Source organism: Limanda limanda, chromosome 5 (genome assembly GCF_963576545.1).
Source record: "Limanda limanda chromosome 5, fLimLim1.1, whole genome shotgun sequence".
Classification (NCBI taxonomy): Eukaryota; Metazoa; Chordata; class Actinopteri; order Pleuronectiformes; family Pleuronectidae; genus Limanda; species Limanda limanda.
Genome location: NC_083640.1, coordinates 27,650,641 through 27,722,729, shown reverse-complemented (window position 1 = coordinate 27,722,729; position 72,089 = coordinate 27,650,641). Strand labels below are relative to the sequence as shown.

The following is a 72,089-nucleotide window of genomic DNA, read 5'->3' as shown; positions in this document are numbered from 1 at the left end:
ACTTAAAAGATGTCTGATAAAAAAGTTCAGTCACCTTGCGAAAAAAAATGTAGCTTTTAATCTACATTGGGTCAAAAAAACACAGCCCCCTACTGTCAAACCGGGCACATAGATAATTTTGCATGGTGAAACTCAGGCTACATCCATAATACTAAGTTTTCATTTGAAAACGATCTCTGTCCACACTAATAGCCTGAAAACCGAATCACTCCAATACACTGGGTGTTCACATGCCGGGAAGCATTTCAGCGTTGCAGTTTGCTCGGATCACAGCTTTATCTGATTCTTGTGTAAGTAATTGTAACATTGTAAAATACAGAATTTTACTGAACAACAGCTGTCAGCATCTCTTGAAATTGATGATCCATGTTGCGTTCTATACTGGTAGCCAAGGCTGATGTTAGTTGTCCTCTTCTGGAAGAGGGTTATGTAATAGGAGCCTGACGAATCAGCAAAAGCTATGTCTAGGCCGAAAGACCTAATCAGTATCCTGTTGTGAACATCTACATCATCGTTTCCAAATATCTCAGTTTCTGCCCATCCATATCTAAGACTCTGCCCCTGAGTTTTCAAACTAAAACAGGGCCAGCAGGATCTCCAAACGGCTACAAAACTGCAGAGTAGTGTGGACGCCAGGTGTAACGGACGAACAATTGATGTGTTATCAAATGAAAATCTTACAGAATGGATGTTGCCTCAAAATCCCAAGACATTTTTAAGCTGGCAGCAACTTAGAGGCCATTTTCTACGTGTGATAAATAAAGTAAATAATTAAGTTAAATAAATCTTTCTTTCAAAGAGAGAGATGAGAAGCCTGATACCACTGTCTGACATATTCATTAAGAACAGAGCTGGCATCAGTTTTTATGTTAGCCAAGCTTAGCATAAATTCTGCAACAAACGTGAACTATTTCTTAGCAAACAACATTTTCAGGCTTCTGTTCATGTAAGGGCTCATATTAGGCTAATGGCCTCTATGCTGATGTAGGCTAACTGCATCCTGATTCCAGCTAGCATTAGCATAAACAGCCTTAACTTACCAGTTTAGAAGAAATGTTGCAAGTTTAGCATCAAACTTCTTGCTGACAAGAACTCACTTCCAGCAGCAGAGAAATAAAATAGTCCCGTTTAAGTGTCAAGAAACATTGAGATTGTTATCTTATCCTCTCGACTAGTTCTCAATAAGAAGGTAAAGAAGTGGGCAGAATATTTTACGGACATTGGACATATATGTAGAGTATTATTGTTGCCTACCTTTTATTACTGCTACTTTTATTTTTTAATAACTTCAATTCCAAAAGTTTCATGATGTTGTGATTTGATGTTATTTTGTGTTTCAATTGAACTTCATAGTGGGTTGCAAACCAATATTATTTAGTTATTTGATTTATCCTATCTATGATCCATTATTAATACATTGTCATCAAAGCTGCTTTTTCAGTTTTTCTGTCAAAGCAGGTTTAAGGTTAGACTCGTAACATCTGTAACAGTTTTACTACGGCTGCAACAATGAATCGATTCATTGACTACTAAATTGATCGCCAACTAATTTAATAATTGAATTATCAGTTTGAAGGTTTTATAAAATGAAAAAGATTTCAGCTTCTTAAATGTGAATATCTTTGGTTTGTGGTCAAAACAAGAGATTTGAAAAGGCCATCTGGGGGTTCAGGAGACACAGATCGATGTTATTTTATGAATCAAGAAAATAATCCACAGATTAATCGATAAAGAAAATAATCGTTAATTACAGCCATAATCTGTGCCCAGGTCACCCTAATGCTGCTTGACCAGAACAACAGAGAGCACATAATTGATGCCTTCCGGCCCGACGTCTCCTCCTCGTCCTTCCAGAGGCCCGTCAGTGATATGAACATCGCCAGCGGCTGTCCGCTCTTCTGTTCGCTCTCCAAACTGGACTCTAAAAACTCCCACATACGCGATGACAGCATCTTCATCAAGGCCATCGTTGACCTCACAGGACTCTAGGCAAAAGATAATGGCATAAATCCAACCCTGCCTTTTGTTGAACAGGCTTTTGTATCATCATTTACAGGCATTTCTCTGTGAGGTTCTGTCGAGTTCTTTGTGGTTTTGGTAAGGATTTTTGGCGCCAGTATGTGAAGACAGAGCAGACAAATCTCAGAGACATACATTCCAAGACCTAGGAAAAATACTATACTTGTGAAATAAGTAGAAAACATTGTGACATTGTCTGTAATCTCTATGGCTTTTTGTACCATAGATGAGGTTGTCCATGTTCAGTTCCACTACAAAATGACCTGATTTTACCAAGAGGTTTAAAGTGATTTAACAAGGATTTTATGTCCATTCACCTTTAAATGTTGGTTCTTAATTCATATTTTGCTGCTAGTGAAGGCTCAAAATAACTAGGTCTACTATAGCTAGCGTTGGTACCAGATCTTGAAACCCACATAATAGTAATGTTAAATTCTAAAGATTGCACATTTGTAAACTATGGCCTTGAAAAGTTGATATGGTTAACTTGTTAGCAAATTATTTCCTATGAACACATCCAGCATCCAGCAGACACAGAGTAACATCAGCATTCAACAGGAGTTGCTACTCTGGCAACCGGAGAAATTAAATATGAATTATCCTTTTAGTTCAGTTTGGTCTCAACTCCTTGCTCTTTTGCTTGCTTGCTGCTACGTTCACCAGCTATCTGCTAGCTTTGTCTGCCGTTTACTGCTGGACCGGTAGTGTACAATGGGTTTATCAAAGCTTTAATTTTGAGGATGAAATTGGTGAGTCAAATTTAAAAATAGTAAAATTTGGGGTTGTGTAATCAAAGCAGTTTAAAGATGCTATGAGGAACCGCTTTTACATTACACTGGGGTTAGGCTGGATGAACCATTGTTAATGTAAAAATCTTTGTAGTGCAGCTATCAAAAAAAAAGATCTGTCAAACCAATACTACTTGTATTTCTGTTTCATGATGTTCCCCTGGGTTTTTTTGTATTGTATTTTTGTATTTTGAAAGTTTGAAATTTCAAACACGAATAAATTTCCTTTTATTTTTTTTATTATTAAAAACCGAAAACACTGAGCCATGAAAGTACTAGCTTTGTAGATAACAAGCACAGCGATAGATCAAGCTGGTCTTGAGCTTGTTCTAGCTGCTGCCATGTACTGACATTTCATTACTGATAATTTTTGTGTTTTTTGCATTTAGAAATGTAGGGTTCCAGTGTGACGCCCATGTAGCCTTCAGTGTATCGCTCGACTTTGCACATGATTTGTAGTGCAGTTGGCATTTTTTTTACCTGTTTATGGTTTGTTAACATGCCTCCAACACTTATATCCTTTATTCATTGGTAATCATTTGTGATGGTTGACATTGTTTGAATTCCATGAATTCTGAGTCCAGTATTTCGGTTGCAAATGTTATTGGTGGTTTTCTGTGATTGTTTGCTTATCCTTTTTTTAAAGTATATTTTTATGGGCTTTTTTTGGCCTTCATAGGACGGGACAAGGTTTAGTGGTTAAAGGGAGGCAGAGAGATGGGAGGATGATATGGGCCAAAGGGTCACAGGTTGGAATCAAACTTGCTGCAGAGGCGTATAGCCTCATGTGGTGGCAGCTCTACCAGGGGAGCCCACCCCTTGTATGCTTATCTTTGTGGGGACCAGTTTGAGTTAAAGACCCTTCAGTGTGTGGACATTTCTGGGGCCACTCCTCACACCTTCAAAGAGCTGTTCGAGGTTAGAGTATAGTTTTTAGTTGTGATGGTAAGGTGAAAAGAGGGAATGCATTATGTCAGTGTTTCCTCACAAAAGTGTGTGTGTGTTCCATTAATTTGCTATAATTTGCAGTTTTATGTTGGATTTGTTACTGATACTCGGTAGCTTACAACAGTTTATGGGTTGTTTGTCTAAAAATTTTAAACCGCAAATGTGGTCAAGCGGATTTGCCCAAATGGAAATATAACATATTTTATTATGAATAAAACATATAATTGCACGCAAGTTCTATTTGTACATTTTATACCATGCATGTACAAATATTGAAATGGCCAAAATGGAACAATGGATATAATCCTATTTACCAACACGTGAAGCATATCAAAAATATATTTTCTTCACTTTCCTCACAAATCGTTATAGAAGCTCATCGATAGCTCAGTTTCTTATAATATTTGCACATGTATTTTACATTTAGTGTACATATAAAGAGTGGTGCTCTTTTTATGTTTCTAGTTCGTATCCAGACGTGAATCTCTCCTAAGGGCACATCACACATCTTAATCTGTCCATGGCTGTGAGCTATTTGGACTTATAAATATCACCTTTAAAGAACATTTAAATGTATTTAACATTAATTTATAAAATGTTCTGCTATGTGGAGATATGTGTCAGATAATGTGAGCAACAATGGCTGATGTGTTTTCCTTGATAATCATGATCAGCTCTGTAAAATGTATTAATATAAGCTCTGTTTCCAACTTGCCTAAATTTACTTTAATGCCTGTAATATTACTAAATGCAGTGTGAGCACACTGAGTTATATTTCCATATGGGTGTAGCCTTTGTTGAAGCTTGGACATGTGTGGAGACTAGAGTTGAGATGTGAAGGTCATAAGATGGAAGGATAGCTGAGGTTTGAAAAGAGGAAACAATTTATTTTCTTCTGATATGTTCCTGTTCTGGGTTTTTCTTACAGCTTTGAACTGACATACCTTTTACCAGAAAAAGTGCCTGGCCCTTTTTGGCTCGACCGCAGCAGCAGGGCCAGCCTTAGAAATTATTATGTCAAGTGATTAAGGCTACACCATTGGGTGACCAGTTTCCCCTTGGGTTTTTTCACATCTTTATTCAAAGGCGTGGTCTTTCAGTTTGAGGGCAGGACTCATTGATTTTTCAGATTTTGCAATGGTCTCACTCAAAATCCTACACTTCCACTCAGATATACCCTTCCGCTTGTGTCACAGTGGGACAATTTCACCAATATTCACCATTACACTTGGCATCCTATTGGTTGTGGAATTTTGACAGAATGGTAAAAAATACAAAATCCAAGAGCAGAGAAGAAATCCAAGAGAAGATATTTAACAAGCAGCTTGAGCATGAAGAGAGGTCCAGCTCTCAAACTGAAAGACCACACTCCTAAATAGAGGAAAGAAAACCCATAAGCACCAATGTTGTCCGATCCCTTTAGCTACTTTTTACACAAAAATCATCTATTGACATATATCTAGCAGCTGTTTAGTCCAACTTTAGCTACTTTCCGTAGAAGCAGCTGACAGATGTGGATGAGTTTCCAATTTTTTTTTCCTTCTGAGTGATATTTTCATGTAAATATTCTTAAAATCACAGCCATTTTCTTTATCTTATGCATCTGGTGATTTTATCAAATTATGTCATTGTCTTAAAATCTGAATTTTTGCAGAGCAGTGACGAACATGGTTAGCATGACGTCTTAATGGATTCAGTCCCTGTTTCGTACTTGTTCAATCACCAGACAACACAAAAGAGAAAAATGAATTGTCTGTATTAAAAATACTGTATATGTGACCACAGAGAAGAGGAGAGAATGGCTCAGACCAGGCAGGGTGCTTGTATGTCAAAATGACGCCATGCTTATTAGTGTATAATATCTTGTAGCAACATTTACTGACTTTTTCAGCAGGCTTTAGCTACTTTCCATTGAAAGTTGTTTCGAGCAGTTCAACAACAGTTTTAAATATAAATTCTCAGTTATGCACACTGATCATGATCAAGCAAGCTTTGGCCTTTTTTGTGCTTCTTGAGCTCACTAAGTTGTTGATGTGCATTCCTAAACCTTGATTTCTCAATTTGCTGCTTTGAGCGTACTAGACACATTGATGTTATGAAATCGATGAACAAAAGGGACAGAGTTTCCAGTGTCCCTTTTTATACATACAACTAGGGCGTAATACAGCATTAGGTTCAGGTCCCACCAATGCCAATGTAAAGTGAATTTCGAGGGTCAAAGTTCACCAAAGTTTAACTCACCGAAGTGAAGGTTTTATTCGCCACCTCATTCACACAGGTTGGTTGGTTCTCCACTGCTACATTGGCGTATGTGTGACCATGGAATTCCTTTGTTAACCCGCACACCAAATGATTTCAGTATCTTAAGCCAAACACATGTTTTTTATACTCTCAACATATACAGAAACATCTCTGTGCATGAGATGTCTCATTAGATAATCAGGCACTCATTTCCATCACAGACCAGCATTTTTTTTATAATTTCATCATACAACATGTGAACAAATGTGTAATGTGACCATCAGCAAAAGGACCTGAGGCATCTGAAGTTTGACTGTGATAGGTTGCAGCTTATGATGTCTTTTTTCATTCTACAGAAACAAATCTACCTTTTTCCCCTTTAGAATGGGTTGCTATTGGTGCACATTACAGAGACTAGATTGACTATGGCCATAAACAGAGCTGCTACATTTGTTCGACCCTATGTGCAGATTCGTTCTCACATATGCAGCCTAGCACCACTGATGTTTATCCATGCTGTGTCTTGTGAAATGTAATGTGGGTTTGGATTTCAGATTTATTCACAGCTGGCGGACATAACAAAAGGGCTTCGCAGTTCATCCACATCTGCTTCATGTCACAAACACATTTGTGTGTTTTTTGCCTCCTGTTGCTCAAACTTGGAAACGAATGAAGCTGATTTATTGTTGTATGATATTGACTTGTAGGAAATGCCACACTGTGCCTCATTATTATTCAAACAGAATAAAGAATATGTCAATGTGATGTACAGTTGTATGCAAACATTTGGCCACCCCTGGCAAAATTCCATATTTTGTTTCGTTGATTTTTTTTCAAGTGAAAAAAAGGGAATACAACCCCAGCAGCAAACATATAAAAACATGAGACTTTCTTCAAATGTTAATGTTTTGCTGCTTTTATTTCATGATATTGCAAACAATTTTTAAAAACCAAACACTAATTGTGACCTGTAAAAGAGTTTGGGCAGTCCTTTGTTGCTTTGCATACTCCAAAAGTATATACTTTGACTCCCACAAGGACAAAGAGAATATTGTATGTTTTTAGAAAGTTATGCAAATTTATTAAAATAGCAAAAATCTCTTATTTACAGTACAGTGCAGATTTTCCTTTGGTAGAGGTTACAGCCTTTTGTCTTCTTGGTTAAATCTCTATAAGCTTTATACAGCTGGATGTGCAGTGTCTTCCTGACAGATTCTCTGTGTCAGACTGGATGATAATCGTCTGTGAGTTATATGTTCAGTTCTCTGCACAGATGTTCTGTCTGGTTTGAGTCTGGACTTTGTCTGGTTCACTCATGGACAGTCAGCGACTTCTCCTTATGACAATCCCGTGTTGTATTACATTTGGTAAGTATCTTTCTCATTTAAAACAGCCCAAAAAACAATAATTTGGACTAGAATAAAAGTATGGAACACCCTTCCATGATTTCCCAATGCAGTCACAAATTAATTCTGAGATACACTGGTTGTAAAACTAGAAACAGGCCTATATATATTGCTAAGAAGTGAGATTTTCTTTTTTCCTTATATTATTGTTTTAGCAAAAACTCTCTTTGCTCCTTCCCTTAAACAGCCAAGTGTTCTGACATGATTTTGTGTAACCTCCGAAAGCCAGAGGTCTAATGTCGAAACAGGTTTAGTCTGCACAACTGATTGATTGTGTAGTATAAGAGGGATGAGAGTGTATAACACACACACACACACACACACACGTGTGTTAGTGAGGGTTTTATTTAATTTTGTGTTCAAGCTATGAAATTGAGTCATGGATCTTGGACCTAACCACCAACAAACGCAGTCAGGCTAAGCCGTCTCACAGCGCTGGTTATCAACTCGATAAATCAACCCAGGTTTTCCAACTCGATATGAGCGCACGCACATAGGAAGGGTGTTGTTTACTGTTTATGACCAGTGTCCCGGCAGCAGAGCCACATATTTCAAAACAGGATATCTAATTATTATATTAGAAAAATATGAGGCGTACAGACACATTATCCAGACTTAAAGGAACACAGTTATGGCTGCTAAATGCAGGAAGGACAGCTGGTAAAAAGAATCACTAAATGTGTATAAGTCAATGAAATTATAGTAAAACTGTCCCATCATTTCGGCAAGAGTAGATCTGACTATAATTTCATCTGAGTTTCCATTACATCAATATGCAATTTAAATGTATTTTCATTGTGAGTATGACAGTTTCAGACTTATTATTTCAGGTGTAACCCTGGTGTCTTCAGGCACACGTGGGAGTAAATAAACATCCGATATGTCTTGCGTGAAGTCTTCATTTTTGCTCCAACAGATAGTTCTAATCACCCATGACTGACTTGGTCCTCTCCTTGCATTGCTTTCTGGTTTGCCAGGGGATTACTCCCTTTAGTTGGGCAAGTGTTGGATGGATTAATACTTTTGTGTCTGATTTAAGCTCCAGAAAAGCTTCCTGATGCAGCAGCTCATACTCACAGTCTGGCACTTTGTCCAATAGGGGCTCTGTGAGTTGAATTTCGGCAGCAGGCTTACTGAGAATATGACTGTTGTAATGCTGGTGATCAGACTGAGGGGGGCAGCAATACACCACCATTGCATCTAGACTGTTAAATCAAGAATAATACGTTTCAGGGCAATTAGTGCTGCTCAGCTCTCTTTTGTTAGTGCTTGAGTTTAACACTTCTGTTTATTATAGATACAAAAGTGGAAACTCCTTGCAAGAAACTAGCTGTGTCTCTTTGGTCTGTCTGCTCCGTCTCTGACAGTCCAGGTCGTTGCATAGTTTTTTTTTGGTCCAGGATTACAGCTTTATTCTGTAGGGTTTCAACTTTGCTTGTCACGTTCTTCACTCGTCTACCAATGAATTAAAAAGCGTCTCTGACACTTTTGGGCTACCTTTAACTGTCTCATTCTACTGCAGCAGAGACAGTCTTCTTGCATCTTTTTAATTCTAATAGCAGAAGAGAACAGGGTCCAGGCTGAGCGTCATACTCAAACTCACACGTGACTTGGATTTCGTTGCTGATTGCAGTTTTTGAGTTAATTACAATTGCAAGTTGTTTCAGTAAATCATCCATTTAAATCTTGCCTTCCTGAGATTTTGTAACATATGGGTGCAATGTGCCTTGAATATTTTCACTTGTTTGTTTAAAAAAGTGCCATTAATTGAGTGTCAGTTCAGTTGGTTTGAATCTGGAGCGATCTGCACTTCAGTCACTTTAAGTAGGCAGGTCAACAAAATAAACGTAACCTTGTGGATAGTTATCCATTCTACTCAGCCCCTCAGCCCTGTTCAGCTGCCTGCTTCTCACCACCATTCCCAGCCCCTCTACTCCAACTCACGGAACAACCTCACTGAATGACAAAAAAGTAATTTGTATTTCTCTTGGTTTGTCTTTGCGTTTGTGTCCTGAACCTCAATAATAATAATTTGAAGCTTTATTTATATAGTGATCTTCAAGTTAAAGTGAAGATCACATAGCATTAGAACACAGACACAGAACATTTTACAGATGAGAAAAGAGTAAAAACAAGATAAAATAAAACATCATAAAATGATTTAAATAAATGATAAGATCAGAACAAGGAGAACACCTTTAAAAATGTCATTAGGAGAGATTTAAAATAGGAGGAGGAGTTTACCAGACGGATCTCCTCAGGGAGATTGTTCCCTAGAGTGAGAAAAGTCCCAGGTCCCAAGTCCCTTATCCGAGACAGTGAAATGGTGAGTAGTGCTTTAACTGAGGACTTCAGGTTACAGCCGGGCACATATAAAATTTACTTAGATCCACATCCAGATAGGGCCTTAAAAGACAACAACAAAATTTACTGGAAGCAAATGAAGAGGACCTAAAATGTAAAATGCTCTCTTTTAGTAGAATAAAGGTCTTCTAGAGCTTATCCAAGATGTTTGCAGACTAATGCCAGTTAATAATAATGGCTATGCATCCCTGAGCCCTTCATATGTCATCCTGATAGCAGTGGTTCAATCCTCTGAAACTGCTACGAGCTAATGTGTTCCAAACACACACACAAGTTCTTTAAGGGTCCCACTGACAGACTTCCTCCTGTGTGTATGATTGAAGATCAGGCTGCAAATCGTATTCCGTGCCAGTGAGCATGAATGGAAATTACATCCATTGTAAAATATGTTGAATGGTTTATATATTTGGATGTTCTCTTAACATCAAACTTTAGTTTTTATTGCTGTTGAATCAAACGTCAATATCCTAGGTTTTAGTGTTTTAGGAAATGTACGTTCAGCATTGTGAAACTTTTAAATCTTTGAAGTCATTTTCTTTTCCATGTGATATGGAAAGAAATCTTTACTTACACTGAACCAAGAAAAAGCCTTAACAAAGACTCATTTCTTGGATTCATCCTGGGAAAGATGGAAACTCTGTTGAATCCAAAGCTTCAAAGACAGAGATCATCTGAAGTTGTCAGCACCGTTGGAATCAAGGAAATGACTAGTGACAGCCACTTAGGATTACGATGAGTTGGTCTTAAGGGCGAGGAAACATTACCTGCTGTTTTTATGAATGAGGCTATTGTTGTATACACAGGCAGATCTTTGTGAGATGTGCCCTCCAGTTCACCACTGATCCAGGTCTACGCTGCCTTGAACTACAAGCTGGAAAGAGAATTAAGAGAGGCTTTCCTAGGGTGCAGACCCCATGACGAGAAGGGGTCAATTGCAAAAATATGGTTTATATACAGTCCAGACCATAGGTATTTTGTACAGATAAATGTTCTTTTAGTTTCTCAAGCTTTGAGGAGTACTTTCAAATTGAAAATAAAAATACTACATTAAAGAGCCACATCTCATCTTTATTTAGGTGAGTTTATGTTAGTATGGAATGTATGTTTGAGATAAAGCCTTTTTCACATATGGTGACTACAATGTTGACTCAGGCTGTGTCTGAAATCAGTCTAGTCTACTATATAGTGAGTGCAACTCAGTGTATCCCACAGTTCATTGGTGTCATGGTGTTTACAGGACCAGCAGGCCTAAATACTCCCCTACAACCTGATTATATCCCTGTGCATATGTTAACACAATAACTGCATCTTGGCAGCTGTGGTTCAGGTGGTAGAGCGGGTTATCCACTAACCAAAAGGTCGGCAGTTCAATCCTAGTCTCCCCCTTCTGCTTGCTGACGTGTCTTTGGGCAGAAACTGAAACCGAAATTGCCTCTGACGGCTGTGTGTAAGTGATTTGTGCACATAAATGCAACCTATGAATGGGAGTGTGAATGGGTGAATAGCAGCACTGTACCGTAAAGTGCCTCGAGTGATCATCAAGATGAGAAAATTGCTAGACAAAAACAGACCATTTACGTATCTGTTTAATTCTCAGTTCTCATTACAAGGTTGATTATCACATGACATGAACCAGCGCATGAACTCCATTTTCTTACCAAACTGTTCATTAACTGATAGATGACAATTTACTCTTTATTACTTTACGTATTGTTGAAGTATGGTACAGATGAAAATACTTAATTTAGATCTCTCTAATAAACTGTAAATATGTAGCTCTGTGTGTTGTTGATCAGTAGAGGGCAGGCTTGTCTCATTCTCCACCGACACAGCACTACAACCCTGAGTGAATTCAGTATAGTTTATTTTCTTGTGTCTTCATGGCTCATGTAGGATTGACAGTGCTGTTGTTTGTCTTTTGTATTTCTATAGGTTGAAACACCCACTGTCTCAATATGTGATTCTGTATGTACCCTGTGTGTACTGTTAGAGCCACAGGGGGGGAGAACTGGTAGAATGCTAATGGGTGAGGAGAATGATAAAAGTCGTCCGACATGTACTTTCTTCCATCTATCCATCCATCTATACATCCTCCTCTCCTGGCCTCCCTGTCACCCCCTCAGCATGGTCACCATATACCCTAGTACAAAAGAGCATAGAGGGAGGCAACCTTCATATTTTTTCCACTCGATGATATACTTTCTTTCCACTTCTCATCCTCTACAGTTTGCAAACCATGGACACAGCCCAGTGTTGGTGAGGAGGTCTAGATGGAGAAATGTTATGTTTCCCCACTTAGATACAGAAGATCCAATCTCTCAGAAAACAGTGGGTGGTCTAAGACATCTCCCTGCTGAGTTCATTTACGCTGCAGCACACTGAATGGAGCGTATCCCCCATGCAGGGGGAGAAATACGGCAACTAGTTCCATCAAGACACTAACTCCTGTCACTGTGTACCTTTACCTCGTGCTTTTACCCATCCATCCTTTTCCAAAGTAAGTATTTACTTGGCTACATTTGTATTTAATCAATTCAAGAATACGTGTCAATTTTATAGGTTAAACACATGTAAATGGCATGGTGCGTCAAAAAAAGAATAATTTTAATGATGTCTGGTTAATTAGCTGTTAAATATGCAAAGGTTAACATAGTTGTTATCAACAAAGCAATAATAAAATAATATGTACAATATACTGAGAACTTAGCTTAGTCATCTGCAAGTTCCCTTTTCCCTTTTGCCATTCTTTCAGCCGGTTGCAAAATAAACATTAATTTAGCAATAATTTTACATTAAATCTGAATGGTACTCAGTAAAGCATATACTTCCACCCAACAGTCCTCATAAAAGCCACATTAACATTAAACTAGATGCAGACTTTTTATCTGGATGTGCACAGAAATGCACACACTCAGTGAATCAGTCCCCTGAACAACCCAGATTATTTTCATCAAGATGCATAAATCATCTTGCAAAGTTAAAGAAAGTGAAAGAAATGGGATCTGCCATTGAACAATACTGGCTCATGCCCCCAAGTTTTGTGGTAATCCATCCTGTAGATTTTTCCTAATCTTTCCTCAAAAACAAACAAACCAACCAATCAACAAACAAATGGACAGTTGTGAAAACATACCTGTCTTGGTGGAGATGCCTACATGTTCAGGCTATAACTGGACTGGTTGAATAATATATTTTTTCAACATCTAAATGACATCATTTTCGAAGCACGACCTATTCCATCTACTGGCACCAGCGAAACACAACCCAATCTCAAGGTAATGAGGTGTAGGTTTTGACAAGGAAGAAATAAGTGCCAAATAAAAAATATGATATCTCTGGCATTGCTGTATTGATTTCGATCCTTTTCTTTATCCTCTCTGTTGCTTTGACATGTTACAGCAGTGCCATGCAAAATCAATATAGTTCGCTATTGAGTTTGATATTTTTTTTACCTTGAATTTTATTTTTCTTAGAAAGGAAATCAATAGACTGAGTTCCCAAAGGGAAAAATAGTTGCACTCTCACTTATCTTATCATTGGACCAGCAATAATAATAATAAATAGACCTAGTATACAATGTCTTCCAACTAAGTTTATATGCTTTGAGAGGTTCGCTATTACCTTTTCGAAAAATTGTCTACTAAAGTTTTTTGGGGTAGAAGTTGTCTTTTCAAAGAGTACAAATATTGAGTTTTACCATCTCATTCCCCTTGCTATCTGTCTTGGAAGAGATATACTGGACTATGCTCAGTTCTTATGTTCGTCTTACATCACTCTGCACACAATCACGAATTGTTATTTCTTTTATTGGTGCTTGAAAAGACACAACGCACTGTGTGTTCTCTGGTCCATTCGTCTCAGGGCCAGCAGATGCTTTACTACTCGGATGAATTAATGAATGGCGTTCAGAGGATGCCTCTGGGCTCTGAGACTCTCTCCCTGCTGTGTTGCTCAGTGCTTTTGCTGCTTCTGAAATGTCTCATTTGGCCCGCACTTGGAACTGGACCTTAATATTTCCAGTTGACATATGAAGTGGTATTTAAAATTTCAAAGAGCATGTCCTCCTCACCTTTCACATTTCTTTCAATTATAGAATTAGCTTTTCATTATGGTTATTGTACGGTCTACAGAAATGCAGTACGTCAGCATACAGTGATTTTAACATGCTCTGTGAAATGGGCCGTGTTCATGAATCACCCGTCAGTGTTCTCTAACCCATCATTAACATGAGGCCCATGAATGGACAGCTCTTGCAGTTGAGGTTGGTGGGTGGCTGTGGCAGGGGAGCTGTTATGTTCCGTATTTATTTAGGTTTTCCTCATGTTTCCATGACATCTTTCCCTCTTGGACCTAGTTTGGCTCAGTGTGGTACAGCATCACCTAACCACTGCAGAATTTCCTATTTGGGCCACCCTGATACCAAAAAATGCCACTTCAGATAAAGAACCCCCCCAACTTAGATGTCAATGGTCTATGTCATGCACGTGAGTCACTATGTGATCACCTCAAGATGGAAGCATGTAGCTGGTCTGTTGAACCAGATGGTGAAGAGGACCAGGGTCATTTTTAGGGTTCACCTCCATTGACATGGAGAAGCTGTGAAATATCCCTGCCAGGACTTGGTGATTCCCCAGAGATCCCAGCTATCACACCACACCCCAGACCAGATTACTGCAAAGAGTAAGAAAAGTAAGAAACCATTGGTGGTCTTGCAGCTTTCCAACAGTCATTGTTTCTGTGGGCTGGACTGCATCGGGCAACAATGTGATGGTGATGGGTTTCAGAGAGGGAGGTCAGCTAGAGTTGGATGTAGGCAGCACATCTCCTGGGTACTGGAATGATGAAGCAGCTGTCTGAAGATGCTCGGTGGGACCAATTTTTCATTTATAACAAGGAGGATCATCCACAGAGTTGGTCCTGATAGCTTCAAGCTTTACCATTTAGTTAGAAAATCAATGATGTTCCTCATGTATTACACTGGTTTTGAACATTAACCTTAGCATATCTTGACCTTTTGTACATCTGGAAACTAAGATGGATGAATTAAAAGAAGAGATTAGTCAAGAAGTTCTTCAAAATTGGCACTGGTAATGGTAACAAACTCCAGATAATGTCTGAATGAGCTGATGTATGGCGATTATTCGAAAGGATTCACAGCAGAGTGGGCCCTTAACACATAACAGACCCAACTGTACGAACACTCTCCGGAGTTTTACAGTCATAGAAAACAAATGGAAAATAGAACTTAAGAGCTTATTCGTCTGTAAGTGTTATTTATGCCAACAAATATATGTAGAACATTTTACAGTGTAGAATATCCAACACCCTTTTACAACAAGTCAATTAAAAATAGGGAATTGATTGGTTTATTATATTGCTGCTTATATTATTATTTAAATTTCCCTTAACTGTACCTTTAACTTTAAAAGTAAATCAGAAACTAACAGCAGCTGAATGTCAGTCAATGTGATTCAGAGGAGAGAGGTTCAGGTTAGCCCTCTGTTCAGAACTTGTGGTCCTCCACAGATCCATGGCCAAACACACGTTGTAAAGAAGTTTTCCACAGAGAGGAACCTCTGGCGTGATCCCCATCTGACTCACAGGCCCCAAGTCCAGGGAGTGGCATGTGAAATGTATCTCTTGAAAATAGTGTCATCCCTTATGTGATGATATGCTTCAGTATATACTGAAAAATGTGCGAAGAATGATGTTAAATACCTCAGTAGACAGTAGAGTTTCTATCCAAAAGATGACATCATGACTTTCATATGTTGTTTATATAAAATGTTTGTTATTGTTTCTTTAGGATGAAAAAAAGCTGGAACAATCAATATGAATGATATTGCCATAATTTCCTCCCCCTTTTTATGATAAATCGTAGTGGATCTTCAGGCTGAAGATCCATCGATGAAATAACCCACCCACTCTCAATTTTGCTCATAAATGGTTATGCTCAGCTCTTGACACTGAGGATATGATTGAGTTTGACAGACAGAAGCCAGCCTCATCCTCCTTGGACAAAGAACAGCTTTGCTGTGCAACACAAAAAAAAATCTTAGAGCAGAATATTTATGTGAATAGAAACAGACTTTACAGTCTGACATGTGAGCTTTTGCAGATCCAAAATGAAACACTGTGTAAGATTTTCACTCACAATCAACCGAGAGAGTGGCGTTGCCGACTTGCCAAAGGGTGGCAAGCTTGGCCCAAAAAGGTATTTTGACGCACAAATCAATTTGCAGCTCAAGACGAAAAAGTGTATGATTGACAGCCATGCTTGACACAATAATTTTTTCTGATTCAGAGAGATTGGGGCGGCATGTGCCGATGTTAAGTCACAAATATTTTGATAATAATGATAGTCTTATTGGGATTTAACGACTTTTATTCATATCTCCGCCAAGGCCTAATGGTCCCCTAGAATTCAATTATATCCCAGAGTTTTTTTCTCAAAATCCATTAACTACAGGAAAATCTGTGAACAAATGAAATAAAAATGCCCCGCAATGATAAAATAAAAATAAAAATACAACACAACATATATGTATATAGTAGATATATGTATATAAACATATAAATTAATAATTAATATAAAGCATCTATACCAATGTCTCCATAGTAGGGATTGGTAGTGTGTAGTGCTAAATATAATATTTGATAAAACCAAGATGATTTACCTTTTTATTCATTCAATCATTAATAAAGTCACACACCAGATTTCTCACGAATTGCTGACCCCTGCAGCCACGAACATTTCCCTAGCACGAGACTATCTAGGTTTCTCAAGTTATATTCACATTGCATCATTATAAGCAACAAGTGGGAAGTACAGAGACCTGGTCAATATGTCTATGTCAAAGAGTCACCAAAGCTTCGTGGACATCCGTCTTGCAGTAATCTTGCTTACAAACAAATAAATAAACAAACAAACCAACCAGCCAACCAACAAACTGCCTAACACTGCACCACCTAACCAGCATAAACATAAACACAGTTTCAGCCCTGTGTCTCCTCTAACATGAGACAAACTAGTTTGTATAGTTCCAGAAAATTACATACAGAGAATAAGAGAATAAAATCTTCACTCTAGCTCTGTGTATTCGCTCTTAGGGTTCTGCACATATGCTCCTAAAACCATAATGTACAGTACATTCCTCTGCATGCTGGTGGCAACGATGTTCTCACAAAGTCTGTATTCTTTGGACGGTTGTGTAACCCTCACAACATTCATCACTTTCAGATCCAGAGAGTTTGGGTCTGTCTCTGGATGGTCTGGACTTACAGGAGGCTTTCTTTCATTGCTGGAGGCAGTATCCTGTGTGGCACCGGGGCCTCTCACCGGGGTTGTGTTTTCCTTGTCAACGGCTAGAGCTGCTCTAAGCACAAGAGTTCCCCTCACTGACTGACATTTGTGGAGCAATATAAAATAAGCCTTATCAAAGAAGAAAATCTCTATATGTTTCTCATTATCACACCTTCTATACTGAACCTTCAATTTATGAGCCAAGCTTAGCGCCGAAGGGACTCCAGCACAGATGTTTCTGTTTTGTGAGGTGAATGCTTATTGCATTTGATGTATAGGGATGTAAATCACGTTCATTGGCTTAAGTCATCTAATTTAAACTTGGCCTTCTGACTGTGGCTCCCTGGTGGCACGGCTGTGTGTTTAATAACCTGCAGATGTGTGAAGCCTATCTTTAAAATTAAGATCCTATATGTCTCTACTGAAGCAGAAAAATGAGTCACAAACTTTTCCGACCCTGTCTGCACGTTTTCTTTTACTCCTGTTCAGGCTGTTACTGCCTTTTTATGTGGGATGAGATAACCCCAATGTTTCTCTAAGAAAAAGAAGAGAAAAAGTCTCTCTTCAGCTTTAGTAATACGTTTCACTGGACCCTTTATTTGTCTCCCATAAAATATCTATAGATTAAACTAGTACAGGTTACTGTACAATTTAAGTTGCTAAATGTCACTCTTCAGATTTATATCTGGTTAATGGAATCACCATGAAACATGATGGAAGGATGTGGTATGAGTCAGTAAGAATTCATTATTTTGGTGCAGACCTGAATCATGGGTGTAGATGGTATCGATGAGTGTGTGCAATTTCAAGATCCAAATAAAAATCTGTATTTGACTGATTTAAATGTGGTTTGATAAGGGGTCTAGGCTTTTTTTCAGCAAGAAACCTGTAACTATCACTAATGTGTTGCTGAGAAACTCAATATGGCCTTAGCTATACGACTAAGGTCGTTGGGCCTCGGTGGACGTATGCACTTTACTTTACCATAGAATAACAAAGTGCTGCAAGTAGATGCACTGTATGAATGTGTGTGTGAATGGGTGAATGTGAAACTGTACTGTAAAGCGCTTTGAGTGGTCTTCATCAGACTAGAAAAGCGCTATATAAATACAAATCCATTTACCATTTAGTTTTCACATTTCTGAGGTGAAATAGGTGATTCATAAATATATGGCAAACATTATTAAACTGTGCATTAATTCTTGATATTCTCTGTTTTAAGTTATAGCGTCACAGTTTAGCAGAGAAAACACAATGATATTTACATATTCGTCTAGCCTTTTCCACTACTAAACTGGCCATTACACTGACAGCTCAGGGGTGGATAGAAAAGTATGGTGCCTTTACCTTTAGCTCCTGGTTTGTTGGAAGATGAAATTGAAGAAGGTACCTGCTGTGTGAGCGGTGATTATAATCAGAAACTGGAGACTGCAACTGCAATTCCTGCTGCTCATATTTGAACAAATAATGAAAGTAAATGGCTGCATTTATACACAGCTTATATCTAAATACAGTTTACTTTTCATTCACCCAGTGTTGCAGTTTCTTCAGAGCCTGTTGCTCTTGAATCAGTCAATCAATGCAAACTGTTTCCACACATCATCATGGCAGTCGTGGCACTTAGCACCTTTATCATTACATTTACTGACCTGTCAGACCCCTTCAGCAATTTCATTTATTTTAAAGGCCCCAGTCCAAGACAAATCTTAGCTACATTATTTTTCTATGCTTCTAATTTAAAGTGACAGCTACTTTGCATCGGGTTGGTTTACATCTATTTAACTGCAACGTTTTTTTGCTACATTGTCAGTTTCCACCTCTGAAACCTGTCCTTAAACTAGATTTGAACGTTCTCCTGTTGCTTTAGTTAGGAGGTAGCGCTTTTAGCTACCAGGCTCTACTCCTGTGGAACCAGCTCCAATCCTAGACTGCTAGGGTAACTCTCATCATTCACTGAGTACTTCTAATCTTCTTTCTGTCTCTCTACCTCTGGCCCTTCATGTATTTTCCTCACATTACTATACATCTTTTTTTGTCTTCCATAGTTTGTGGGTTTTGTCCGTCCGTCTCTCTCTCTCTCATTCTGCAGGTACCTAAATAACTGTCCAGCAACCGAAGTCCACATTTATACACTATCCACGTTTAAACACTGATATGAATCATTTTCAGTTATTACCATAAACACACAGCACTGAGCTTCATTACATTACATTCAATTTAATTTAGCTGACGCTTTTATCCAAAGAACTTACAATAAGTGCAGTAAACTATGAGGGTTAAAACCCAGAACAACAAGAATCAAGAAAGTACAATTTCTTTAAAAAAAAAATGAAACTACAAAGTGCTATTTAAGTGCTACTAAATTGTTAGTTTAAACTTTTTATTCAAGGTATAGTCGGAAGAGGTGTGTTTTTAGTTTGCGGTGGAAGATGTGTAGACTTTCTGTTCATTCCACTATTTAGGAGCCAGGGCAGCAAACAGTCATGATTTTGTGTTTAGCTCGCAGTGAGGGAGCAGCGAGACTATTGGCAGATGCAGAGCGGAGTGAACGGGCTGGGGTGTAGCGCTTGACCATGTCCTGGATGTAGACTGGACCCGATCCGTTCGCAGCACGGTACACAAGTACTAATGTTTTGACAGATGCAGGCAGCCACTGGTAACCAGTGAAGGGAGCGGAGGAGCAGAGTGAGGTAAGTGAGGTTGGTAGAAGACCAGCCAAGCAGCTGCATTCTGGATGAGCTGCAGAGTTTGGATGGCACTAGCAGGTAGAACAGCCAGGAGAGAGTTACAATAGTCTAGGCGTGAGATGACCAGGGCCTGGACCAGAACCTGGCCGCCTTCGAGAAGGGGGCATATCTCCTGATGTTGTGCAGCATGAATCTACAGGAACGTGTTGTTGCAGTAATGTTGGCAGTCGACTGTCACACCCAGCTTTCCCAGCAGTCTGGGTGGGGGTTAAATAATAGAGAGAGAACGGGCCAGTTATAAAGAACTGGCCAGTATGGGGCTTGAACCCATGACCTTGGTGTTATTAGCACCACGCTCTGACCATCTGAGCTAACCGGCCAGAATTGTAGTGCAATGAGTCCTTTGTGGACTTCTGACTTTCTTCTGAGTGTAAGCCAAGAGCTTGTGGGTTAGTCTGAGGAAATGTAAGTAAAAGTAATACAATGAATCCACAGTCCGACACATAACCCTCTGTAAAATGGCACATTTTTGTTTTTTACCAGGTGTCTGGACTGCACATGATTCGTACACGTGAACTCATGAGCTTTAGTGGTGCTTTTGGACTGTTACCTTTGCACAGAGACCCCCCTTCTCCCCTACTTCCCTTCCACCCCCTTATTATACATCTAAGTGGACTGATTCAGCCTTGTCTTACGACGTGGGGGAGTGACCGGTTTGTGGAAAGAATGACAAGCATTTTTCTTACTGTCCCTGACAGGTGTTGAGTGGGGAAGAAGAGCAGTGGGCTTATGAAAGGTTTCTTGACATAGGTGAGATCACCAGACAAATGCTTGGAGACAGGTAGCACACTGGGATATGTAGTTAAAAGAGGTGAATGGTAGAGTTTCAAGCTGTAAAATTGAAAAGTCTCCTTCACTTTCATCACCGTGCCTCTAAATCATCGTCCTGCCCCTTACACCTTCTCTAAAAATGCCTGGATGAGCTGAGGCTATACAGTTAGTTTTAATGAGCCATTCATTAGACATGCCACCGCTACTATTACCGCTAACTTTTACCTCTGTGTCACAGGTGCTGTTTGTAATAATGCAGAGAACCAAATGTTCAGCTTTTTCTGCTGCTGCTTACAATCTGAAGGACTGTGTTTGTGCAGTTCAAGCCCTCCCCACAGGCTTTGATCACTCAAGTTCAAAGACTGGTGCACTACAAGCACCTGGATCTTCTTCATAGTTTGCAAGGTACAACTGTGTAGTAGAAATGATAATGATAGTTATTATTTCTATTTACTGCTGCTTGAAAGGTGGGTTTAAACGTGGAATGAGGCATCTGAACTTATATGACCAATAGTTTGCAAAAGGAAAAACATTGGAGAGGATTTCCGGTGTGTGAGAAATAATTTGGTAGTTTGCAAAGCATTGTTGATATCAAATAATGTTTTGCAGTGTACCAGGCTTTTGATGTCAGTGTTATTAGGGACCTTTCCAAGATAAAATCTCAATTATTGCAAAGCAGTTCTCTGCTTCTCTCCGTAACTGTACAGCTGTTGGCTCGAGCTGATGGCAGTTATCTGTGTAACCAGGGTATAGAAGAACATATATCCATCAGGGAAAACACCACAATTCTACAGATGTTTATTACAGTATTTAAAACATTTTTGGAATTGACCCCTATAAACAGCGGCCATAATGGAGATCCCCAGGGGAAAAGTGGATGGGGCTGTGACACTGGTGGTGGGGAGGGGGAACACTCACTGCAGTGAAAATAGACAGACATACAAGGCTCATTACTAACCAGGTAAGAGCCAAGACATTTCAGGCCCACAAGGCCAAGTTGTCCACTAAGGTCGGGGGTTAGATTCCCGGCTCCATCAGTCCATATAGCTGAGCTGATTTGGGTGATTTTACTCTGTGGGTTAATCACACTCTTAAAGAAAAGGTTCTAGTTAGAACCAAAAGTGATTATCCGCTGCAATGCGATAGGGGAACCTTTTTAGGTTCTGCAAAGAACCTTTTATCTTTTTGTTCTTCAAACAACTATTTTTCAACGAGTTCTTCAAAATAACCATTTTTCAACAAGTTCTTACAAAAACCTGATTGGGTTCACATAAAACATTTTTTAAGCTTTTTAAAATTAAACATTTTTCCACACTAAGACAAATATAACTGAAATAGAATGGCACCAAATAGAGCCACCAAGGAGACCAAGGCCCAACAGTCCTCATCTCAATCAAACTGACCTAAATTTTCCCTTTTAAAAAAAGGGAAAATGTAAAAAATCTTACATTGTTAAAAGACAGTGATTAAAAAAAAAGTCTTCCCCTGTTCTGGAAGTGATGTAGCATGTAAAATGTGGCAGAAAATGGTTGACATTCACCATGTCATCCCAATAGTGATGTTATCAGTTTAAAATGTACAAAGTCAAATACTGGTGTGTAGAGGATTTATGGGTAGACGGGAACTAAACAGTGGTGAGATGGGACACTGCTTTCCATAAACATACAGTGAGTGGCAGTGGTGGTGATCTCACCTCATTTTAATGCTACATGACTTCTTTCTTTCCTGTGGCTCACCACAGAACAAACAGTTCAGCAGCTTGGCCTGAGCCACAAAGGCTTCTCTATTCTGTGAGATCTTCTCTCCTGTCAGGCACAAATGACCACCACAGACCTCCAAGACTCTGACCGCTGGCTGCTCAGGGACCCTCTGCTACAGCCCTGCTTGGGGCCTCGGTATCTTTCACTTCCATTGAGATAGTGCTCTAGCCATCACATTGGGTAAATTGAACCTTTAAACAACATAACACTGTGTAACCTCCCCTCAGGGACACATAGCCGCCCTGACAAAATAGCCCTTTTGAGAACTGGAGGGCAAAACTCAGGGGTGACAGCTACGAATTAAGTGTGGGAAGCAGTCATAATAATAAACTGTCCAAGAAGAGGCATGCAGTTTAGAGGGGTAGCATTGACAAGTAGATGACTTTTAAACCATTTAAAGGGGGAGTTTAGGTGAGTCACCAGACTAGTTATAGGTGGATAACATTTTCCCCACTCTTCAGCAACTGGTGTTGAGGTGCTCTTGAGTATGTAACCTAAAGTGCTACCAGCTGCTTCTTGGTCACGAGTAGAAGTCTCGTTATGGTGGAAAGATGAGTTGTGTTTGTGAATAGGAAGCATGGAATCTACAAATTCCTTTCTGTCCTAAATTTTTATGAGCTCTTTGCCGCAGTGTTTTTCCATTACACCATTACAAGTCTGTTCTGATGACATCATGAGATCTAATTTCCTTTTGATGAAGTCTTCGTTTCCTTTGTCTGGTTAAACAGTGTTTTGCCTATGTTCACAATCCTGATTAATTTACTCCACACAGAGGAAAAACCTACACGGTCCTTGAAGTTCTGAATGGTAAAATATCATATCTTGTTCACTCAAGATAAATTGTGTTATAAACACAAGATAAATAAGTTGTGAGCACAAGCTAATTACCTACAGTATACTATATATAGTCAAACCTGTGCCAAATAATTTGACTGTAAAGTGACTTATTTAGAAAGCACACAGATTTTGACAAATATATTTGTTTTGATTTCATATATTGGGTCAGATAAGCGAAGGTTATCAATTCTGTTTTATATCGAGTAATGCTGTCAACAAAATTTTGTTACAGGTCTGAGTTTGTAAATATTTTTGGAGCAAAACAAACACATAACGATTAGTTTCAAAAGCAGTGACATTATTAATTGTATTTGCCCTACTGTTCTTAAATGATGTGTGTTTTACATGTTATTCAACAATACAATATTACAACATAATAACATTTGATAGTTCTCATTATTTCTATTTCAGGCTGTGTGACATAACTGGAAATTTAGTTTTTGCAACTGATGGCACACAAGGGACATTTTTGGGAATATTGTTGCTTGAAGGCTAAAACTATTTCAAATAATTAATCATCATGTGCTATATACAAACACTGTAGCAAAATGTCCATAGATAGAAGTTGGACATAAGTGTGTATGATGTAATGAGGCACAATTAAGAAGGAACCACTAATAAACATAATGCTACTATAGATTTGACTATAGATTATAGATTCCAATAGTGTGATCCAGAAAAGTAAATGCCAACTAGATCCAGTCTTTTTAAAATCTACAATTCACCTGAGGTGGTTCATGTTGTATATTGAATAATGTGTCTTTGTTTTATTTTTGGTGCATTTTCATATTCACATATCTGTAAATTTATAAATTCACCAGCTTATTCATAGCATAGTGGTTGGCCTTGCAGAAACAGTAAATACACTTTTCTCACAGCTCTTGCTGCACCTTTTTTTTAGACACTTGTAAAATGGACAAAGTGGTTGGAACACTTTGGGCCATAAATTGTAGCAGGATGTGTGTCTGGAACTTTTATAAATTGAGGTTTAGTAACCAGAGACGCCAGAGTTGGAATCAATGCTACCCTGGCTAGATTACTTTCTCAGATCTGAACGTGGTGTCATAAATTTCAGCCTCTGAATTGGACGAAGTATGTACATAAGTGAGTATACCTGAACTTTAGTGGACATGAATGCTGTTTGAATGTAAATGTCTGAAAGCACGTTTCCTGCCAACAAACAAATACAAACAAATACAATATGGAGCAGCAGCTTGGAAAACATTGCAAGGGACTGCTGGTTAATAACATGTTCTCTTCATGTTTCAGTCATTGTTTCATACTTGTTCCGTTGTCTGTCAACAGAAAAAGTTTAACACACTAACAAGGACAGGGTGAAAAGGGTGTTTTCTCCCCCCTTTTCTATAAGTTCTGTCTACCTACATTAAACATTGGGTCATTTAAATATTATTTGAATTTTGATCACCTTGTTTGAGTTGTGTGTTGTATTGTTTTACAGCAAGTATGTGTTACCAGTTTATTTTGTTGTTTTTAATGTTGCTCTGTTTGATTGTTGTTTTGCCAGTAGTGTGGGGTGTGGGCATGATTTAGTTTTGTTGCATTTACCAGGGATCTTTTTGCCTTACTGTTGTAGTACCTTTTTGTTGATAAAATGCACATTTGTTTCATCTACTCCTGCTTCTTCAATATTGCTTTTTCCTATCTGGGAGTAAGGGCGCTACAGACAGCTTTACAGTGATTTCAGCAGTTTAAAAAATGGAACTTATGAGCAAAGGAGTAGTTTATTGCAATTTCCCAACCGTTTCAAATGATATCCTTAATTCCACACATTGACCTTACACGCTCAATCCGTAGGTTTTCACCTAGTCGTGTTTAAACAGTACCAGCTCTAGTAGCCACTGCATGTCCCTTGTTATGAGACAAACTGAATTGTACCTCGCTCACTATTAAATGATAGGCCTACCACTGCTAGCTCCTTCACATTCCAAAACATTTCCATGCATCCCTGTGTTTTTTGCACTTTACTTACATCGTATGGTTCACTTCCCTATGTGCAGGCAGACTATCTGGGAGGTTATTGATTACTCACGCTTTTTAGCTGAACTTCTTGATTTCTTCCACTATCGTGCCCGTGGTCTTTTCAGCATTACCGCCAGCCATGCATAATGCATAATGGAGGAGTGTCCTGTCTTGACCAGAGGTCTGTTGGATCCCCACTCTCTGTCTGCTAAGTGTGTCAGGTTGTCCTCTGAAAGGGGAGTTAACCCCAAGCCTCTGTATGGCGTGTCAGTTGTCCCCTACCACCTCGCGCTACATATAACGCTATACCTCAACACAAAAATAAATACATGAACAAAACTCCTAATGGGTTATAACACCCTTAAGTAGTGACTATGCTACTGAGCTTGCAGGACAGTGTATTTCACAAGGAGACAGAAACAAATTTGTTACTGAACACTAACCTGGGTTAAAGTGTGCAGTAATTGCACAGGCATGTTATAAAATGGATAGCAAAAGCAAGGAACATCAGGAGATTTTTAATGTAGTTTAACAATTTGTGTCTACGTTGGATTGAAATGACATGGAATATAAAATCGCTTTAAAGTGTACTTGCTGTTCAACTGACATCACTGTTAAACTATGCTGATGACCCCAATAAGGTGTTCCTGGTGGGCTCATTCAGCAGGAGGTGAGGTCACTTCTGGCCCTGTGTGGTGACCTGTAGCTGGCACAGTCTGTGTGGGGAGGAAAGCACATGCAGTAGACATGGTTGATTTGTGTCTGTGACAGTCTTCTTAAACAGTTAAACGGTTTTCCCATTGCATCAAGAGCCCCTGGGGTAAGGGTTAATCCTCTCTGATGATTGATAGGACTCTGGATCTCTCTGCTTCCTCTGCTTTTCAGTTTAAAGAGCTGCTGACGTATTGCCAATGACGTTGAGTTAAGCATTGAATCTACTGTGCACTTTTATTGTCAGCTATTAAAACCGATTCTTTTTTGCACACAAACTTTTTTCATCAGGTTCAATTAAGTCAACATATGGCAAGTATTACCAATTAGTATCTCCCACTGACCAGCCTAATTTGGGAGGTCTGATAACATTCTGTGCTGGCCATTAGTGCTGAATAGGGTGATGAACAGAATGAAATCCTAACATAGGCCTTGGCAGTGGTAGTGTTGTTAGCGAGCGCTGATAGATTCATTAGGCATCTGTTTTTTTCATCTGTTTAATTGCCATCATTAATCAAAATTAAATCTCCCCTGACTGAATGTCCTGTCTGGTGCCTGCAGTCCAATCCCACAACCCTTTCTCCCTCCACATCTACGACTGAGAGCATTAGAGTACTGTGAAACTGAGATGACGACGGTTCCAGCATGTGAGTGGAATTTATTTAAGTCTGGAAGCCATAAAGTGTTAAGACGTAATAATGATGGTAGACTGAAAAAGCATGACGCTAATTGTCTCAGAGTCATGCTGCGTGTCAGAGGCAAGGCCATGCTCCTATGAAGCAGAACCAATGCTGCTTTATGATATCCGATATGGTCTATCTGCTGACAAACATTTTCCTACAAATCCTCCCACTGAAATGACCCATACAAGTAGTTATGTTGATCTGCCACCTATCTTGTTGAGTCTGTTTTTTTATTTACGGAAAAAATATCCAGGTTATGATCAAAAGAAAACAACACTGGCTGTTATTATTTGTGATGCATAGAGAAGAATCAGTTCAGTAAAACCAAGATAATGTTTGATGCCATTTTTTAATGTCCAGTGTCCCGCTAATGCTACTTAAAACAGTGTCAAAAATAGTGATAAATAAATATCCACAGTTCCCAAAGCCCAGTGTGATCTAGGCCTTTATGTATCAGCCATTATCAGCGCAACAGGGCACAAAAAACAAACAGGGAAATCTCAGTGGAATATGTAAATTAAATTCCAGATATGCTTGTTTTAGTCTGACCCTGTGCTCAAACAAGTCTCTGAAACACCTTTGACAGATGTGAAAAATGCCGCAAATTGAACCTGTTCCATAAACTGAGATGGACAAAGGTTAAGAGTTGTGGTGTGAATGTAACTGACACATGAGGTCTTTTACATTTTTCTTTAGTGCAACAATTTTGGATGAAAGTTATAGACTTTTATAAAGACCTTTATGATTGTGATTAAACAATTATTTGAGTCATTTTTGTCTTTATTGAATCATTTATAAGTTTATGTTGAATTTACATATGAGCCCTGATAAGTTTTTGTTGCCATCACTTATGGATGTCAATATTTAGATTGATGGCGTTTCAATTAAACAGTCATGTGTGACCGCCAGGCTCCATCAGATACATCTATTGGGCTCGACAGGATACCATATATGTCCATATAAAATGGACGTGGATGACTACTGACTGAGAATGAAGTTGTTGGAAATCCCAGGATAGATCTTTACAGTACCTGTTCGTTGTGCTTCTCTAACTGCTGTCAGAAGTAGTATATGAGATTTATCGATTAGACTACTCCTCACTTCCCTTTGGGGAGGTAATTTAGAATGAGCAGAACTGCTCCTCAGCCAGCCTCATACTCAACCCTCATATGCTGCATTTTAGGGAGGGATGAATATCTCCCGACGCATCCAATTTTTTTATTTTTTTTACAATTTCTCAAATCTGGAGCACACACAACCCTGCAGCTGGCTCAGTTTATTGTATGTCATCTGGCCTCGCATCAAAACCCCTGAGTATAACCTCACGGAACTGTGCCACCCAACCTCATTCAGCTGTCTGAAAGGGAGCAGTGGAATAACCAGTCTTCAAATGTGTGTGTGGTTATGATGAGACAGACTTCTTGGTATGTATGGAGTGATGGAGATAACAGAGATGCAGAGATTTGTTATTACACACCTACAATACTTTAACTAAGGAAACGACAAAACATGTAACCTGCTCTAACCCCTCTATGGCAAAGTATTAGGGCCATTTCAAGGCAAAGAAAGGGGTTTGTAGTTTCTCAAGAAACAGTGAGATTGGTTTTGGATACAGAAGGAATGGAACTCCAGCAAGCACAGGTTCTCCTTGCTGTTTATTTCTTAAAAATATGTTTTACTACCACTATATTTATATAATATTAGGACTTTCTTCTCAATTGTGACTTTATCTGATAATATAACCTTATTATACTGGACATCTTAGATTGTTTGTGGCCCCTAAGAATACTCCCCACACCTTTCATTCATTTCTCTGCAAGAGAGCTCATGAACAGCTCAGTTTCATTCTGTTTCAATACAGGATGAGTTCAGGTACAATATTGAGTGTGGGTCACCTGTGTTTTGCCAGTGCTCAGCACCTGATGCTCAACAAGGAAAGGTATATCAACCGTTAAATTCTATTCCAGGTCCTTGGTTAGATTATTTTAGTTAGATCTGAGATGGATAGACGTTGTGAACAATAACACTCAAACTAAAGGCCCTACAATGTTAAGATGTCCTCTAGAGAAGTCAATAAAAATACACAAAACTATCACTGTCATAGAGACGTGAGAGAGTGAAATTGGGTCAAATCTGCACATGTGAGCTTCTTTTCTTCTGTTCAATCATTCAACTGGTACAATGTGTTGATTCCAACATGTTGCCAGTTCTCAGCGCCCAACACTTTCACTGCAGATGCATGCTATATTGAGGGATATAGGCTTCAAGCAGCTGGGTCCCGTTTATGATGGAGCAAATGAAATGCAAACCGTTGCAAAGCCTGTGTCGACAGCTGAATTGATTGAGAAAGAAGCATGTATGCTTGGTCATGTGTGCGTGAGACAAATGACAAAAGCATCACTGTAATGCCTCCTGTGTAGACTCAATGTAGAAGTGTACAGTACAGCTAAACACAACGAAAATGGAGGAGGTATAATGTTAAACAGGAGTACCACTTAAGTTTGAGGTTTTTATCAAACTAACATTGGCTAATTTGCAATAACAACAAGGTGCAGCTGAATGTGAATGTCATTATATTTGCAGCTATTTGCTTATGAAGCAAAGGATTAATTCAAATAAAAGTTGCACCTAATCTTGGCACCATATGACAACCGAAATGAAACCACAATTCATCTCATGGGGAACATGATGTGTCTTTCCATCAATTAGATGTTGCCATGAATAAAGAGAACTTTTAGTGGATGGTGTTAAAGAAAGGTCAAGGGATCGTCCATGTCAATAAGATTCGTCCTCAGGGAGCTATAAATATTTGTCCCAAATTTCTAGGGAATTTTGGACAAGTCTCCTGACCTTTGTTCGGGGATCTATTGATAATTTTTTGGCATGTTCAAACCTTGTCTTGTGAATTTAATTGGAATTTTAATGTGTCCTACTTTTTTTCTTAACAGATTTAGAATTTTTTTTTCAAGGACATGTGCTTGTCTTATTCCTGGGGTTACATGTGTTTCCCCTCCACAGCCCTCTTCAAAGTACATTACAATTATTATAAATGTTCTGAAAAACAGAAGCTCTTCTACTCGATATAAAATAAAATATTTAAGCAGTCTCTGGACTTCACACTGATGCATGTGTAAGCATGTGTCCATGTAAAGAGTTCCCCTTCAGGCTGCAGATGTTTTCAATTTGAGTTTCCCTTTGGAGATCAACAAAGCCTTTTTTGGCATTTATTTTGCTCCTTTTTTATGTTTTGCAGTTCAGTGTTTGGCCTGAAGGTCCAGCACAAACGACCAAGGCAGTTGTAGCACGGTGCTCATTCATGGATTATAAATAGAAGGCATCCTTTTTTTTGCAGGATCCTTTGTGCTTCCTATCAGCTGGGCAGTGATGTCAGAGGGTTTGGGGAAGCCCTGGGTCTGCCACTGACTAAGCTGGTGGAACAAAGCCACTTCGGTGGGGGCTGGCGAGGGGGAGGAGAAAGAGGGGGATGTAAACCCAGCTGTCTGTCTCACAGTGCCACTATTGTCTACTCGCCACTGTTTCCAGACCTGCTCTCAATTCCCCGCAGCTAGCATGAACAGGATTACCGAGCGTTTGGTCTGTCCCCGTCTTCAGACTGTCTGCCATAAAAATGTTGCATCCTGTTGAACCTCTTGTAAAAAAAGTACTTTGACAATATAGGAAGCTAAGTTACTTCTCATTGGCCTGGAGTCAACTTTTAGATTTCCGTGCATTCCTTTAAGACCAGTCATCATGAGTATAAAAGCATACTGTGCAAGGATTTGCACAACAGCTCACATCTTTGGGATTAAATGAGATTCAAGGTCATTTTAATATTGTGTGAAATACAGGAAACCCTGATACCTCATCCACACTCGGATTTCAATTCTGTTTCAAAAAACTTTTGCATACAGTAGATATTCCTACATTTTCCCACAAGATCTAAGGTTGCAAATTGGACGATAAATTATGTGATGTCATGAATTAGAATTAAAATTTACCAATGAAAACAGCTGTCTAGATGTATCTAGATGAGGGTTCTCCAACCTTTTTTACTTTGAGAGCTACTATGACTGAAAAATGAAAGTGGCGGAGAGCTAGTCCTCTTTGATATTATTATTAACATTTATTAACATGGCTATTCTCCAACCAAACCAGCTGAATAAGCTTCTTTTGTGTGAACATAAAAAAATGTTGATATCAAGCACTCATTTTTTAATCTAAACATCTTAAAATTAGCAGTATGTTTGTATTTTTTCTGTATGCATTTCATTACATTTACTGTTCAAGCTCACACTACTAAATTCAAATAAATGTCATAGAAAACAAAACAGTGTCATTAGTTGTTTTACTTACCACTTATCACTTCCCTATCATGCGTAGTTCACATACATGTGGTATGTATTCAGTCTTTTCTACAGTTCGTGAGATGATTGGGACTGCATGGAGTCAACAGGATGTGTATGCCGGAGGTTCATTCTAATGGAGTCATTTAAATGTTCATCTGTCAGTCCTGTTCTGAACTTAGATTTAATCACATTAATGTCAGAAAAAGCTGCTTCAGAAAGGTAAGTACACCCAAACAAAACCAGAAATGTGAATGCCATTTTGGAGGTGTATCACCTCCAATTTCCACAGGATTTACACAGAATAGTTAAGGCATCTGTCTTGAAATCTCACTTATGTCAAAATGTATGAAGTGGTTGGCAATAAAGGTCAGACAGGGCTCAAGTTTCTCAAAGTCAATGAATCTGTCTGCGAATTCCTGCCCAAGCTTAGACAGGAGGTCACAATACTTTGGGAAAGCGGTGTAGTATCTTTTCAGTGGAAGTAAGGTCAAAGACTCTTCTTTTGTGGAAAAGTCCATCTGAACATAGACTGCTAGCTGGTCCGTTTTCACTGGGGTCAACAGTCTTGTCACACTGAATCGAAAACTGGTGGCCAGTCTGCTGGAAAAACGATGCTACCAAGCTGACAAATCCCAGCTCTTGCGGTCTGTGTCGCCTCGAAGGTGGACTTCAGGGTACGGCGTAGGGCTCTGTGTAGGGTACATGTCTACACATAGGCTACGGCGTAGCTTCGATGCAGAATTGTTTGTATTGGCTTTGTAAACATGTATGATATGACAAGACGAGATGACCCTCTCAGAGAAACTAAGACATGAAGCAACTCAACAGGAAAAAGCAACACTCCAGCATGCTTGCATTCAGCAGGGAAGAGGGGGTTTGGGCCTAGGTCAGAATAGACCTCTGTGGAACAAGGCAACTCCTGCAGAGCGGCAAAAGTTTGTAGTTCTGGAAATCCGGCATCAGGAAGAGGCAGACAGGGGCAGTGGATAAAATAGGAGAGCATTGAGAAAAGGAAGATTAGCTGGTAGGACCTGTGGGGAATGGAAGCAAGCTTTCTGCTTAGAGCAAACTATGACATCCTTCCCTCACTCAAACACCTACAGCAGTGGCTGAATGAAGATCCATCCTGCCCACTATTCTCATTCCAACTACCCTCATGCATATCCTTACTGGTTGTAAAATAAGTCTCTTCTAAGGTAGGTATACTTTGAGATAGGTACTCAAATGCCTTGCAGCAACATTAGAAACAGAGAGAACTGCTACTAATGTCTCTCCATCCAAAACATGGAGTGCAGTTCAAGTGATACAACTTTTTGTCCATGAGGGGGGACTGAGAGGGCATCCTCCACTGACCAGTTGGTCATTCTCAATCTTTGAATTGTGTTTTGTTTAGGTCAGTGGTGTCAAACTCATTTACAGAGAGGGCCAAAATTAAAAACTGGGAGTACATATTTAGGTAGTTTACATTCTTCTTTTATGTACATGTGCCAGAGCCAGATGTTTAGCATATTTTCTTGGCTCTCAAGATGGAGTGAAGGTGTGCATCATTAAGACGACTCTGGATCTAAGGAATGCTGGAAACATAATTTAATAACACCAAATACTCGGCAGGTGAGGAGGGGGGCTCACTCCGTGTGCTTCTTGCCCGGCATTGGGATCTCTGTCCTGCGGGGCTGTGTGAACTCTGGCTCGGCTAGTGGAGCCTGTGCATACCGCCTGGCTCTCTGGCGGGAGCGAAATGGAGAGAGAAAGACGGAAGGAAAAAGAGAGAGGGATAAGCCTGAGAGACACAGTGAATTTGACGGGGCAGGCACTGGGATCTCTGGGACACTGGAAAAATAATTTAATATCATCAAGACACTTGCTCGCTCCATGTGCTTCTACCCGGGCATTGTGCACTGTGGCAAGGCCTATGGAGCTTTTTTTCACCAAATAAAAGTGTGATAGACATCTTAACTGGTTTAGGTCTGGTTTAGGTGAACATTTTCGTTATGGGCAATAAGGTATAACATGTCCATATTTACAAAACTTTATTTCATATGTTACCACATGGGTGTCTGTAATGGCGACCCGGTGGGTTTCAAAGGGTTAAAAACTCAAGATACATATCTTTCTGAACTCAACTTTGATCTAGCTCTTTTCAAGTGTGAACTTACGAAACAACTTAGGTAGGTTTGTTGGTGTCTCTTGCTGTAAAACGACAGTCTTGGGAGACAGCAGCACATAGTATTGCACTCGACACAACAGCCTGGTAAATCATCATGCTGTTTCCTCCCTGTAGACAGTCTCTGACACATACCACACTAAAGTGTCATCTGAACACTTCTGCAGAGTCAGAAGTGCTGACCGCCCGTCAGACACACATCCCCACAGCCAAGGACGGGTTTTTTTATCAAATGACCACAGATCTATTTGACTGATGCCAAACCTGAATACTGGTGATATTCTGCCTGTGTCTGAAGAAGAAAAACTAATATAGCTGCTATGTCGCCTATGGTCTCTTTTGTGCACTTTACCTGGTCGGCTCTTAAGGTTAACCGGGGACAGCTATAATGGAAGAAACAGTAAAGTCAAAAATCCAAAAAGAAATCTTTATAACCTCTTGCAACTTTTCGTCTCATATTTTGATTTCTAATATATTACACTCCTTGTATATGTACAGCATTACTGCTCCCAGTCAGATATGTTACTACTTCTGTGAACCAACTGAACTTGATCTGGCCCTACTGTTTGTGTACCAGTGCACATCAGAATCCAGCCTTCTGGCTCTAGTCCTGGTCTAGTGGGATAAGTTTTTTGCTTTTGTCCTGCCAGAAGTCTGGTCAGGTTATTATCCCCCTTTTAGTATAGTACATCATTTTCCCTGCCTTGCCATACATCCAGTCCTCTATGGATGTGTGGGATGCAGAAGAGGCAAAAGTGTGGGATAGCTGTCAAGAGAGTCGCCACTGTTATGTAACACCTTATCTAAGTTGACTGAATGTGGGGGAATTGTAAATCCACATGGAACAGACATTTGTACCTGCAGACACAGAAATGGCAACACTCTGTCCTGCACAGATGGAAAAGTGTGTACAACAACACAATTATTGGTAATGTAATTTCATAGAGCCAATTGTCCAGCTGTATACCTTACAAACAATTAAACTGCTCCAGTAGCATGTGGAAATACATATTATGTTATGATGCAAGCTTTTAATATCAGATTAGTTAATAGTTTCATGGTATTTAAGAGGATTACAAGAATGTAAAACAAATATTCTAACAAATAGCAGACGTTGCCAATTCCTCCGACTGTGCACAAATGAAGCAGAAATAGTTGAGAAGCATTATTGTGGTTATGGTGATACATGCGCAATCTCAGCTGTTAATAACAATGTCTCACTCCATTTTAAATAATTAAAACCAAACTTGATCATACAACGAATACACACACACTTTCTCAATCTTGGGGTTATATATCTTGCTCAATGACACTTCGGCATACGCAATGAGGAACAATGGGATTGAACCCCCAACCTTCTGGTTAGAGGAGACTGCTACACCTCCTCAGCCAAAGCCACCCTTCAGTGTGTTGCGAACACCCTATAATTACAAAAATCATCTTTGACTAAATGTATTTGGTGTGCACTTTGAATTTATGATCTACACTGTATTGTATAGATCGACATGGCTGCCAGCCATCAGGGGGTGAAGGTGACTTCACAGTAACGTAGTCCATCTTCACACACATTCATTTGTCCAAGATATGTCATTATAAACATATACTAAAACATTGGAATGAATAGTTAAAGGTTCAGAGTGTAGAATTTAATGTTGAAGTTGCATGTTGCAGCTGAATACCCCTCACTTCACCCTCCCCCTCCAAACATGAAAGAGAACATGTGGTAACCTTCAGTTGTCATAAAAACTAAAAAGATGTTTATTTCGTCCAGTTTGGGCAACTGTTAAAAACATGGTGGCTTCCGAAAGACGACCCGGTCCAGATGTAGACACATCAAGTATTTCAATATAAAGGGCCCATTCTAGGGTAAAGAAAACAACAATTTGTACAATTTAGATGAAACACACGAGTGAAAAAGATCACTAAGATTATTTTATATTCAATTCCTGCCAATAGATCCCTTACACCTAAACCTTACACACTGGACCTTTTAATATATTTAGAATAGCCTATATATATATATATATATAAAAATTTAAAGTCATTGTACATCCCCCACAATTGTATAGAACTTTATGTAGTTCATGTAAAAAGCATATTTAAAATAACTGTAAAAAGCACTATAAATACAGATATAATCGATAAATCTGGACTGACTGTATATTTCTGACCACTATATTTCCACACTGCTTAGGCAGCAAGTGGTGAAAACAATGTCACCACATTTTATTTTATGTTAGCCAACACTGTCTTACATACAGATCTCAAACCGCAGCATTAGCAATCATTTGGACATAAAGTCAGGTCCAATATTCACGCTCTTTTAGCTCTTTTTTGGTCTCTATCAACTCCTAAGATAATTATTTGGCTCTATAGCTATTAAATGGTTTGCTGTGTTAACCAGCAAGTCTCTAATTGTGTCTTTATGTCTCAGCTGAGCTGCTGGTGTACAATGAGCTTTTTAGATAAAAACATCTGCCTGCTGTAGCAGTTGCAGACAGCCTAGAAATTAGCTGAAAGAGGCGAAAACTCGGTGACTAGCAGCAGAGTCAGGTGATAAATACCTTTAGGTGCAACACTGTAAGTTATCCCTTTTCACATTGTTACATTGGTTTCACAGGGCGGCTGTGGCTGAGGGGTAGAGTGGTCGTCCTCCAACCTGAAGGTCGGGGGTTCGACCCCCAGTCTGAACCATCTGCATGCCGAAGTGTCCTTGGGCAAGATACTGAACCCTAAATAGCCCCCCATAGAATAACAAAGTGCTGCAAGTAGATGCACTGTATGAATGTGTGAATGGGTGAATGTGAAACTGTACTGTAAAGCGCTTTGAGTGGTCTTCATCAGACTAGAAAAGCGCTATACAAATCCATTTACCATTTACTTTGTCATTTGATACTCATTAATGTATCAAATGACCAAGCACCATGTATAACAACATATGGCATATTTATCAATCAATAAAATTTTAGTTGCATAGCCCATATTCACAAATCACAATTCGTCTCATAGGGCTTTAACATGGTGTGACATCCTTTGTCCTTAACCCTCAGCAAGAGTAAGGAAAAACTACTAAAAACCCTTTTAACAGGTTAAAATACGTAGAAACCTCAGAGAGCGCCACATGTGAGGGATCCCTCTCCCAGGACGGACAGAAGTGCAATAGATGTCAAGTGTAGGAAAACATCATCAGGAATTAAAGTTTTTAGCAGCATGGATGAGGGTAATCATTTTGAAGGATAACTTCAATACTATATATCAAGCAGTCCTGCTGCAATCACAGTCAATGGTCAGCAACCAGCAAGATCATGATCCACCATCAAGATTGGATCCACTATAGTCCACAGTCATTGTCCACTGCCGCTTATTAGGATCCATCATCAGCCGCCGCCTCGGTCCTGGTCCACCGCCATCCAATGCCAACGTGACAAAGGATCCGCCATTACCACTACGAGCAGCCCGCACGATATTGAATCCACCAAACTGGATCCACCATTGCGACCTCTGATGCGCGATCCACAAATCGTAATCCATGGTGCGGCCACAGCTGTGGCCCTGCATCTGCAGGCGCTAAGGCACAGGGACTCCGGGGAAGGGGTCAAGTTAGAAACATGTACTGATGAGATATGAATTACTTTGATGTGATAAGGATAGAGAAGAGGAAGGAGAAGCTGGATGTATGTGCTAATAAGTGCTCCTAGACAGTATTGCACTATGGTGCTGCTGCTGTGAAAACAAACCCATATATATAATCACCTATGAAGGATAATGTGAATGTGACACAACAATAGAAATGTCAAAGAAAAAACATGAGTTTCTCAAGACAGTTCTAATGAGGAAGTATTCAGTGGTGCATGATGGATGTGTGTTATATATAACATCAGCTGTATTCATTGTTGTTGGCCCTTTCATCAACCAGCTGTGGTGCTCCGTCCTTGCCATCACAGATAAAGATCGTTATCGTGCGCTTGTTGATCAGAGCTTATTGGAGATTTCAACACTGACGCAGTTCGTGCTGCAGAAGCCGGCGAGATCAGTGTGGTGTCAACAGTTTATGAAGCTGGGTCTCAGCAATAATCTGACCCTTCTTTATTGTAAGTCACAGACCCATAGCTAATGGGATCCTGGCTATCAGAGGATTATAATGATCTAGCTCCCTTTGCACACCAGCACTGCCATTTTATATACATTCTTTATCAATTTGACAAACACTTTGTCAGCAGCAGTTGATAATGTGCCTCCCAGAACCCCCCTTGAAAAAAATCTGAACTACAGTATAAGGAACATAATATGATTAATAGTGAGAAAAGTAAGGGGATTTGAGATGTCAGAGTTTTTCTTCTCTTTGAAGATAGTCTCATCACCGAGAGTATTGCTTTGTGGAATGCTTCAGAGGATTGCCGTCCATTACACTTTCCCCGACGATGACAGGGGATTAGTCCAAATGACAGGCAGTGCGACAGGCAGGGGGTCGCCTGCAGTCTGGACAATTTATTTCTTGATTACCCATCCAGTCGTGAGTTGAATAATAACAGGGTGCTTCATCAGCAACATTGCTATATGACTGAGGAATGATGAGGCTTTTGAACAAAGAAACGAGCTTATACACTTCACTTGTATGAGGTCCTCTATTCAGTCAATCATTTCATATCATAGTTAATGATACGCCAGTGTTGGATATGATGACAACGTGCGGGTGTGTGAGAACGTACTCAGAGATGGAGCTCACTCAATCACACTGTGTCCTTTAAGATACCGTAGAAGAAGGTCATGCCTCCTGCCCTGTTGAATTTGATTTTCACAACGCATCCCTTACAGCTGGTCAGAGCTATGAAGATGAAGCCAGGCGTGAGGGACCGAACTGACCTCTCTCTCACGTGAGTCCTCTCGCTCCATTATCAAGCTGATGGTTCGTCTTGCTCGCTTACGTGTTTGAATCTTTTTTAAGTCAATGAATGCAGCGATGAGTGAAGGGAAGCAGGAGGCAGCGGCTGGAGATGGAGGCACAGTGGCACACTGGGATGCTCAATGAGAATTAGGTCATTACCCGGGGCCAGTTCAATAGATGACTAGAAGACAGTGCCAAAAACTGGGCCGGCCCCCTTCTTCTCCGATGCCACTGCTGCAAACCCTCATAGTCCTTATTGAGATTTCCTTGATGGTCCCTACTGAGTGTGCACCAGAGACACTTTAAAGGGTCACATTTTACTCAGCAATTTTCTTTGGGAGAATGTTCAGCTATCAGCTCACAGGTCAGAGCCCAAAGGAAATTACAACTCTTTTGTGGTGTATTTATTGTAATTATCTAGCGTTTTTCACTTTTCAACTTCTTTTGGATGTCATCTACACATTCATCACCATGGCAACAGTCTCTTTATGCCAGAACATTCCAGGAAGTCAAATGTCAGCTTCCGAAGCTGTTAGAGCAATAGGAGAGCATCAACCACTTTCTTCTTTCTACCAGATAAACAGTTTAGTTTAAAGAGCAGTGAACAGTGTGTTTAGGTGACTGAAGCCATTTTTCTTGCCTCCATTCACTAATTTAGTCAATTTAGAGAGACATGTCTCTTGATTCTCTGTGTGCCTTTTCTCTAACACTACATCTGTGATGTATTTTTCTTGAACATAGGTTTGAGAAGAGAAGTAGCAGATCCTAGTAGTGTCTGTGTTGTGCTCCATCCTGCCGTCATCACTACTCTATGCACGGCCCCTCTCTTTACATGCTGACCTTGTGTCGTAATTAGGGCTGGGTAAGTTAACTTGTTTTAATCGAGTTAACTCATCACTTATTTAACTCAGACAATTATTTTATCTCGCATTAACTCAGGTTTGATTATTTATTGTTTTATTGTGAAAGTCAGGCTTTTATTTTGTGAAAGTCTGTTGCTGACTGCTGCGGAACCGGAAAAAAGAAAATAATTGGCGGATAAACAACCATGGATAAGGGTACGGAGCTTTTACATGGCCATTTTCATTTTAAAGTTCTTCCAGACGGCGGAGTCGACTGAACCAAAGTAATTTGTAGCCACTGCCAAGGTGAATTTTCTTATCACCGGAGTACTTCCAGTCTAAAATATCACCTAAATGCAAAACACACAGTTGATATCAGCAAATCACTCAACGAAACAGCAAGGCTTCGGCAGACTACGTTAGACGCAGGGAGGAGTATACATTTTTCATAACGAAGAGGATAACATTAATGCCCTGGCAGTGGCATTGAGCTTAAATTTTGTATTTGCTTTGATAACATTGTTAAGTTGAGATTTACACTGAATATTTTATTTAACTGCTACTGTATTAAATGCTGATGTTAAAAGTGTTTGCACAACAAATGTTATGGCACTTTCGTTCATATGGCAGAACATTGAAAATAAAATTGCGCTACACACTACTCTTTAATTCATTATTGGATTTTGCATATACAAATGCGATTAATCGTGATTAATCAGGGAAATCATGCGATTAATCGCGATTAAAACTTTTAATCGTTGCCCAGCCCTAGTCGTAATAGATTTTTCATGGAAACCTCATAAAGAGTTTCAGCACAGCAAGTATATTCTGCAAGTAACAGATGACATAGCATACTGATATTTTCTAAGAATACACAGTTGGCATTCTGTGCATTTCAGGCTGCACTGGACTGTTGTTTCTTGCCACACCAGAAGGCAAAGACCATTATCAATTAACATTTTAATACTTAAGTTGAATTTAGTTTTAGAGTTGGTGTACTGATGAACTTTTTTTCGTTACATGATAGTCTCTTGTTACTCTTGATTATTGTTAGGTTGATTGGTTAAAAGCCTTTTTCAGAACAGACACAGCTGTTGCTGATGACATTAGCTGTGTCTCATCCTGGGTCTGCATCCTTCTGAGGCTGCATTTGAAGACAACTTGCGTCACAGTGGCCTGGCTGTCCCAACTAGAAGGCTCCTTCCAATGCGGCTGACAAATGCGTCTGTCCATCCCTGAGAAACAATGGGTCCAACAGGTGCATCCTTCTCGGGCCAACCTTTCAACAAGACTTCCAATGCTCAAGTATCAGGGTTCAGTTTAAACAAACAGAGAACACATGTTAAAAAACCAAGGAGCATAAAAACGTTCTCATCCTGTCCAACTGCAGCTCTGTTGCTAGGCGACAGCAGTAAGGGCGTGAGAAGGTGGTGACGCTGATCACGGACACCCGCTGTAGACCAGACCATCCAGTCTAAGCGATCCATGAAGAGAGCCTTCTTTGTGAGCCACTACAACTGCATCCTTCGTAGGAGGCGGCCGCTAAATTGGGACAAAGCTATTAAAAAGAACTTCATTCTGATCATGTTTTCCAGTAAGACATGACAGTGTGACGTCGCCTCATCATATGATGTGATCATCATTTTAGTTTAGCCATGTTTTGGCCGAGAGTGAAATTAATGTAATCTATTGCTTTAGTGTTAATAACATCACATTAACCTTTAGAGAATGTAAAAACCTTGTCTTGTATACATTATAAATAGCTTTCTCAGAGATGCAGGACAAGTCAGTAATCGGGTTACCCTAATCCATGCCTTCACCAGTGTATCAGAATGCTAAATGAAAGCTTAGTTGAACGACAAAGCTTTGAAATTCACCAATCTGAAGGATTAGATGACTTTCAAGAATCCGACATTTTGAGCGCAGGGATACAGCATCTGCAAATGTGGACATCATCTTAGTCTCATGAAGAATATTATATAAAAACACTGACACCAGGGGAATGTGGATGGAAAAACCAGAGAGAAAAAGACATAAAAGATGTGCCTTTTGCTGACTTTGTTGTTCCAAAAATAAGTAGTAAGGTGAAGTATCCACGGGATGGCTTCTTCTAATGACTAGCAGCACTGCTTGTTAGCTGGTCTGAAATACTGTTTCATTTTTTCATTTCTATCTTTCCCTAGAGAATGAAAACTCAAATTGCTCTCCCGAGGGACATCATATGTGCCCACAATGTATACTTTATTATATTAAAATGCAGTTTAGCAACAAGACCATGAAATTCAAGAGAGGTAAAAATAGTCATGTGTGCAATGACACAAGCTTCTTTCATATTCAGCCAACCATCAGACATCTTTTCTGGCGGTAGATATCATGCCCAAAGTGTTCAGAATTTACAGCATGAGTTTTACTATCACTCATCTCTCTGTTATCTTTTAAGACATTCAAGTGGTGGCTTTGTACAGGGTACAGATTTTGCAAGTATAGCCTTGGGCTGATAAGATGTGCTTTTTTGTCCTGATTTTCATTTTTGGGAGGGTTGGCTATGGAAGTAGAGAGAGTCATCCACTAAAGGGGTTGGTGGTTCGATCGTCCTGTCCATATTCCAAGGTGTACTTCAGCAAGATACTGAACCACAAAATGTCCCTGCAGGCTGTGCCAGCAGTGTGTAACAGAAGAAGCAAAGCTTATAGTGGCATTATTTGAATGTGCGTGTGTGAATTTGGCTTGTGCTGTAATATGCTTTAAATGTTCAATATGACTAGAAACGCACCATATATAAATACAGTTAATTTACATTTCACTGTTATATGTCAAGAACGCAGGCTTATAAAAGGTTCTGAAAAACTGAACATGTCATATCGGAGTTACATTATTATCCGTTTGTTTAAAGCAGTATTTTTTACCATGATTTGCAGTGGCCATTGTTTTTACTCTTGAGTTAGTGTATCTGCTTTTTCAGATTCTATATATAAAGTCAGAAAAAAGAGGGGAGACATTTATTTAAGGTAAAATCCTCTAGATATACATTACGAACTATTTACCCATGAACAAAGTATGCTATACAATGAACTAAGCAATGTTTAAGGTTAGATAGTGTTTGTTTGAATTTGTGATTAATAATAACATGGGGATGTAGACATATAAACACATATGTGATATCATCCGTATGTACCTGTCATCTTCACGCAAGAACCAGAACATTTTCATTTCAGCCGAGAGGTGCCAAGGAGGATCAAGGAAGTCGAGACACCTATCAATCAAGAGAGTGTACTTTAAAAAACACTTACTACATGTGCCCTTCACATATTGACCCACCCCCATAGCCCGCCTCCCTCACTGCTCTGTGAGACTGTTGAGCCCCTGTGTCCCTCGATCTTCCTCCCTGCAACCAGACATGTTTCAGTGGGATTTTTCACCCGTCTGTCTCGTAGGCTTCGACTTGAATCAATAAAGCCATCTACCCCAGTGTCTTCCATTTCATGCCCAAAGAGCCAAACTTCACAGGGGTGGAGTTGATAACAGTGCAATGGAAGTGAACTGTTGTCATATAACACTGTCGTCGAGGATCTTAATATATGACTTAACATCACCAGAACATGCATATAAATTACTAACTGATAAAGTAATTAAAGGGATAGTCCGAAAAAGGAAAATTCACTCATTATCCACTCACCACTATGCCAATGAAGGGGTGGGGGAAGTGTTTGAGTGAACAAAACGTTTCAGGACTTTCAGGGGTTTACATGTTTTTAGCCGAAATTTCCTCTGATATCCTCTTCTGGAGGCACGCACACATCGGAAACACCGCACACACTAGTTACAAACTCGCGCCGCTTTGATTCGATGTCGGGGCTTCCAGACACTTGGATGATATAAGAAGTTAAATGTTTCACTTTAACTCAGTAGGTGTAGTAGTAGGTGCAGTAACAGTTTCTGTAATGGCAGAGTCTTATGGCCATTAAAGGAACCACAGCTTAATTTGCTTCCACATTCAGCCTTAGAGTTTACCACCCTTTCTAAAACTGAATATGACACACACTCAATGTGTATAGCGTCGGTGCGTGTGTATTATTCAGATGTTACCATATGTGAAATACTATATACATGCAAGACATATTTCTAACAGTGTGTGTGTGGTTGCCTTTCGTTGACTGACAACTTACCTACTACTGTCTGAGCTGAAGCAAAGCCCAACCATCTGGCGGCGAAGGCAGATTAAAACAAACATGATGATTTGCAGCTACTACTTGACCCAGTTCCTCCAGGTCTCCCACAGTTTCTTGTCCTCCTGCCAGATGTTAAACACACCTCCTGTCATTTATCACACAATGGTGAAACACTCAGTTCTGTAAGGCACAAATACCTCATCTATGTACTCCCTTAATTTAGAAAAATGCCTGAGGTCACAAATTAGCTACAGTCGCACATGTTAGAATAATGATGAAGCAAGGTTAGAGACGAGTCATAAATGCATGGTCTCCGGGGAGCGGGGTCACGGGTCTGCAAACTTGGAATTGAAACCACCGTTATATTTTCTCTGGGCAGAAAAACATACAAGTTAAAGGAGAGGTGAGACAGAGAGAGAAGAAATGACTAAGACTGGGTCAGAAAGTTTCTGTTCCATAAGGCATCATGCAAGGGTGACCACACATAACCTTGGCTGCGGTACACGCTGTACCATTCATTTAATAAAGTCTCAGTAACATCCAATAACTTGGAAAAACTGTGGTTGAGGCAGGAAAAGATTATTTTCTTGGTTAAATATAAATATCACATTTTGTCTTAGGACATTGTGATCTCTTTGTGTTGCGTACACATAACCATGTTTGAAACCAACCATAACCTTTATTTGAAAATCAAATATTTGATCATATTTTCAGTCCAACTGATACTAGACTTTTGATATTTAAATTCTAATAAGGTCCAACATTCACTTTCCCTTTAACCCTGTTTCGAGCCTACACCAAGAATCAGGTGGCTCTGCAGTTGATTAAATACTAGACTTTGTTCACTAGCCAGCCTCTAACTTTGTGTGTCTGTGTTTCAGGACTGGGCAGGTAGTGTGCAGGGGGGTTATTTGCTGGAAACAGTGGCCGATTGTTTCTGTCTGTTTTTCCTCTGATCAGTGCCTGGTTTTGGGATGTCTCCCTGGAGACTTAACATCTTTTGATGCTTAGCAATAAATGGGAAACACTGCTGCTTTGGTGATTTTGACGCTTGTTTTTGTCCTACAACTGCACACGTCCATAATAATGATGACATGATTGGCCAGTGTCAGCTTCTCAGTGGGCTATATCTGAAGCTGTGTTTCCTTTTGGTAATGTTTAAGCTAATTGTTTTTTTCTTGTGGTAGAATACTGTAAAATAAATTACAGATTCTTTTAAAGTTTAGTTTATGGGAAGCTCAAGGTTACAGGTCGTTAAGCTCCCGTTGTGGAAAGGAACCAAAGGAACCAGGAGGCTTCCTCTGTTTCTGGCTTTAATCACACTCCCTGTGTCCAAACTGAGAGTTATGTTCAGCCTGGTAACCTGAGGATGATGGCCTCCCTGGGGCCTCACAACTCCTTCCTTGGGCTTTCCGCTCAGGCTTGATGGCTGAAGTCTTCTTTTTGCACTCTCTGGCAGGTGGGCGCACTGAATGAGAAAACCATCTGCCACGGAGACAGACATTAGGTAGACAAGCAAACACTGACATGAGGTGTAACAGAGGGGGGGATTGTCTCAGGGCTTCTCAGGTAATAGAATCGGAGGTGATTATTTCCACTATGACATTAACAATTGACCAATACATGCTACTTGTTTAATTTTTTTGGGTCTGCTTACGGTCAAGTCAATGTTGAACAAAGGCATCATGACTAAACCAGATGTTGTGTTTGTTGGATGGTTAATCTGTTGAGTAGGTTAAACACAAAGAGGAAGACATAAATTTAAGCAGAGAGAAACATGTCATGCACTCTTCATAGGTTTATGACATAATATTTTGAAACAAAGGCATACTATTAAGTGAGTGAGAGGAAAGTTTCAATGTTCCTGGTCTCTGTTGGGAGAGGAAAGAATGAGTTGGTAGATATGAGCTGTGGTTGGTGGTTAGACGTGTCTACTCTTTGTGACTCAGACTGTGCAGTGACATCACCATCTTTATGGAGTGAGTTAGAACAGAGCGGCTGAGGCCGGTGTACCATGCAACTTGGGCCGAGCAGACTAGAAGCCTGAGGATCGTATTACCTGATGAAAGATTGAATACAGGAGAGAAAAAGCCAGACAGGTTTATCATTTCCAAAGATTGACCTAATTCCCCAGTCTGACGCCGTTGCCACGACAACAACACTTTTGTTTTTCTGTGTTTTGATGGACTCGCTGGAGGTCGTCTCATACAGTTCAATCTCATTGAGTGACTCAGTTTTCACAGCACAATTAAACATCATTGACTGTACACACAGTAGCACAGTGTGAATGATAGGAATGTGATCTTCTGGTTAAATGTGGACTAGTTGGGAACAGAAGAGAATATATGATATGAATTTGATATGATTCTCATGCTTTATTATTTAACTGTTTGACTTTTGAAATTTTACTACTAATTAACCATATAATAATTTCTATTATAACGTATATAGTATTTAGTAAAGATGTTTGGCCACGCGGTCCAAAGTAAAGAGTGCAATGCTAGCTCTGGTAACAGGGTATCGTGTTCCACCTTGTCTTTATATGCATGTCTGTGTTTGTACAAAATAACAAAAAAACTAAAAAACTTCTGTTTGGTACTTGTTTTGGACGTTTGCATGCGTGTATCTAGTTGTCATTATTCAGAATAATGTTCCTGTCGGTATGATTGCACAGTTACACATACTTGCACATACAAAGTTCACCAAGTTGAACTCCACATGATTCCATGATGCAGATTTGCTTCATCACAGAGACCAAATATGTTTCTCTCCCCCTCACTCATTACAGAGGGAGGCGAAGGTTCGCTGCTGTTTTTGGCCCTGCCGCAAACACTACTGCACATGTGGTCCGAATCAATCCATCAACCCTATGGACTCTCCAGTGAAGAACAGCTCAAACACCACCTCAAAGTATTGAGTGACCTTTATGTTAGTTAGGCCTCGGCAGATTTTATAACCAGAGTTTATACCTTTTGTTAACTGCCTGTCTGCCTCAATGAAACCTGTTGCTTCTTGTGCTCAAGATCTTCTAATGCCTTCCATCTGCCAGCCACACTCGCATACAAGCCCTCACTGCCCAGAGCAGTTCAGCCACTCAGCCTCACTCTGCCCTAAGCTCATAGTACTGCAGGAACGATCTCTTTGTACCTTAAATCTGAGTAAACCCAGTTTGTCAGCAGCCTCAGTTTGCACATATGCTTTGTCAGCACACTGCCCTGTTGTGGATAAATTCTTATTTTACTCAACATTTTGTGTACATTGTATTCAGCCATTGTTGTCAGATATCTGAGGAATATCTGAGGCTTATATAGATTGAAAAATAACTTATGGTCATATGGTAGGAATAACTTAATTAAGACATCACGTCGGAAAAATTACATCATAGAGTGTATGATGCATTAACTTTTGCAACCAACAAAACCTACAATCTATCTTATTAACCACTTGTTCCTCACTATATGGTAAGAATCAGGTCATGATGACATGATTTGAAAATTCATTATAACAATATTAAAAGGTTAGCATTGTCTGATAGGGGAGTATAGAGTGTGCACGCTGGTTATGCATCACCCTTTAATGCTTTTCATTTCAACTATGACTTCAAACAATATTCACATCCTGTATATAATAAACAAGTTTTTGGTCACTGTAATTAATTACACTGTGAGTCACACCCCTTTCTGGCTGTCTGTGTGTGATAAATACCAACATGTCAAAAAACAATCAAACGATGCATTTAAACTCAAGCTGAAGCTAATACATCAGTACTCTGAATTAGACTCATCAGGTTTATTTGTTCTGTCACATGAAGGTTTTTTGCAGGTTTTGTGTCATGTAGCTATCAATATGTATCCCTCGACTATGTTCCAGCAGGAATATCTGTTCTCAAACAGAAACTTTCATTATATATACAATAACTTTGAAAAATACTTACTCTGCTTTTGTAAAAGACGGCGCTCTTTCGGGATTTCAATGTCAAAACAGAAATATCTCAACAAGTATTGGACAGATTGTCACAGAATTTCAATGCGGCAGAGAGGATGACTCATAATGACTTTTATCATTCCCTTACTTTTCCTCTTGTGCTACCAGTAAGTCAAACCATTTCAATCTACAAGACATTTTTGTACTGAAAATAAATCATGAATAATACTGATATTTGTGATCCTCCTATATAAGGCCACTATTAGGTTGGTGTTTGTGGTTCAGAATCAGATAACTTGACAACTGTTAAACCACTTATTTTGTTCAAGCTTTCATGGTTGGTGATAGTTGCTAGCATGCCTAAAGGCTGTGGCTATACTTTCTGATTTTTAAAGTGAATCTGCATTGGGGTTAGCTCACTTCATGTCTAGTAGGTAAAAGAAGGACTGAAATAATTGCAGGGACATGCAACACTTTTAAATTATAAACTGCATGTGAATATTACAAAATCTAATCTAAACTATCAACACATATTTTGGGATCATAGTGGCTAAGGCATCCAGCACCACACTTTCTTTCCATTATAATTGGTTGCTGGAAACATCTACCATGAAAATGAAGCCAAGTGTGTGTTTAAGAAAACTGTGCTTATTCTTCTCAAGCTCCAACCAGCAGAGCTTTGATGTTGAGAATACAAACCTCAGGGGACTACAGCTTAAGACGAGACAGTTTCCTCTGTCCCACTAACCTAAATTTGCAAAAAAACTTCTTTTCTATATTTAGAAAAAATTCACTTTCATTTGCAATGTTAATGAACAGATCAACCCCCCACATCCCATCAATTCCTTTCAGGTATATGCTTTTCTTTGTTGTGCACCGTAAATATATCTTGTTGACTTCTAGATGTACTGTGATATTTGCTTTATTTCTAATAAATCAGAAAAGCAGACAGTTAATTGTGGATGGCATACTCACAAATCAAATCATTGAGTGATGAAGTGTAGGTGGTCTAATGGAACAAAGAATAATTACCTCATGCTGTCTTTCATTCAGGATCACTTAGAATTAGTCATATTTAATGGAAGTGATTGAGTAAAGCTATTAATCTCACAATGACATGAGTATAGCTTTGTAGAACCTGACAGGTATTGAGAAAGGCAAAGAAATTAGGTGCTTTTTTAAAATCATTAATAACCAATAATGCACCCTCTCATACTCCCTGTGCTGAGAAATAGAGCAAATCAACTACATGCATGGATGGATTTCTAAATGGGCACAACAGGCACATGCCCCTGGGCTCAAAGGGTTAAAGGACCGATGGACCTGAGCCTCTGTTTGGAGGTAGTGCTCCTTTTGTTGGAAAGACCAACAAAAAATGGTTGACAAAAATGATGAAAGTCAAAAAAAGACAACAGAGACACAAAATGAATATGACTGGATACAAAACAACTACACAGGCAAAACAAAAATAGACCATGATTGAATTCTGCCCTTTTGTTTTTTTTCACAAGAAACAAAAGTGTTATCTATGAATGAGAATGATATCTCTTAAGTCAGCAAAGACAGCTGAGAAGTGAAGAAACAAAATGTCAATAATCATCATTTTAACCTCCTTTATTATCCTTTAGTTGAGCCTGTTCAGGCTGGAATTCCAATTGGCAACAGATAGACATTTGATGCAATCTATTGTCCTTCATTAATTTGAATGAGATTCTGAAATAATTGTCCTCTATGATCGTCTGCAACTTCTCATTTCTTCTTTCTACACACTAAGAAGCGAATAGTAGCTTCTTCTCAATAAAATTCCATCTTAACTTGAAATGGAGAAAACTATAAGAAAAAAAACATTCATTCTGTATTGCAATGTTTCTGTTAGCTGGTTGAATAGCTCCACTACATGTTCAAGTTTACTTTCATTACCACACAAATAATTGACATTCATGCAGGGAAACAAGATACATTTCCTAATGGGCCACTGCAGCACACCACATACTGTAGTCGACAGGGTAAGAACTGCTAGCCCCCAACATCTAAGCTATAAAACTGTAATTGTTTCCCAAACTTTTAACTGAAGAGCAGCTTTAATCAATATTTTTAAATCAACACTGAGTCCCGACTACATGTGAGAGGGTTCACTATAACTGATAAATCGAGGATGACTTGTCATCTCTCCAGTGCCCAGTAGAGTTTTTGAGTGGTTAAAGCGATAGTTAACCGAAAAATGAAAATTCACTCTATTCAAATTCCATTAAGCAGAATCCAATACAATTGAAGTCAAAGGTGAGTCCTTCTTTAGATGTAATACAATTTTGACTCGAAATGGCGTAATTTACACTGTGTTTTAAGCCTAAATGTTAACCAGAAGTGGCTTAGCTAGCGGACGTTAGCATGTCCGACGGTCCCTAAACGAACCTCTACGAGAAATCAGGGGACATTTAGGCTAAAAACACGGTGTAAATGCCACGTTTCGAGTCGAATATGAATGTCAGGGCTTGCGGACACTTTGGATAACCTCACACAAGCAGTATGGAGGCTTGTTATGTTTTTTTCTGCTGTTATATTATGTCTGAAGCTTTGGTCACCAGCTACTTCAGTTGTATTGCATTCTGCTCTAACACTGTTTACCCTTGAAACTCCAGAAGTGTATAGTGGACTCAAACAATTCACCCACTCCTCCATCAGCATAGCTGTGAGTACATAATGAGTGAATTTGAGTAAACTTTACCTTTAAGCCTCTTTTTAAATAGCAAATGGCCCCAAAGTCTTGTCCATAACTTATAGATTATCTATAGTCACATGCAGAATCTGTTTATAAACATTACTTACATGACCAGCAGCCAATTGCTCATGTTGACACATTACTTGGCCAAGTCAGTAATCACATTCTGTAACTGTCTTGATTTGTGTGATGATGTAAATACTTTCATTTCATAGATTTCCGATGCCATGTTCTGATTCAGACACTTTTCCTTTTTACAAAAAGTGGTCAAATGAGTAAATACTGAACACTGGGACAAAATAGAATGGGCCCAAGAACATTTGTATTGGTCTTAAAAAATTAGATTAATGATTGTGAGGATGATAAAAGAAAACCTGGATTAATAAAACCATAATATCCATCTCTGGTGTGGAAAAGTCTGCTTACAGGTGGGAGATTGACAACGTGACCTGGTGCAATGACAATAACTTTGAGCCAACACTTTCAAAAAAAGTTGAGATGACTTTGGACTTCCCGTGCCAAATAACGGAGTAACTGTACTTTGCACAATCCAGTGTGTAGCGTTTGCACAATCCCTCCCCTGGCTCTTATAGTATTTTTTATATTAAATTTTTGTTTCCTATTTTTAATATTTTTTATATTTACACTTGCACAAATAGACCACAGCAAATTCCTTGTATGTGTTAGGCTGCTTGGCAATAAAACCCATTTCTGATTCTTTCTCCTCATTTCCTGTCTGTCTCAACACATCATCATCATCACCTTTCCGATTGAATAGTACATTAATTATTTATCCTGAGTCCAACTGTATTGCTGCTAGCAATTTGCCCTCTGGGATCTTAGTTATTACTTTGGTGAAAACAATAACCAACATAATCAATGGTTTGAGCCATGATAAAACTGATATTAAAAACTAAACTGCAATAGACCATAGTTTAGGGGAACGAAATGCAGTTCTGGCATAAAGTGACATGATGTCAGCACTTTATATCCAGACATACTTGTGTTAGTCTTAAAAGTCTCTTATAATCTGAGCCATACTCTTTGTAAAACCTTTATAGATGCTTTGTGCAGCTTCTTTCAAGTTTACGCTTGTGCTTCAAATGTTTTCACACATGGTATTGATAAACTATGGCCTTGTTCACACCTGGCTACTAAGTGTGAATGGGGTAAATATAGGCGTGAATGCGCCCATTACACAACTAGGACACATCTGGATCACATGTCTCTAATTCACAGATATAGTATACAGAATTCTAATTTGATGCAAATGTATTCTTTACTACATTAAAGGACCAGCTTGTTGTTGAGTGCTGCGTGGAAAAGCAAAGTAACTGAGCTGATCTTCAGATGTCAAATAAGTAGGACAAGTTTCTGAGGATGGTTCTCGACACAGTCCCTTCTTTTAGCACAGAGGTATATTATTTATGTTTAGCAGTGGTTGCAGAAATAGAGGATGTACTGTAATTTATGTCAAATTTTGGAGATAAATCAGAGTACATAACATAGATTGTAAGTCTTTCTGTCAAATTTCCATATAATCAAAACTGAATTGCAGTATCGAATTTGGTGTGATTAGGACATGATTTCTTTCATGTTAATAAAATCGGAATAAACAGGCGCCAGTGCTCTGTAGCAGCTGCGGCTGGGACTCTGTGACATTGTGAATCATGACAATGGCTCATTCATGTTAACAACAATGTCAGAGAGCTGATTCCCCACTTTGAGTCCAGCTTCACTGAACTTTGTTAAACAGGTGATCAGCTCTTTGTGTAGCACCGCTGGTGAAGCTTCAAGGTTCTGTGTACTGAGTCCAGCAGCAGTTCTTTACTACAAATCTTTTTGTTTAGGGTTTCAGATGAGAGCTGAAACCAGCATTACCACAAGACAAGCAAACAGCCCATTCCATACAGGCAGGTTGATTAGTTTGGGCGAGGATAGCAATACAGTACTAGGGTTGAGAGGCAAAGCATGCTGGCCCTTAGACATTTTCTGCATAGTGGAGGACATATCAGGATGGATTTCCCGTCTTAGTGCGGCCCACGGATATTCTGAGGTCCTACATTTGTTTTTTATAAATTCAATCTTGTTACAGGCTGTACACACAGAGGACTTTATTTATGAACTAATGGTGCGTAGCTCAATTCCAGTCAAAGGCACAGAACAAGGACGCAGAGTCTGACTTTTAAATTTATCGCCAGGGGCGTGTGGTGTATGTGTGCTGCGGATGGAAATGGGAAAAATACATTTTCACCAGGTGTTGTATGCCCTGACATCAGTCATGATTGATAAAATCACCTTTATTCCTTTCCATTAAAAGCAGCGCATGAAAACCACAGTTATCTGACAACTTCAAAATGCAAGACAAAAGCAGACAGGACACCATATCATTTTTTCCCAGGGTAAATAGTGTCCTTGTGTGGCAGGTGCAAAACTGCCATAAGACAATATAGGATACCTTTCATAAACTGAGGTCTAAATAATTTGGGTTGTTAAGAAACATATGCCATATATAGACCAGTTCAAATGGAAAATATCCAAGCAGAACTCACAGGCAAACCACAGGGAGAGTCTGATTGAGAAGGTGCCATCCCGCATTCAACCCCAATCACACAGTATGTGGCTGTGTCAACAATCCCCAGCACGTTGACAGTTGATGCTGGATGGATCATTTACCCCACAGCCACATGTGTATACACTATACTGTAATTAAAATGACGAATGTTGGATGGTTTTATTTCCTACAGAGGGAACGTGTATGTGTCAGACTGACATTCTGAAGGAATTTATAAGCTTTTGAATATGATCCGTTCATGTGTGCATTGCTCCGTAAAGCTACTGAAACTGGATATGTCTTTGTGCCTCGTTTCTGCTTGAATGTTACTGACACATTTACTGCACTTTTCTTTGCAGCTATAGGCGCTGTAATCTCCTCTAAATTCAACCCTGTCTCCCAAGAATTATATTTATTTTCAACTAAAATGCTATACTTCTCAATACCACACTGAAGATTTCACTGTTATTCTATATCATTTTTAATGCAATATCCTCCACAGTTAACTGCTCACGTTGCTATTGTTACTTATCTCTATGCCCGTTCTAAACCTGCCTGGAATGGCCTGTTCTCTTTTCTTGTGTTATTGCTCCAGAGCTACTTCAGAATTATTCGTTGTCATTAGTAAGTCCTCCAGTTCTACAATATACTGTCACTTGTTATTACTTGTGTGCTAGATGTTGTGTGCAGAGCTTTTATACATTCTATGGTACAAAGTGAATTTAGCAAATTTTGTGTTTATCCTTCCTGGTTGATCTGCGATGAAGATTTTATTGTTATTGATTTTCCTCAATTGAAACTCAATTCACTTGAATACTGTTCACGTATGTGGTTTATATAAGTTTAAATGATTTATCTAACTGCTGTTGTTTTTTCATACATTGCATGTCAGCCAATTCAGAGGTCTGATCGATCCTCAGAGCTAAGTTTACAACTTTTCAAAATAAGAGGTCTGTATTTCAGCTCGGTTTAAAGCATTGCAGCAACAAATGAAAATGATGTCTTAACTTTGAAAATAATAAAATTATCGTAAATGAACTGGTGGTGATCTTTGACCCGTGGTTTGATCATTTCTGACCGGTGCTGTAGTTTAGAGACTAAAACAAGCATGCTATACACAACATAAACTGTATAGACATTTGGACAACACGTCTCCACTTGCTCCCACTATCCAGAAATCAAATCGAATTGTGCCGATGGCCTCAGTGCGCAGTCCTGATTGGGATGGAGCTGCGGTTTTGAGGATTCTGCCGATAGATGCACTTGAGTTAAAAAATAAAATTTAAACCTAACTCACTGGAAACATATCTAATTAGACATCAGCTATACCTAAACCAGCATTGAAAAAATATAATTTAAAGGTTCAGTGTGTAGAATTTAGTGACATCTAGTGATGAAGTTGCATGTTGCAACTGAATAACCCTCACCTCACCCTTCCTTTCCAAACATTAAAAAGAACCTGTGGTAGCCTTTAGTTGTTATAAAAACTCCACTTTGTCCAGTTTGGACGACTGTGACAACATGGCAGCCTCCAAAGAGAGGACCAGCTCCTGATTTACAAATAAAGAATTTATATATAAAGGACCCATTTTAAGGTAAAGAAAACCACAATTTGTTGGACATGCTACGACATATAATGTCTCTCTTAATTTGAATTTAGTGTATGTAAGCGTGTTGATTATAGATGGTGAAGTTAAGTGAACATGAACTTCAGCACAAAATGGGACTAGATAACATCTTTTCACTTGCAATAACCCATGTTGGCCACATAACATTGAAATATCAGCGTTTAAGTTGATTGGGCAAACTTTTATACAGAGCACCAAAGTTGACATGGGCAAATTTAAGTTTCTGGTGCTCACCAGAAGGTATTGTGTGTGGATGTGACATCTGTCTGACCATAGTGCATTCCAGCTTATTATGTTTCTGTGTGGAAATGTTGTCCCTATGCACAGCTGGCAGTGAGACGAGTGGGCAGGGACCATCTACAAAGTGGAACGCTGAAAACAAATACTGCAAAAAAAATTAATAGCATCACAGCTGTACAGTGTAGAGTCACCCAAATCAAACACTCTTAAACAATCTCCTCCAGGTCAATTCTCACTGAGCAAACTATCTGGCTCCAATTTCAAAGTTAATATTAAATCATTGTATGTGTGTGTGAAGAACAGAACAGGTGTGTAAGGTGACAGTATTATAGGCTTTTTGATCTTTTGAAGATTTACCTTGTAATGGCTCTGGACATAAATGAACCAGTTTAGTCCCTTGTCACATCAAAGAGAAAAAAGCTCTATGAGCTTTATTATGTTCCATGGTGTCAGAAAGGACTGTAGAGGTGATAGGCTTAGGAGACACACGATATGGGTCTCCAACTGTCAAAGGCTACCTTTCAGGGCTTTTTTTCCAAAATGCGGCCAGTGACTCAGGAAGCCTGGCAAGTTTTCAAGGAAAATGTCTGTAGACACTGTAAATTCCACCCAGGTTGTATAACAGGTACAGTTTGACCAGTTTGTCCTGTCAATACAGGTGGTAGAAACACATGCAGAGAGACACACACAGCTATGTGATAGGACCAAAGTGCAGACACACAAGCAGGCTGGGAAAGGGACTTTAATAGAATAAATGATGAACAGCAGGCAGACAGCATGAACAGCAAAGGGAAACACATTGAGACAAGATAAAATGATCAGAAAACTGACTGAGAAAATACAGTCAGTTTAATGACCTTTTTTTCTAACCTAAAACAAGTGCTACTGTATGTGAGCACATAACAAACACTTTGTCAGTGCAGCTTTCTGAATAAATAATGAACAACATAATCTAGATTATCACTGTTGTGTTATCAGAACATGATCCTATCGCTGTTACTTTTCCAACCAAACGTATTTGCAGAACAAAATTAATTGTTAACAACGTCTTTTGTGGGAGGAAGTGTTGTTGTAACATGTTTCCAAATAGTTTAGACTGCTACAGAAGCTGTAAATGCCTGAGCTCTGTGATGTGTAGCTATAATCGCTAAAGAATGAGCACATAGCACTACTCTGAAGCAAAGATACAGGGGACATCTGTCATTCAGATGAGGACCAATGTAGGTCACTGCTCCTCGTGTCTTTGCTGAGCAGGGCCTGATTAAAGCAGCAACCTATGGCCTAAGATCTCTTTCTAGCTGTCACTGCCAAGTTACACAACATATGAATGGTTTTTTTTCTTCTGTCGTGGAGGCTGCGTGATTCAATATCCTTTGTCACCGGGAATCCTCGTTCCACGCGTCTGTGACTCCCGCTTAGAAGAGCAGAGATTGGCTTACTCAACTGCCAGTCAATCATACAGGCGTTGACTCAAGCCCACCATGACACATTCTAAACAGATGGCCAGCCACCACCACACGCGTGCACCCCCACCCAGCCCTCAACCCGGACCCTGTCCCTTGGTAAAAGACCATAAGCTCCTTAAATATTTTTCATGCTTACAGTATCTCTAATTTAGGTCTTTTCAGCAAAGCTATCAATGTCGCATTTTTTGCACGAATAATGGTGCTTTTGACTTTGTTGCTTGTAGGATATCAGCTATCAATGCATTAAATCAGCACAGATAGCGGTGATGCAACAGATGAGAAGTGTGGACATTTGTCTTAATGAGTGCAGATATCTGTGGCTGTGCTTAAGATAATAGCATGCCAGGCGGCTGAGCGATGCGTGTATTTTGGGGCAGGGCGGCGACCCCTGACATCTGGGCCAGCAGGCAACGAGGAGGAGGAGGAGGAGGAGGAGGCTGAGCCAGAGCAGGTGTCTCTGCTGACATCTGCCCTCAGTTCACTGGGGAAACACAAGCACCCTGCAGCTACAGCACTGACAATGCCATTGAAGTGCCCCGGCTCCATTTAAACAAGGTAGACTTTTTCCACTTCTTCTTGTGGCCCTGGGATTATCTGGCTGGATGCAGATTTGTTTCTTTCACAGGATTTGTTACACAGGATTGCTGGTTATGGCTTTTATTCTGTCGGAAATGTTTTCATGCTCTTAACGTAAGATTAAAAATAAGGAAAGATGAGCTGCTCTATCCGCAAAGTATATTGCACAATAGTTAAAAGTCAGCATTGGGAGGCTGAATATTCCAGATAATGTGGTTAACTTTGGTTGTCCTTGATCAATATTCCTTCCTTTTGACTCTGTCTATGTTCCATGTTCATTTTCAATGTGGACATGTGAAAAAAAACATTTTCCTGTTGCGAGTATTCAGAAGACTCGACCCAGATCTCTTACAGACATTAAAGAAAGAAATCTCTGGATGTTCACTCTCATGCAATATTGATGCTGTCATGTTTACTCATCAACCCACTTTCCTCCTGAATCTAATCAAGCTGACAGGACGACCCACAAGACTGTTGATTCAGATACGCTATTGGTCCAAGTTTGCGCTCCATTTAGCCGAGTGCATTTTTAAAGACTTTGTAGTGTAATCAAAGGCTCTGTGAACCCCCTCCTCCCTGACCGATGCTCTGTAGATATGTCAGATGTAGTCTCTCTGTAGCTCGTATACAACTCTGACTGGCTTTCACATCACACGTATGTTTTCTATTATCTGACATCGATCTCGGTGTGTGCTGCTCAAACAATGAATTATAATAGGACAATGATATGATAGTGAGTGTGGAGGTGGTGGCAGGAGGACAATGTGTTGAGACGAATTTATATTGACCTGAAGATAAAGGAGGTGGGGGGCAACAGACAGGAGTATCTGATAGAAATTCTGAGCATGTACAGGGGTGGCGATGAATAAAGAAACCGTCGTCTTATCACTGAGTCCACAATGAAGAGGGCCTGATGTTTGATTTAAAAAGAACAAATACACATGCGCAGCATTTTTTATTCCTACAACCAGTTCAGATACACTTTGAGATCCTGAAGGTGAATGACACCAGTGCACGAGAAAGAAGAAGACCTTATTTCAGGGCACATTCCTTTTTTAATGACTATGATATTTTGGAGTTGTCTTCCAGCTGTAATTTTACTCAGCTCACATGGTTTTTGTAGCCAGTAACATACAATTCACACTTTTTTTTGCAGTTGCTTTTATCTAAAGTGACATACAAGTGAGGGCTAATAACTCAGGCTTCAATACAGAAGGAGATCTTTAAGTAAGCACTAAATATGTTAAAAATTGCACAGAAAATGCTCGTTAGGCATGTTAGGGTGTTAGAAGTGATATAGAGAGAACGTGCTCTTCAAGAAAAAATGTGTCTTCAAGTGGTTCTTGAAGAGAGTACAATAGCTTATCTCTTAGCAGCCAATAAACATAATTAAATGTCCAGAGGTGAACCTGACTGTAGGAGCCTGGGCCACAGAATGTGATGCCTGTATGAGCAGAGTAGCAGCAGGGCATCCTGGGAAAATCTGGAAAACGTGCCAATTTGAGAATCATATAGCCTGTGAATAATGGCATCAACTTAGCTAAAGAGTGTAGTTGTCTCCGATGATAAATTAATAGCATGAAGCCAGGATTTCAATAGAAAGTCTCAAATCAGTGGTGCAAGAAGTTTGGTCATTAAGTCACAATACACAGGTCAACTTGACAAACTACTTCAGCTAACTGCTTCATATTGTGCTGCCAGGAACATGCTCGGCTTGAAAGTCACAGCTCTCCAAGCTATTACTGTCAGTCATTATATATAAATTATTGCATTTATTTCTTACATAGAGAATGAACTGGTCAAAATGCTTCAGCACACAGTTTACACAGCACATAAATATTAAAATAGGAGTATAACAGCATACATTATTAGTAGTTTTGTGCAAAGCTGTGTTTGAATGGGTTTTGTAAATTACTACTTATTCTGTGATTATTTTCAAGTAGATTTCATGAACAGTTATGTCATGTTGTTTAAATTTTAAGGAGAATACAGGCAGGTTTGTAAACTTATTAAAGAAGTTAAGCTGATAATTGATTTATTTAACTTATTGGCAACACATCATCCCAAAAAATTCACAGTAAAATTAATGTATCTTCTAACCAGTAATGTGTGTGTAATCAAAATGAGTGTGTGTTCTTTTGTTCAACTCCAAGTTTCAGTGTTCTCAAAAATCTGCCGACAACTCACTAACTATTGAGTTACAGTTACTGTCATACTGGATTAGGCTACATATTTCATCATTACCAATAAGAGAACAAAAACAGCCGTACAGACTAATAATAGCATTAACTTTCACAATCATGCTACACAGCCATATGGCTTTCTAAGTTTTCTAAGGGAATTTACGATGTCTGGACCCTGCTTGTATGAGTATTCAGAAGATGTAATACAATACTGACATGTTGAGCCTGCACACCCAAACAGAAATACAGGAGACTGGTGGTGCAGCTGAGGTCAGTGCTCGGCAGTGCCAATCATGGCAAAAATGTAAATACTGCCATGAATGGGAAACTCTGAAGCTAATACAGCAGGATCTCTACGATACAGACCAGGACCAGAGTCACACACTGCCATGACCTCCCACCACACCACACGTGTATACTACTGTCTTCATGGTGAGTAGAATAAATGGAAAGCATAACACAGTATCCAGGAAAAGAGGAAGTGGATAATCATGTGGTCTGGACTAAAACAACTACTTACATAGCACTTCATTCTCTTACTTTAAAGTTGTACAAGTTTAAAAGGAAATTTTAAACAAATTTGATTTTTAACAATATGAGCTGTATGTCCCTGAGCATGTGCTGTGCTTCACAGGTCCCTCTCTCCAGAGGCTGAGGAAGTGATCATTGTCGCTATTTCAAAATTAATGTCATAGTAGTAGCATACATTGATCATTTTTCCACAGAATTTATGGACAGTAAGAGAAAATCAGAAGATCCAGTTATCCTTTTATACCAATTAATTCATAGTGTAACCCTTAACAAGTGCATCGCAACTTAGCTGAACAAGCAAATTGATTTTGGAATTTATCTGCAGATAAGCACACTATTCAACATATTTGGAAAAGAAAGTCCATGATAGTATATGAAAAGTTGTAGCATGAGTTAAAATTTATCAAGTTAAACGTTGCAGTTCGTTCAGAGAAATGTTCCATTTAACATATAGTTAGTTCCAAATTTCTTTTTAGGAAACGTCCTTAGAAAATTTATAAGAAATCACTTGAAAGTGAGGAACTTTAAAATGATAGTGTTATCCACAGATTTGATGATGCCTTCTTTTTGAATATACTGTTCAATAAATGGCAGCCTTGAAGAAAATAATCACCATTGCGTGTGCTTGCACAGGCAGAGAGGAGTTTTGTTTATTTGTCTCAACCTTACTTTGAAAAAATACATGTTAGGTGATTAATGGAGGCTGATCTTCAGGCCAGCAGGCTTATTTATGGAGAGAGGGGTCCCTCCAGCCTGAAGTCACTGCTGATCTGGCATCAGCCTGTCTGGGGACAGGATTAGGGGGTGACTGCGGAGGTGAGGACTTGTAGATAGATCAGCGGCCACTGGCTGAGCCACACATGCAAACAAGCTCATTTCCAACAGGCCTAATTAACCTAACATTGCTGAACACATGTCCACTGAAGATTGATCTGCTGCTTAATCCCTTCTGCGCAGATCCCAGAATATGATGTGATTACTGCAAGCATATGAAATGTACAAGCTATTGGGAAACCATGCATATCATTTAGAAAGATAGATGAGCTCTCTCTTTGTAGATTGGATTCTGTAGTGATCTCTGTGATCTCTTTAACAAGATTTAGTTAGTAGTAAATGATATTCACTCAATTTATTTTTTGCTGAACCCAGTGGATTTAGATTATTTGTGGTGTTGTTATTCACAACAGCCAACGTAGCCCATGTCGTTATCATTTTGTTGTTGCAGAAGACCGGATTAGTTCTTATCCTGCTTATGAGAAATCCACATGAAATAGCAGGGATTTAGTGTAATTAGATGTGATTCAGAGCTTGTATACAACTTATCCCATTTCAGGCAGGAGTTTGCCATCTTTGTTTACAGAGTTTCCGTGGCAATGGAAGAAATAGCTGTAAAGCTTGTTGGTCACTAATTAGCTATAATGAATAAATGGGCTGTTATCTGGAGAAGCAAATATCTGTAAAAACGTTGGGGAGCAGTGAACTTTGTAACAAACTTCAGATATTTCAGTTGTTGCTTTTCCAGTAATCACAATGATAAAGTACATACTTGAAACATTTGCATTAGTATTTGGTTTTGATGCGCAGTTTGTCGTCATGTGTCAAAATACCAATGAAAAGACAATACTATGAATAATAACTACAAATTAATATAAACAAATACTACTCATTAATCTGGAAATATGTAAGTCTTGTTGCTCTAGATATCAAATAACTGTTAGAGTTAACAAATAGCCTGAAGTGATAACCTGGTGTGACTTTATAACATAGCATTTACTTTAATTTCCTTAAGCCATTGATTTAATTATTTATTTGATTTTTGTCGTTTTAGTGAATATGTTAGAATAAAAGGTTACTGACTACTCGCATAAAGTCTGTAAATTAAGTGTTCACTTTCTATTAGGTCAGTTTTGGTCTGCATCAACTGCTGAGGCAAAAGCTGCCAAATTGCTCCATTATGTTCACCAGCTTGCTGCTGGTCCTGGAGAGTGGATGATGCAAGTGGTGAGACTGTGAAAAAACACAACAATGATTAGAGGATGCAGAAATGCTCCTTAGAAACTGAAAGGAAGTGCGGTGGTGGCTAGTCCTTTCCTGTGGAACGACCCTGCCACTTTACATGCAGTCATTTGTTTCCTTGTGAATATAAAATAATGATAAGTTTAGCTCTAATTATTTTTTATTAGTGTGTTGGTTAATGCTTAGTCTTACTACGTTCACACAATTCACACCAGCACATTTCTAAATACAAAGTATTTAAAACCAGTACCTCACCCAGCCACACTCATCTATCTATCTGGACATGTCTGTAGGTGATGTCAACAGCTACTTCGTCTTAGCACATTAGGAATGAATCTACTAAGTGAGGTTTTGAGTCAAACTCTTTTCCAAGTCTTTGAGCATGAGTGGTTTGGAACAAGGGCAAGGATGAAAGGGGAGGGTTAAATGGGGGGTGAAAAATGCCAGTAACATAGCCGTGAGGAGTGAGGATGAAGGAGTTGAGGTACACACATGCATGGGTGCACGCATGCAAACACTTATGCACACACCCCTACAGCGAGTCGATATGTAGCAGATTTAGTTCCCTTCTGAATATGTAATGAGTTTAACATGCACGATGAGCCGCTGGTTGATTCCTGGCAAAGCAGCTGTGATCCAGGCAGCACATTCAGGATAATCTGCCGCCAAAGATAACGGGCAGAACAAAGCTGGGGAGAGCGCTCCAGGCAGAGGAAGCCCTCGCCGCTCTGCAGCACCAACCCCTCGCAGCTATTTGATTTGAGAATTCCCTCGACATTACCTTTGAATGCCTCCAGGCTGTGCTCGTCTTATGGGGGTGGGCGGCTCGGGGGGAGGCAGCGTTGGCTCAGGGAACATTGTGTTTGGAAAGAGTCTTTAGAGCAAAGGAAATTACTTCTAAAAACACTGCTTTCATTTTCAATAGTGCCATATTGGTTGCCATATAGAGAGTTATATTGGGAGCATTGATTTTAAAAGCCACTCTACTGCTGGTATAATTTGATATTGCACCAGTTGTATTGCAGTGCATAAAACTCGGGGACTAACAGGAGGCAGTTTGAAAAAGTGGTTCCACTGAAGTTTAGGCCAAGATATTCTCACTTTTCGTGCCCATTATTGGTCAATCTCCGAAGAAATTTCCCATAATGCAGACTTTCCTGAAGACGTGTGGTATTTGCATCGCCACCACAAGACAACTGTCTTCACAGTCTGAGTAGCGCTCATAATCACTACTATATCTATTCTTGTATGTTATATCGGGGAAATATAGATCTGGTCACTGCAAACCCTGCATATCATTAATATTGCATTAATTTGCTATCTTGGGTGAAAAGCAGCAGTAATTAAGACATAAATGATTAAATGTCTGAGGTTTACTCACAGGGCAACATAAATGGAGACATACGACCTCTTTAGCATGTCTGCGACTGATAAAGTGACGCTCGATTTATCCTGATGCGGTAAAAAGTAAACCAACTAAACTGAATTTCAAAGCAGTAGAATTATTTTCAACAAAAAAAATAACACATCCCTTTTAAAATTGAAGAGTTGAATTCTACAGGTAAAAAGTAGTTCATGGTAGCTAGCGTTAGGCAACTTCAGGTAATGACAGTTTTTTTTCTCCTTTTTCTTCTCTTCTCCCCTCCCCTTTTCTTGTGGCTGCTCCTATCAAGGCTCACCACAGTTGACCATCATCCTTGTATTTGTTTTGGCTTAGGCTGGACACTTGCAGTATAACCATTTTTTGCTATACACACCATTCATTTATGTGTCAAGTCAAAAAATTCCCTCACACTAAAGCAGCATGGGCAGTGTTTCAGAGGAAAAGTGAATAAAATGAGTAGACTTTGTGAGGCTTGTAATAAAGTAGCAAATATATTTTCACTACACTGCGCTCGTTCTTCTTACCAGAACCATTTTGTAGGCATAAAGGCCATGCGGGTGCATTTTAGCTGTAGTCATAAATTTTAAACTCAGGCCATTGTGGTGTAAAATGATCTCTGCACAAGTCGTTCAAATTCCCACCATTTAACTGGAGAGGGACCTCATTACAGGCAATTCACTGGCTCTTTTTAGAACCACCAGCGCTTCGAATGGCAGCAGCTGAATGAGGCTGTCCAAAGTTGAGATGGCTGTTTTTGAAGAGGTGTATTTTTCTGACATGCATATTTCAAATGAGGAAAGTGGGGGCTTCTTGACCGGCGTGTTGACAACATGACTAATTATTTCTTCTTTTGGCTTTGAAAGCCAGTGGATGCGTTTCTGTAGAATCTTGATATATTCCATCATATATTTACAATTTGTTTTCGCAGACTGCAGATGGGACATGGGGCTGTATGCCTTTCTCAAGCTCGGGTCCTCTACCAGAGGCTTCAAATGTTGTACCTGGAATCTGCTGAAGCAACTCTCTCAGTTTGGGGGTCACAGCCCCTAATGCTCCTATACTATCAAGCGGATCACGTTGCATTTCACCTTCCACATGCCTTCTAGCTGTTTTTGGTTTATATATTTATATCATTCATATATAAATATATATATATCAACAGTTGCTGACAGTTGCTATTATTCTGGCCATCCATACTTGGCCCATTAGGGTTTATGTGATCCAGCAGAGAGAGCTAAATTAGACAGGGTTTCTTTTGTCTTACATGTTTTTTTCTAGAAATCAAATTAAGGTTGTTCTGTTTTTCCCTTCTCGCTTTTCTGTGGCACTTTTTAACAAGGTTCCCAGTGGTGGGTGATGGGGAGATTAAACAGATCCTTCTCTTGCATCCAGTCTCCTGCTGGACTTGAATAACACAGTGACCTAGTTAGGAGGAAGCTGATGAACTCCCCTACCTTGTCAGCAGTGACCTGAGACTAACGGAGGAAATCATCTCCTCCTATACATGATGCTCAATGCAGAGTTTTCCTCCAAAGCCAATAGTGGACCCAGGCTTGTGTGACAAATAACAGCTATCTAATCACGCCGAATACAAACAGTCTGGCCCTCTGGCGGCATGCCACTGGGAGCTGGCAAACACCCCTCTGCTCATCTGGCCCCCAGCTTTCCCTGGACTGAGCTAAAGACCTGCCGAGAGGGAGGCTTCAACTCGCTACAGTCAAGTGCTGTTGGCAACCAATTAATGGTAGGAAAAGGTGAAAAGAAGGGTAGGAAAAACCACCTTGCACAGCACTTTTCTCAGGCTCTTGTTTCCATGGGTACAAGCTCTCCAAGGGCTGATGTCAGATTGAAGCAGGTACCGAGACTACGGTGCCACCTCCTATGGACTCAATTACATAGTAGGTTTTTTTTTTATAAAAACTTTTCTGATGACTGCTGGAATGTGTGATTTCTCCTTTTCTCTGCTCTGTTGGGTATGTGTAGGTGGATTCTGTTTGAGGACCTTTTTTTTTTTTTTACCCGCCATCCCCTCCCTGAGAGAGGGCGGCACTCTGCCATCGGATCATCTGCCAGCAGAGCTGCCCCTCTGCCAACTCTTTTTCATTCAAACAGAACAAACGCCTGCATTATTCCGGCTGCCATCTCTCTAGAATGCATCGCCCATCACTCTGCCAGGCCACTGGGCCACACACTGAACCAACAGATATGTTTGCTGTCCGTGTTAGAAGATTTATCTCTTTAGCAGAGTGCATTTTGGGCGCTACTTCCCCCTGTAGATCCAAAGGCATGTGCCAGAAATCATGCCAGAGGATCACTGTCAGAGCTCAGAACCCCAGGAGCGTGGGATGTTGTCTGCTTATTTATCGGTCAGTGATGAGCCTGAGTGATATCTGAGTGCTGTTGTGAAGTGTTGTTTCACCAGCACCAGTAAACTGCCTGCAATGTAGATTTAAGTATGTCCACGCTCCACATATCCCAGGGTAAATGTGTTTACATAGTACGCTCGGCTCTACACTGCACTCTCACTAAGTGGCTGTTAAAACACTGCCCTCCTCCTTCCCTTTGCCTGGTTAATGGCCAAGTGATGATGTGCAGAAGGTCAGACGGTAGGCTGCCGTGACAGTGGACCAGTGTGTTGGTGCGACCTGCCTGACTTCCTGCTGCTCAGTGTCATTCCTCCCACTGTTGTATTGCGTTAGATCTAATGTGAGGGGAAATGTTACTCTCCAAGATGTAATCAGTGTCTGGTCAAAAGAGGCCAAATAGGATTTTTTCTCTATTTCTGCTGTACTAACAAAACAGCCATGATGACGCTAGGTGCTGGCAAACTGCACTGATGAGGTCATTATGCTCCAGGGCTACTGTTGATTGGTGTGACATGTCAGTTCATAAAGAACAATTTAGTCTGCTTGCTGCTGGATTCAGACGTGGCTCATTGTCTGTGAATCCTCACAACAACCATACATTTTATTAGCCAAACTTAGTGACTTAGGTCAAACCTGGCTTTGATAATGACAAAGCTGCTTCTCAACAGACTACATACAGATGTATTTGTTTTGCAGCTGCATGACTCATCACCCAAGTGAGTCCAAATCTAGATCTGCCATTAAGTCTTATGATGTCATCATTGAGTCTAACTTGGACTGGCGGAGAGTTGCTGTTAGAATCCAGTGTCCCTCTCTTGCTCAGAAAGCAGAGCTACCATGTGCTTGTATCCTCATGTAATATTATACATGAATGGTATCATTGTTTCAGGAGACAGGGAAAGATCTCTGTCTCCACATACCTGCAGTGCAACACCAGGTCATTGTTGTACTTGTAATATACAGCAGCCACCACAGTCTTAAAAGTCCAACCATACCCATTGTGTTTATAGGTTGTGTCATACTGTATAATGATTTTCCCTTCAGCAGCTGCTATTCATCCTTTCCTTGCAATACATCTCCGGTCAGCACTTAAGTATCAATTATTAAGACAGGTAGATGTGCCTGTGTGTAACATAACCACTCTTTTTCCAGGACCACTGAGAATGTAGGGGGAGGGAAGCAAAAGAAACTTGGATGATTGAAATGTTTTCCTCAGAGAATACGTCTTGAGGTCAGTTGACCTGGTATCAATTCTTGCACCAGGTTGTAATTCCAGGTTTCCTAAACCCAGAAAGAAAATACTGAGAAAAAAAAGGATATCTATTGATGGTTATTTGCAATATAGATTGCTGAAGTCCATCCCTATACAATACCATCACCTATAACCATGGCAATACCTTTGCTGCCTGCTGTGCCAGTCTTTAAAAGGTAATGTAGAATATGGTCTCATGTTGCCAAACCCGACTGTAATGTATGGAACTTACATGTAATGGTTAGACGGCTCAACCTGACTCCTTTTCACAAAAGATATGAATGGAAATCATTGATCTGCTACAGTTTTACATTCTGAGCCTTGTGCACATGTTAGTCAGAAAATTGCTAAATTTCTCAAGATTTGCAGAACATTTACAATATGAAAATACATTACAATAACATGAAGGCAGGTTTCCATCCACTACTGTAATGGGAGTATTGGGAGTTGGTTCATTGAGATAAAAAGTTGATGGTGTTAATTCTCCAGTCAGATCCTACTTAACCATTGTCGGAGAAGATTAAAAAACAATGTGAGAACATCAATCAATGTGAGGAATGTTAAAGTTTCCTCTTCTGATGTTTTTTTCCAGATCTAGGAGCCTCATGGACGTCATGATTTACTCCCAGTCTGTTTCAATTGAACTTAAAAAACAGAACAAACCAACTTTGACATGCACTTCAGCCAAGCAAAAACATTTTTCTTTTTCCATTCTGCATTTCCCCTTTTGTTTGTACTCAAATTCCAAAATAATACAAAGATGCACATTTAAAAGAAAGAAAGCAAAGCATGTATTGTCCCGCCGTCACATATTACCAGAGAAATTGATCATACAGTAATAATAAAAACATACAACGCTGTATTAGGGCCAATATAGCTTAAATAATATGTAAATCTAAATAGTGATCCCATTAGTAGACCTTGAAATTAGGCTGATGAATAGGGCAACACTTGTTATTCTATGCCAGAACATAAATGTTGAACAAACGTACAAGAGCTAAAGTAAAGATTTATGTCGGCCATGGCTATAAAAATGAATTGGTGCATTTCCAGCTTGGAATTTCCACTTTTTGAAATGTCGTTTAGAAACCACAGTTAAATGGATCTTGGGAATTCAAGACAAGATCTGAAAGAGCAATAAAACCACCAGATAAAAAAACTGCAGATCTGCTATATATATGCTATGCTATATATGGATAGAAAGACAAAGACGAACCCCCACATGACTGCAAGGAGAACACATGAGGGGGGTGGGGGGGGGGGTGCACTGTTACTCTGAGCAGCATTGACTCACAAACAGCATCTGCAAGGAACAGTCATCATAAGGAGAACTTATTTGCAACCATATCCCAAAAGTCAACACCTGAGAGTCTGCAAAAACACAGAAAAATGTAATACACACAGAAAGTTAATTAAATACACATTTGATGTTTAACATTTGAAGAATGCTATATGTCATTTTTAATGTCTGTTTGGTGCAAGGAGTTTGCTGTTATGTTTACTTGTTTCCTGTTTAAGAATCTGAAAAATATGCGATTTTCTCAGTGGTGGCTGAACATACAATTTTACATCATAACCACATGTGAATATTTACAAAGGCCTTGATTATCCCTCTGTCAGAATATAGGCGAAAAAGACCTACAGCATCCAGATGGATCATTTGTTTTCTTGTCATATATTCTTATTACCTTAAGAGGATTATATAAATAGAGAGGAACAGAATTTGATAAGGTTAAATATAAATATGAATATGTTATTTTCCTCCATTTCTATTGGAATGCATTTGGATGTATTGCTTAGTTTGAAATGACTGTAATCCCAGATTGCCTGTGTAAAATACGAGGAACTTCTATAACTCTCTTAAAGCATAACATGACAAAAACGTACATAAAAACATCACTGATACCATACTAGCTTTAGAGATCTAATAGCTTTATATTTCCACAAATGCTCGGAGTCCAGACAGAGAGTATATAACAGCCTTGTGCCAGACCAGAGGGACTTCCTTTGGTATAAATGGGTCTGAGAGTCAGCAGAGAGGTTGCAGGTTTTGCTTCATCACTTCTCCTCCAGTCCCTCAGTGCGATGAAGGAAAAGATGAACAGGCTTGTGAAGAGAGAGGAGACACACATGTTTCAGCTCCTTACAAATGTTTTCACTGGGACGAGAGAGGGTTAAGATCAGCTTGAGACAGGGACTGGGAATAGACGACCCAAGCTTATGGTTGCTTTACGCAAGATATTGAGGAGACGTCTGATAATCCATCCAGGCTCAGGGATGACATGTCATCATAGAAGATCGATCCCAGGAAAAGGTCCTTCGCTTAGTCGGTGAAGAGCCCCTCAATCAGGCCACGGCTCGGTGCTCACAGCAGAGATTAACCAGGGACTCACTGCAAAAAGTTTGTCGTCAGATTCCCATGAGATTCTTACATCCCGGCCAAACATGGCAAAAGGCATCAAATATTCCAAGCTGCACTCAATATTCTTATATTTACATCACACATTGGTCATCAGGGAAACAGATGATCAATGTATGATCTAAAGGGTGTCATTCCCTTTGCTCTGCACAGCCTTTCAGCCTGTTTTATCTGGCTGTTTAAGTCCATCAAATTTAGCTGGTGTCAGTTTTGTGTTAAGTGTAGCTGGTGTAACTATATATACATAAATATCCAAACTCCATTGTACACTACTCTCTCTGCACCAAACAGCTGACAGAAAAAGTTAGAGACTGGTAAAGGTTGTGATAGATTTCACAGCTAAAGTGTTTTTTCCCTTAAATCTGTTGGTGGAGACGAAAACTGAGTTCAAATTTGAATACATCTCAGACAAGGTGGAGGAAGTGGAGGGGGACTCGGCAGTAAATGAATGCAGCTCCATGTCTCCTTCATCTTCAAACACACACCTGCTGGCTAACACGTGATCCATGGCAATATTATTAGGAGACAATATGTCAGGTGTGGTTTTTTCAGCTTGCGCTGTTTATTCTGCCAAATTTGCTCTGAGCTGTATACCCAACATTGATCTAAATCCACATGAAGGTGTATGGTCAGCAAACACTTGATCTTTTTTACACATGCTCATTAAATGTGCAGGATTCACCATCCACTGCCTCTGTTATGCTGTTATGACACAGTTGTGTGAATGGCAAACTTGAATAAAATCAACTTTCCACTCCATGTGTTTCAGCGTGACATTTTAGGTAACATCTAATTCCCAATGCTGGATTGTGTAAAATAGGTTTTGTCGTTCGGGTAATCTTGTAATGTGTAAAGTCTGGGCTCTCTACTCTCTTAATCCTGCTAACACCATCGCATTTACTTGGGAAGTTGCAGTTTGTACATTCCTTAAATCCAGCAACCTTGAAATGCTGTAATGTGACAAAAATCTCCAAATCTCACCCAAAAAGCCAGTAGCTGAGAGTGTATTGTTGGGAGTTAAGTCTTTTTACCATCTGTTCAGTCATGTGTCCCCATGTTTAGAGTATCTGTGTTTGGGTTTGACACCGACTAGTGTTCTCCACCTAGACATTTACACACTGAAGTCTTTGTATCACTCCCTGTCAGCCACTAGCACAGTTGCATGGTGTAGACAGGGAAATCACAGCAAGGAAACCACTGGTCTCCATCCATTCAGTCCAGGGACTCTCCTAGCATATCAATGTGAAGGCCTTATTCTGTTTGACTCCACAGATCGTGCCAGCAAGCCATGCAATGAGATTACAGACAAAGCACTGCTCATCAATCACACAACAGGCATCGCAGTGATACCCAACTCTCCTGAGCTGTCAGTGATGAAAAGGCAAAAGATGTTTCTTCACATTTAAATGAAATATGCAGACTTGTCGAAGCGAATACCTCGGAACACACGCAACAAAACTGCATGAATATTAAAGGATAACTTAATTACAAGCCTGGTCATCTAAAGGCAGTAACTTGGAGAGCCGAGTTCGACGTGCTGCACTGTGCCATCTTTAATGCGCTGAAATTGAGAGAAAAGTTATGTTTTACCCTCTGCAGAGTTTTGCAGAAGTTTGCTGAACTTTACACTTTCAACTGTTGCTGTGGCCCTGCGGGATGAGAGTATGCCACGAAGCTCCAAAGCCCATTGCAGACTCAGTTTGCAAAAATGAACAGAAAATATTTGGATAGAACAAATCCCTGCTGGTTTCATGCTATATCCAGTTCTGCTACCGTCTTCTGTTTTCCAAGCCCTTTCCACTGTCCACTAACAGTAGTCTTGGTGATTGACGGATTGATACCGAACTTTATTATACAGGGCAAGAATACATGTGGACACAAGTGAGTGTGTGTGGGCTCAACGGGTCTGTACAGTAATTGATCAGTGTGGACCCTCAGGAGACAGAAGGTGAGAAGAGTCAGGGAGCTGTGTCTGTTTGGCCTCAGCCCTGATTAAATTAGAGCCTTGCTGGAAACTGAGAAAAGCTGTGTGCTGCCTTCAGTGTTTCACATTCACATCTATGTCTCTCATAAATCCCTCATGCAAGCGCTAAACCTGATCTCCTTCACCTTCACAAGACCCTGGTGGATCTTGGTTTCAGTGTCCCCCTTGTCTTTCTTGGACACAGCGTAGTGCTGACGGAGGAATCCTGATCTTTGTGAAATGGTCCAGGGTCAGAGCAGGAAGGATCGAGGTAACTGTCTGTGTTTTCATTGCACACAAAACTCAAAGACTTCTGCTTTTAACTCAAGACAAAGCAAGTTGATTGACTGCAAATAAGCACCCAAGAGAGATTACCTCAAAGTGAGTGTGTGTGTCTTCACATGTTTTCTCTACATGTTTAGCTCCTGTAGAGCTGGGCTATGACCCCAACATTTTTCTAAAGAGTCAGAAGAAGAATGTCACACCACAGAGCTTCATGTCCTGTTTTATCTGGCTGTTTAAGTTAATCCTTCACAGCCTTCAGGTTTAAATCAGGTTATTCACTCATCGGAACCCTAAAATCACCTCCTGCCTCCCTATGCCAGAACACTTGAGCTGACAACTGTACTGCCTGACCACTTACTGTAATGTAAAGCACTGTACAGTGTTAATCACACAAACTAATGAATAAATGGAATGCATTATGAAGAGAGAGAGGTTCACTCTGTAAGCAGACCCTGACTCCATCTCACGGCTCTCACTCAACGATAGGGCTCTGGATTCAATCAGTGTTAATTTTGGGTGGGATTTTAATTCTAGTTTTAACAACTGTTTTTAAAATGTGTCATTTCTGTTGGCATTAATTATGCATTCCTTTTTTGTCTGATTTTTTTAATTGGTTAAAAACCCAAAGAGATTTTTTCATCCCGCAGCGCCAGTTCTGCTTACCAAAAGTGGCCCACTAGCAGAGAAAAATATGAGAAATTCGGCATTGGACAGTAAACCTGTATAAAGACCCTGAGGCAGCTTAGAGTCAGAGAATCATACTGAAAGATACAAGATACTTGCAGAAATATGACAGTAAAATAATAAATATAATACGCAGCGAAGTTGGCACTTGACTCGATAATTATTATATTTGTGTGTGAGTGGGGTCCATTCGATAAAATAAAACTTTACAACTCGAGAGGATATGGGTTCCTACACTCTTGTGAGGCGCAGAGTTTGGACATTTCTTCGACATTTGCTGTTTTCTTCTTAAGAAAGGGAAGGAAAATTTGCTGATAACTGCTGAAAACAAAAGCAAACATTTGAAGTGTGACGAGGGACCACCGCAAGATTATTCCATAGGCTTGTCAGATGTTGTTCGTAGTGGAGTATTAGAATTAAGTACCTGAAATTTGTAGAGTAGTAGTATAGGCTATAAGTTCCATTTACATCTGGAGTCAGAGCTGGGAATGACATCATACCTGAGTTGACTGCATTCAAGTACATATTATTAAATAGTATTGAATATTATTTCATTTGGAGAGGGAAGTGGGATTAGCTCTAGCCAAGTAAGTCATTGTTAGATATACAGTGTAAAGCATCAGAGGGGTAATGCATGCACATGCACTTTATATACCCCAATCAGGCAATGCTAACTCTCACATACTATAAAAAATTATATTTAGTTATGACCATATCATAATGATGCCATTTATACCATATGATGTGAGTGAATGGGGATGTATATAAGTAGATAGTGCCTCTTATATCATTGGTTGCTAAATCTAATGTATTATTATACTATAGGATGTTATTTTCGACTTCGTAGTGATGTTATGACATTATTCTTACCCTATGATGTGTAATATTTATTTCAATCTATAGAGGTGTCAGGTTCTGTCAATATTCTTATAACA

General features: G+C 39.6%; 1 protein-coding gene across 1 annotated transcript in view; it reads left to right on the top strand.

The window, feature by feature from the left end:
* The window catches only part of LOC133002238 (TNF receptor-associated factor 2-like), a 10,060-nt gene extending 8,071 nt beyond the window's left edge, over positions 1-1,989 (top strand). The window contains exon 11 of the mRNA XM_061072006.1: positions 1,771-1,989. Within this exon, the coding sequence (XP_060927989.1) occupies positions 1,771-1,989 (219 nt within the window). The remainder of the gene's footprint in view (positions 1-1,770) is intronic.
* Positions 1,990-72,089: the final 70,100 nt, after the last annotated feature.